General features: G+C 37.8%; 1 protein-coding gene across 1 annotated transcript; it reads left to right on the top strand.

The window, feature by feature from the left end:
- The first annotated feature begins 12,829 nt into the window (after positions 1–12,829).
- On the top strand, positions 12,830–69,519 carry HGF (hepatocyte growth factor). Its single transcript, XM_086462444.1, has 18 exons — positions 12,830–12,884; positions 24,545–24,710; positions 28,825–28,937; positions 29,554–29,668; positions 34,786–34,928; positions 36,622–36,742; positions 40,931–41,049; positions 51,529–51,703; positions 53,681–53,808; positions 55,285–55,387; positions 57,393–57,532; positions 59,483–59,521; positions 59,984–60,080; positions 62,715–62,789; positions 63,387–63,533; positions 64,240–64,346; positions 66,211–66,356; positions 69,349–69,519. Exons 1-18 carry the CDS (start codon positions 12,830–12,832, stop codon positions 69,517–69,519), a joined length of 2,160 nt encoding a protein of 719 aa, XP_086318570.1.
- The last annotated feature ends 2,570 nt before the right edge of the window (positions 69,520–72,089 follow it).

Below are 72,089 nucleotides of genomic sequence, written 5' to 3'. Positions count from 1 at the left end.
ACACTTCTGGTGCACTAAAGCAACATAATTTCTGCCCTTTACCTGCTTTTTGTCTCATTTGATGTATTCCTTAATTCTTAGTCTTTTTAACCTCTTCTCTTCATCTGTTATTTTCATTATCTTCTTGCAATCAAAATGAATGGTCAAATTTCAGCTAAAAGAAGTTACGTTGAAGACACTCAGAAAGGTTGGCATCTGACCAAGAGGAAGCAAATACTTCCAGGATACTTTGAGGGCAACCTGGAAGTTGCCCTGAAAGTTTGTTCTATCCAGTTAGATTAATTGTGCCCCAAAATGCCTATTTATTTCTAACTACAATGAAAGCTAAGTGATTACCTCAGATATAATTGCCAAAAACATTAATAACTAGCACTAGATGAAATGAATATCACCCAAAATTAATAAGTAGGTAGAAGTGAGAGGTCCATGTAAACATTTCCATTGGGAAAAGTGCCTTTAATGTGAAGTCATTATATATTTCATTAAGTTTGTTTGTGACCAATCCATACGCATATGCCATGTTACATGGCAACATGGTGCGTGTACTTTTCGGAGTTCATCACTGAACCCACTGCCTCCAGCCCAGCTGGTTGCTATGGGATGTGGCAGGTAGCTGAGGGCAGCACAGAGACAAACATGTATTCTCAGGAGAAGGCCTGTGCACCCAGGAAGCTGGTTTTCCTTTCGTAAGGCTGGAGGACTACAAGACAGAATTATGTAGGAAATACGGGGTATAACATGGCAGAAATACAGTGTGCCTAGAGGAGAAATACATGTTTTCCCATCTATTTATGATAGAATCGTAGGTGTCAATGATTTGCCTCCCTTCTTGTAATAATTTTACAGACTTCCTGGACTCTAGAATGTATCTGAAAGTTTTCTTATGTTCCTTATTTTCACTTTTTCATTCCCTGGTGTGTACATAAAAATGCCTTTTAAAAAGGATTTGTGGGTAGGCAACCTTCCATTCCAAACACAGATGGTACATCTGCATTTATTATTTAGACATGCTAAGTGGAACACTTTTTTGTAACCTATTGTAACTATACTTTGCTCTCTCTGGCTTATTAAATTTGAATATGATACAGTGACTCTTTTATTTAAAATAGAACAGTTGTGCTCTATTACCTAGTTAAAAAAAAAGGAATAAACAAACTGCTTTATCCCTCCAGTGCAGTTCCACTCCACAGCTTTCTTGTCTGCAGAGATTTTACCTACAAAGAAGGCTGTGTCATTGTCTTGTTCATCAAGTATGTGATCAGTCTTGGCTTAAACAGTGTGATGCACTGCTGAAAAATGCTTTTCCTTCCTGTTGCAGTTATAGCATGTATTATCGAATACTCATTTTGCCATGATTGCTACTTCACTGGAATTTTGCTGCCCAGATGACCTATGATTCTCAGTTCGAATGTGTATTTTTCTGTCCTGACAGTCTCTTCTTTGAATTACATCAAAAAAAGCTAGCTGTTCATTCGAACTTGATTTTACAAGGCTGAGATTTGTATTTAAGCAATTTTGTGGTGTTTTGGCTCAGGATAAAATTAAATGGATTTTCCATTTCCCTATAAGTTTTTGATCAACAGTTTGTAAGTTATTTTGGAGATTAAGTTCATTGAAGTACCTTCTCCATTTTCACAAAAATAGTCCCGTATGCCCAGACCCAAGAAAGTTCTTTTGGATACACGTCTAAAAACATAGTAGTCCTATAGATATAAATGGGAGCTAGCCAGGGGTTTAAATTTGTGAGCATGTTTTGTTACCTCTTTAAATGGGTCATACAGAACAACAACTACTTTATATTATTGATGATGAAGAATGAAGTTTAGGGCAAACTTAAACTTCACTTGTGTTATATCTTTTCTAAAACATAGTGGAGTGAACATTCACTAGAATTAGGATGTCAAGTAGACTTTCATGTGCTTTTCTGAAGCTAAGCTTCTATGTAAAAGAGACAACAGCTATAGGCAAAACATAGAAAACTTTGGAGTTACAACAATTGTTACAATTACTACCTTCTGGAAATCAGGGTGCTGCAGAGCTTATACAATATCACAGACTGTGAGGCATATTCCTGATGTGTCCCTCTGTAATGCCTGCTCCCAGCTGTAACACCTTCCAATGTGGTCTTTGTGACCAGGATAAAAGCTGGTCTCGGCTGTTAACATCGATCTTTTAATTTCCCTGTAACAGAACAGACTTGGAAATAAAGATGTAATAGGCTGATGTTTATTGGGCCAGTACTTTATCTGTGCTAGATAGATAGACTGATGTAAGTGAGGGAATATTTCAAGCTGCTATCATTCCTTTACCTCCTAGAAAGGTTTATTTGAAAATCTACTGCACTTTGAAGTATTTTTCTGTCGTTCTATTGTGACTTCATATTTCAGCAGTTGTTTTGGTGTCTGCAAAGTCAGGAAAGAAGACCATCAACAGGATCGTAGTTAGCATATCTCAGTATGTCACCCAAAATGCCTACTAGCTGGAGCTGTAGTTGCTAAATTTTGCCCCCAGATTCATGATACTTTAAACTTTTCTTCTAGTGTTTGTTTCACAGGCCAAAAATTAATTCATAAATCTTAGCCTACATAATTCTACACAACTCTATTTTTACATTGAGAATAGACAGGAAGAGTTCTGTAGTTGTGTGGCGTTTTAACAAAACTTTTAGAAGCAAGAAGGAGACAAGGATAAAAAGAAGGAAGAAAAAAAAAACAGAAAGGCAGAGAGAAAGTTAAGGGGGGGGGGGCGCTGATGGAGAGAGAGAGAGAAGAAGAAAAAGAGAGAAATAAATACAAAAACAGAGAAGGAAAATAAAACGGGAAGGGAGAGAAAGATAAAAAGAGAAAGGGAAAGAAAGAGAAAGAGAGAAAGGAAGAAAAAGAAAAAGAAAGAAAAGGGAAGAAAAGATTAAATTCCTTTGACATTGTCAGCTACTGGCAATGAAGCATATAAGTGGTTTACCAGAGTAATTAGTGCTCAGGTTTTTTGTAAATGTTATATACAGCATTCAAAATTTTGGTTAATTATGTCTCCATTAAAACTTGGAAGATTATTTCCAGACAGAGTCAGCCTTCTACACCAGTCCTTTTGAATAGGACTTATCAGATATCCTTGTCATAAAATACAGATTAATTGTAGATGGTGTGCTTGGTATTTTAATCTTCAGAAACAAATACAAGATTTTTTTGTAATTTTTTTTTTCCTGGAGAAACTATAAGAAAAGTAGTTTAAACGTTGTTCATCTCAAGCTGAGTGACACAGCTCTCTGTTTCCTGTGGGTGCTCAATGCAGATTCTCAGTGGTTTAGTTAAAGTGCTTCCATAACTGAAGGACACGTGCATAAATGAATCTCAGGCAAAAATAAAGCCATTGCTTTTTCTTATATGAATTGAAACCACATTGTTTTCTCTACTGGGAATAAATGAAGAAATCCATTGGAATGGTAAAAACCAGCTAATCAGATATGTGGCATGTAAATCTACATAATTTCAGAATTAAGGACTTTATTTTCTTATTAAAAATTGTTTACTCAAGTGTTTACATGAAAATCAAGTAAAAGACAGAGGGGTTCTTGAGGAGGAGTGGTTGTGTGTTGTTTTTCTTTTGTTTTTTTTTTCTTTTTAAGGTAAAGTAATAAAATTGTAACACTGAACATTTATTGTTCCATAGTATATGAAAAAGCTATTATTTTTCAGGGTTTTATATGTGAAACATTTTGTACCAGAAGTAGAAAACAACTCACAAAATTGTATATTTGAAAATTCCTTGTCCAGCTGATGTATTTCATAGTTTTGTTTGGCTGTTTACATCGGAACCTTGGTAGGCAGCACAAAGAGAGAAAAAAGGCCATAAATCACCATGAAGATAATTAATTTTATAGCACAAGAATTGGTGACCATCAAATGTTGGCAGGTTAGAAAAAATTCTAAGGAAATATCACTGCAAACTTGTTCTGTTTTCATACTTTTCCCTAGACAACTTCCATTGATTACTGTCAGATAAAATTTCTTGTCTATGTGGACTTGTCCTTCAACCCAATCTGTAGTTTCTTAAATTAAAAACCAGTGTTACTGAACTGGGGAGTTAAATATACAATGAATGTTAATCTGTATATCGCTATTTTAAGAAAGACTTCAAAAAAACTTGCAGTAATAATACAAAGTCAGAAATAATGTGTTTCCATTTAGGATAGACCACAACTGCTATTCAGCAGAAAAAAAATATTTTCCCATAAAGTTTTTTGTGTGCCACTATTGTAAACGCATTTGTTGCTTTATGTCTATTCATATCAACCTGATTTTATTAAGAAGATTATTTTATTTAATAATCTGATTAAAAATATTGAAATAGACCATCATAGCAGCTTGCTTAGCAGTAATGTTCCAAATTAAAAAACTTATTCTTTAATTGATAAGTTTCATTTTGGATGTGAAGAATAGGATCAAATCTTAGGGAAAGCTGAGCAAAGTTGGTGCATGTGAACATGCAGACAGCTTTAGAATTGTAACTTCAGCCCACAGACACCCAAATTCTGCTTTAATTTTTTTTTTTTTTCCCCTGCAGAAGTTGGTAGCAAAATCCTCAGCAGAAGAATATGCTAAGGCAAGAACATACTCTGTCACTGTTTAATGTGTAGTGAAGCCTAATCATCCATGCTCAAATTTCCCCTATAAGAAAAAAGCTTGGCAGCAACTAATCTCTATGAAAAGCGGGGTTGGGTACTTCATGAAAATAGACACCATAGTGTGGAGGTATAGAATACTAAAAATAGCACAGAGAAAAATGGGTGTTTCATTGGCATAGCAAATGTAGAGCAATCACACTGTTATCAGCATCACTTCAGTACCAGCATTTCAATACCTGTGGTAAGATTTTTAAGGGACAAAACTGTACTGAAAAGGGTTTCTCTTTAGTATATAAAGAAATGGAAACAGCAGAGAAATTTAACAGTCTTCCTTTGAGAGTTCCTGTCCTGATTCTGCAGCCACATGTCCCTTTTCCCTACTTGACTCTTTTCCAGTAGCTGCATTACAAAGCCCATATCCCAAACAAGGAGACTTTGATTCAAATAAAGTACCCAAAGCTTGTTCTTGAAAAGAAGTCAAGCTGAGATTCCTCCTCTGATAACATCTTTTCTGATGTCTGGTCAAGCTTTTTGTCTCTGGGGTTACAAACCTTACACCAGGAAAGATCAGTGCTTTATGACCATGAATTGTGAGTTCTCTTTTGTTGTTTGTGTTTTCTCTGAGCTCCTATTAATACATCCTTATGTCTGAGAGATTGCTAAAAAACTGATGAATCCCTGCTTAGGTTTCTTTCTAGAATCTATACAGCACCCTAGATAGAAATTAACCTCTTTGATATGAAATCCTAGAGAATTTACTCTTGACAAGGAGTTCTGGAAGTCTTCATTCTCTGGAATTCAAAGGGCTAATGCTTTTGTCTCTGGATTTTTAAATTGCTGAAGTTATTCCACAATGTGTAATTCGCAGTCAAAGACCAGCTTAATTTTATTCTTTGTTACTCTAAACATATTGAAAATACATTTTAACATGTCTACCATTCTGAGAGATATTAATGGTATTTTTACAGCAACATCTCATTTTTTTAAACCTCTGTACGTTAATTTTTTGTAGCTGGTCTTTCAGCATCAGTCTTGGTCTTCTCAGCACATCTCTCAATGATGTTTCTTTTACAGAAATAGCATATTGGAAGACAAGGAACCTTGCTGTCTGCCAACCTTTCTACCTCCTCTGGAGGTAAAATGCATGCCACATACAATGTGTTTTAAACCTTTCCCAACTTAAAAGCACACATTTAAGTTCAACAAAACAATACATAGGCTTACATTAACATCTCTGCACTGGTTTTGTCAAAATTTCCCTGGAAATCCTTTTTTATTTATTTATCTGTTTGTTTGGATTTTTTTGTATGATTTTTTTTTTATTATTTGTAAGTAAAAATGATGTCCTGATTTGAAAACCTTCAAAAGTTTATTTTATTTTTAAAATAAGACCATTTACTGAAAATAAAAATGCTTTAGAAAAATCCAAAAATTGTTTTCCAGTTTGGGATTTAACACATAAAAAAATCTTAGAAAAAACTTCCCTCATTTTTATGGTGTAGCCGGTTAAATGAAAACATACTCAGCCAGCTATGTTCAGTGATTTTGCTTAAGTACACTCTTGGCTTTCACTGACTTAAAAAATCAGAGGGAAGGGTGAATTGTCTGCACATACAAAAGTTTCAGAGCAAGCACTACCACATTGTCAAAATCCCACATATATATGTACACGTTAGCTCAGGTACTAAAAACTTTAAACTACTTTAAAAAGCAGGTCATTCTAAAATCAACATAATTTGGAGATTTCCTTAGTGGTTGGATATGCAGGATGATATTTTCAAGCTTTTCAACAATAAAAAAGGTGTTATGCACTTAATATATATATATATATATATATATAAAAATATATATATACACAAAAAAATAATTTCCTTGATCATGACTGAGCTTTGCAGTTTACCTAAATAAGCAGAGAATGATGGCTTTCTGAATCAAAACCAAATAACAAGTGGAAAAAGGGAGATCTGAAGACTGGGCAATAACCACAGATGAATTTGGCCAAACCTTTGATTTTCAGACTACTTTGTCCTAAAGAATCTATCTTCTAATAAACATTAAAAAAATTATTTTTATTTGCTAAAAATGAAACACTTATGGAGAAGTGCAAAAGGATGCATATTTGAATGGTTAAATAATATGGAGAGTAAACCTCCTCAGAGAAGTAATTCAGTAACTATGGCACGTAAATTAAGGGCTTCTGGGGTATTGCTTCATGTCAAATGTATTCAGCTTCTGTTTTTTTTTTTTTTTTTCCGATGGCCAGTACCACAACTGGATGTTAGTAGACTAAGGTCAAAGAGAGGTTCATTTTTTCCTACATTCTTGCATATAAAAAAATCTGTTGCAAAGGTTTTGCAGATCAAATCAGGCGCTGAGTAATACAGACAAAGTACGTTAGAATCTGTTTAACAGTATTACCAATAATCCTTTCTAGAATTTCTTGGTGCTGCAGAGACTAATAGAAGAGGAAACAAAGAAATTTAAAAAAAGTGTAATGTCCTCAGTCGATGTACCTAAACTCTGAATACAAGGAACAAATCTTCTGAGTTGAGTGAGGGATGTTTTTGTGCTCTTAAAATTGTACAGCCACAACGTAGCATATTCACAAAAACTTAATATGTATATTACTGGGAATTTTTATGAAAATAACCATTTTGCATGCACATTTGTTTGCAAATATTATGTCCTTGTACATAAAGCATTTAGGTGTGGAAATATCTAAATTTTAATCAGATAAAATATGATCAGATATTTCCTACTAATGGCAATGTGCTTTATATAGATTTTTGAATATTTCTTTTATTATTTTTTCTCAAAATATTGGAAATAGTAATTTCCAAACTGCTCTTGAAGCGCTGTGTTATCATCAGCTGCCATTGGGCACCGTGCCATAAATGGCTTACATGGCTTTCATACTGGAATTCAAAAATTGTTTTGTTATTTGTATTATCTATTCTTAGTTAGCATACAACATATATGTAAAAAGCAGTGACAGCATGTCTTACACAGGAAAACCATAAAGGGTTTATGTTATTAACTGACTGCAGGGTATGAATGCTTGGTTACCTGACTAAGGTTTAGGATGTAGACTTGAGCACCTGGGAGTCTGGGTGTGGGGAGAATTGTGAATTATGGATGTTTGAATATTATGACTATATATGATTTATATTGGGTGGGATCAAGCCACTTTGGAGCTCATGTTCCTTTTTAACCTCAACAACTTCAGAACCATACTTTTCATTCCCCAGGAGCATGTATCTTTGTATAAAATGATGATCTAGATCGTTTTGCATTTTGCATATGTCCTGCATTATTTTGCATATGCCCTGCATTATTTTGCATATGCCCTGCATTATTTTGCATGTTTGTGTCATGAAAGTGCTCAGTCAAGGTATGAAGCTGCTTGCACAAGTCTGTTTTGGAGTAGAGGAAAGTGCAACTGTATAGCTTCAAGCCAAATCATACCATACCTTGTACCTACAAAGCCAGATAATAGCCCCTGACTAATTTTTATTTGTAAGCTCTGACACGAGCTGAAGGACTAAGAAGGTTTTTAAAGCTAGACAGCTTAGATTATTAAATACACATGCAATTTTGCCTGTGAATGCCATGTTTGCAGACGTGACTGCCTCAGGACTGTAGGTTACTGCCTACATTGCAGAGGGAGGTGTGGCTCGTCTTCATCCTTGGGTTTCCCTGGTGGCTAATTGACAAGAAGCCTCATCTGAGGTGCCACACTCTCCTGCTTCACTGCACGGGGCTCTGAACACAACTGGTGTGGTGAATTTGCCCTCTGGGACCAGCAGTTCAGATCTGCAGCATTTAGTATGATGACATGCGAAATCCTTTTGGCCGAATCTAAAATGATGGACCCAGGGGAGTTTCTGAGCTTCTGCTTTCAACTAGACATTAATCCCTGTGCTTGGATCTTGTTACCCCTTTCTTCCTCCCCTTCCTTTCAGCCTTCCCGCCCTGTTTACCCTTTTCTTTCTGCATGAAGAAGGCTTGGGGATTACGCTGGAAGGTGCCATGTGTCCAGCCAAGGCTCTGGCTGAGGTGCCTCAGCAAGTATTGACACCTGACGTGTGCTGTAGCTCTCCTTAAACTCTGCCTTTCCCAGCAGTGTCAAATCTCTCAGTCCATACCTCAGTCTTTTTTCTTCCTAGTCTCAAGCTCAGTTTACAAAAAAAAGACAATAAAAATTTATCCTTGAAATGTGAAGCGCAATTGCCTGGTTTGAACTTCTCAGGAAGCCTGAGACTTTTTTATCAATCAAACTTGATGTTGAGCAATGAGTGCTACATGCACTTGTTTATTTTATTGGGCTTATTATCCAGTAGAAACTTAACAGATTGATACATATACCAGATAAACGAAGAAGTAAAAAGCTTTATTTTGAACACAAGAGGTGATCCTTACATCAGATACTGGTTCATTCAGAAAAGCCTTCTTTAAAGCTAATTGTCATTTGGTATTACTGTGTGTGTGTGCAGATTCCTGCCGAAACTGTGAATATCCAGCATTTCTGAATAGTAAGTTACATCTGAAAAACAGATCCAACTGTGGTTATGGTCAGAAAAGGGAATATAAAAATAACAGTTTCTAAGTATTTGGTCATGTCTGCTTACTTTTCCAACCAAAATAAATTTTTTCAAAATTTTTTACTCATGTGGGCAGTCTAGAGCAAATACATCTTTCGTAAAGTGTGCAGTAACTCTTTTCTTTTTTAGATATCTTCCACAGAAATGTTCTGCTATGTTTGTAATACAGAGCTACACTGATTTGAAAGTCAGGTTATCAGGGCAAGTTCGTAAAGCTGCCAAAAAAAACAGAAGAAAAGAAAAGAAAACCAAAAATCGCCACTCTCAGCTAAGCCCCAAAAACAGAAAAAGAGAAAGAGATTTATAGGTCAGAAAACATGCCCTCAAAAGGTCAGAAAACATAACAGAATATTCTTGCATAAAACCTACAACTTTTGATTCATATTTAATCTTTAGTTTCTCTATGTGCAGACTAAAATTTAAACACGAAATTCTTTTGGAAAACTTGAGCATGAAATGCTATCTTTGCCGCCTTCCTTCATTTCAAGGTAAAATTTGATTGAAGTGAACTAAAATATTATGCTTCAGTTGTAAAATACATGGGGCAAGAAGGTACAGAAAAAGGATCATACTACATTTCGCAGTATATGATGCGGGACCAAAGAGCATTTTCATTTCCCAGATCCAGATGCAAAACTTTGCCCTGACTGCCTACAAACAGAGCATCTGAATATAGCATCTACAGGATCTTTCCCTTTTTGATTTCTCTTCTGTCCCTGGCCCTCCACTCCGTGTGCACTAGTTTCCACTGAGGGGAGATACATAGGGCTTACGTAAAAGGCAAAGGTGTCCTCCAGCAGGTCCCCAAAATTGGACAAATGGAGGACCAGGACTATGGAGTTGCACCTGTTCCAGCATAATATATGCAGCCAAAGAAGCTTATGCCCATGACTTGAGCTCTTGAGCAGAACTGCAGTTACATAATGAATAATATACAGGACTATGTATTAATAATAAGGATCCATATAGCAAAATATTTTCTCCATTAGGGAGCACCCTAGTCCTCAAGAGACACAGTAGAAATCTTCCTAAAATTCAGGAGAAATCTTACTATAGGCCAAATACTCCCCTCAGGGAAGTCAGTGGCAAAAAAAATCTATTCGACTTTAATGGCACATGATTTTGTGCTTTATGCAAAAAAGGGTCATTCATCACATGCATGGACAAGTCAAATACATCTGGTTAACAGAATGTGGCTATTTTGGGCTCAGCATGGTGCTATGGTTATTTTTGTTGCTTGTTTATATTTATGTCTATCTTTAAGAACAGGGAGGAACACAGAAAACAAAAAGTGAGATATCCATGTTCTATCAGTTGCAATGGACAAGGATTTCGCACGAGGTCACTGGCCAGTAGATTACATTTTCTCTGTTCTCAGGTTGTGCATCTCTAAGGAACTCTAAGCAAATTAACTTTTATTCTTGGGAGAAAAACAAAGACAGCAACCCCTGCCCACCCCCACCCCCCTCCCCCACATGATTTTCATTCTGCAGATTTCAGAAAGTATTTTTTTTCTCACATAAATGTGTTTTTCCTGTAACGCCAAATGTTCAAAATATTTTCTTCACAGACTCTCTCTCTCAATTCCTTTCTCTCCACTTTCTTTCACTCACCAAGACAGTAATTCCCAAATGGAAATTTTCTGGTTTGCCACTGGGCATAAATTGGGTGAAAAAGAAAATAGTTTGGGGAATATAGGAAAAATGGAATGAAAATGAACAGTGAATGTTTGTGGCTTGGGAAACAACCCATTTTTAAGACAAGCTGTTTCTCTCAAAGGTGTTTATCAGTAGCAAAGGAGTCTGGGCTGGAGAAGGAGACCCGTTTTCCAACTCACATGGCACACGGCCACAAGCAGGTCTCTGGTTTATTTGTAGAAAATGGAGGGAAACGGTTTCCTGTGTTGTCACACACTTGTGCTATAGACTGTAGGTGGGTGTATGGGAGAAAGGAACAGTTTAAATTAAGGCAAAACTTTTCCTGAAGTGTTTATTTTTGAACACTCGCGTGTCACGAAGGCCGGTCCCATGACTTTAAACAAAACCCAATGCCATTGCTTCCACGAGGTTAAAATGAAGTGCAACAGAAGAATTACAGCCACTTTTCCTGCGACAGAAGGAAGGTCAGGCCTTGCTTTGGTCTGAGGCTTGTCTCCGTGGAGCGACGCCGGCCAGCTGATGCTTGACCTTTAGATTCCCCAGAGCTGCCACAATTTTGGGGAAGTGGCATTCGTCAGATGGCCAAAGAGAGTGATGGAAAAGCCAGGCTGGTGGCCAGGGGCAGCCATGGGCAGGTCAGAGGAAAGGTGGGATTTTTTTACTGGGAGGTTGGCCTGGCCATTGGGTGGGGGAGTCCTGCTGAAATGGCTACCGATGAGGGTGCTGCCTGGGGATGGGGCCGAGGGACAGGTGGAGGAAGGGGGAGGCTGTGAAGGGAGACATCTGCAGGGAGGAAGAGGTTTGTCCTGGCCGCAGGTCAGAGGGCAAAGGGGGCTGTGGGGCCAGGAGGGGTGGAGGGGAGGCTCCGGGGGGGCTGCACAGCAGCAGACACCAGCCCCGGGGCAAGAGCTGGTGGGCTCGGGCCGGCCGGGCTGGTCCTCCTGAGCCCCTAAGGGATGGAGGGAGGGAGGGAGGCAGGGGGGAAGGAGGCAGGGATGAGGCGGTGGGAGCCCGCTCCCTGGGCTGGCTGTGGGGCGGGAGGGGAGGCAGCTCCTGGGGAGGGGAGGAGGAGAGGAGGCAGAGAGGGGATGTTGTTAAACAGTTTCTTACCGTAAGAGGGAGTTGGGACCCAGATCTTTCCAGTTAATCACACAACAAACTTAGATCATCGCAATAAAAAGCAGCTCGGCTCACTCTGCCTCCTCTAGTGACCGGCTGTGCACAGGGTCCTTCTGAGGAGCCATCTCCTCTTCTCCTCCCCGCCGGCCGCCGGGGGGGCCGCCAGCACCATGTGGGCCACCCAACTCCTGCCAGCCTTGCTGCTCCATCAGCTGCTGCTGCTTCCCATCACCATCCCTGTCGCAGGTTAGTTTCTCTAGCACTTCGCTAGTGACACCCCCCCCCCCCCCCCCCCGGTCCACCTCGCAGCTCCATCATTTTCCCTCTCCTTCGCTCCGCTGTGGCCAGGGTGGGCGCTCGGGGCGGCGCACCGGGCGCATTCCCCCCCCCCCCCCCCCCCCCCGCAGGTGGGGCGGGCGGGGAGACCCCGCCAGCTCCGTCAGCTCCGACCTGCTCGGCGGGGCAGGCACCTCGCCCCCTCAGCCGGTGGCCGGGCGGGGGCTTTAGGTGCGCCGGTGCCCGCCCAGCGCCTCCCGCGCCCGCGGAGGGCTGCGGCGCGCAGGGGTGCGGTGCGGTGCGGTGCGGTGCGGGGGGCAGCGCGGCGGGCCGGGACGAGCCGCGCAGTGCGTGCGGCGGGGTGTCCGCGCTCTGCGGGGGGGGGGGGGGGGGGACGACGACACGGACGCGGACGCGGAGCGTTTCGGGGGTTTGCGGAGAGGTCGCTGCTTCCCGCCGCCTCCTCCCCGGGTGAAGGGGAACTCGGGGCTGCTCGGGACGGGGAGCCCTGGGGACGCTGAGGGCGGGAGGAGGAGATCTCATCGCTGCCCATGGGTGCTCCCGGCCGCTGTCAGGACAGGAGCGCGTATCCCGAATTTCCCAGTGGTAGGATAAATGTTAAATAACAGAAGTTGACAAGGAATACCCAAAACGGGAGAGTACGCTGCTGAAAGGGAATGTCCTTGCTGAAGTTCAGCAGCACGAACATGCGATTTCCAGACTGAAATACTTGTAATTTCATTAGACGCTCCCGATGAAATCCGGGAGGTGGGGGGGGGGGGGGGGGGGGGGGGGGGGGCGGGGAAGGAGCAAACAATAAGTAATCAAGTGCTGGAAGCTCTTTAGCTGAATTTCTTTCCTGAAGTGTCCCCCTTGGACTGGATATCTTGGCTATCTGAAGAGCTAACTCTGTGTTTCTATTGGCCCTCTGGGGAGAGGTTTAAGGAAAAAAAAAATGTTTGCAAAGGTTTCTACAAACCTTTCCTTCCTTCCTTCCAGCAACATTGTTAGGGTCAGACCTTTGCACAGACAGAAACAAAAGGCAGCCGCAACTGAGGGAAAGGGTCTGCCAGGAGCGGGCAGGGCGAGGGCAGGCACACGCAGCGTCTGGGTCCTGGGGCAAGGTCTGAGGGCATCAGGCAGCGTGCAGGGCAAGTGATGTTGATGGCTTCCAAGACATGACTACAAGACATATTTTGAAACAGAATTTCAAAGTGGAATATTTTGTGATGAGTGGGCAAGTCAAAAAAAGACTGGCACCATCACGTGCAGTAAAACCTGTCATTTTTCCCCTGCAGTAGGAGTGTGGTTCTGTAGGATGCTGAACATCTCACCAGAGCTTCTGTGCTCAGTCTGCTCAGTGATGGTTTTGTTTTCGTGGGCATTCTTAGCAGGTGACACAGAGATACAGACACTATGTATGCTACTACACTTTTCTGAACTCCTTTTCCATGTACACTGCAATTTCCATTTTATGGACCTCTCTGAAAAGTGATGACCAGAGCTGGTTAGGTATTTTCTTAGGAAAGGTTTTTGTTTTGGGGTTTGGTTTTTGATTGTTTTGTTGTTTTTTTTTTTAACTGGAAAATGCTGACCCATCAAAACTTTTCACAAAAATAATTCCTTTTAGGCAGAAACTTTCTTTGGCTTGGTTCCCATAAATCAAATGAAAGAGAAATTTGCAGCAGGAGACATTCACAATAGCTTGTGGTACCTGCTGTTGAGAAACTCTCACCTGTGACAGAAAGTCATTGACTGATGGTCTAGTTTGAAAAAAAAAAGCAGAATAAATGCCCTCCCCCGCCCGCCACTCCCACAGCTTTGTTCCATGGGCCAAAGATATAAAAACTGCTCTATAGCCAAGTTCATAAGAAGCTAAGTCATGCTTACTCTCTTGATAGTCAGGGTGTTTTTCTTGAATGAGAGAACGTCCTTGTTCTCCCTGACGGTAGGCTCTTAGTGCTGGTCTCTAGTTTAAAAAGCTCAATAAATATTTGATCTATCTAATATTCCAACAGAAGAGATTGAGAGACAGCCTCAGTACTGCCAATACTGATGAATAGAGTTGTAACCTAACCAATGGGCTCTCCAGTTTAGGAGTGGATGGTTCATCTCAATGTGGAGGAGAATCAGATTTCCAAAACTTCAGAATTTTTCACAGAGTAGAACTTGTTTTCTAGCCAAGTTTCATAATGACAGTTTCTTGGCAACCCGCTCTTTCTTAACTTTTCTCTGCCACCCACCTTAATATTAATCAATCCTATTGTTTGTCTTATGGGCAAGAAAGATGACTCTTACCACACGCTGCCATTGTGCTTACCTTGCTTTTTCACAGTACATGATCTTCAACAAAAGTGTCTGCATTTTTAATGTAGGCAAGGGGAAGTTGTGCCATTCCTTTCTGAAAACATAGTGATTGCTTTCTAAACATACGTGGTGTCTTTGTACAGGATGTTTAATTCTTTTCACTGGGAAGGTTTTGAGAATGATTAATATTTGCCTACATATTTATTATTTTTATATATAAAAAACAAGCTAAATGATGAAAACAGAATTTAAAAATAGGAAAAAAAGAAGTCTTTTTCTAATGCACATCCATACTTTTTCTATTACTGTTCTGTCAAAGCTTATTTTAAATGTGCCTAATGATGAGTGTTATTTATACTGTGAAGGGATCTTTTAGGTTTGGAAACCCATGCCCTGAGTTCTGTGTGAAGACAATGTCCCATGTTACAGAGGTTGCTGACTAATACATTCGTGTTGTATTAATGGGTAAAGAATAAGGAGGGTGAAGAAAACACTGAGAAATTTCAATGTCAGCAAGCTGTCCACACTATCAGTTTCTGCGTTTCTTTTTAATATATAAAAGATAAGATGGTGATTGGTGAAAGATAAATTTGCAAGGTTCCTATAGACTGCTTGCCTAGTCATTACCAATATCCAGTAAGTCTCTGTCTCTTCCACAAATAATCCGTAGCTAATAACTTTATCAGGGAGTTTTCTTCCTTGTTCAGATATTCTTATTATTCAGTATTCTTAGACAGTATCTCTTGAATAATGTTAATCTAATGAAACTAAAAATGACTTTTTAAACAAAGCAAAAAGTAGGCTGGTGTATTGCAAAAGAGTGAATGTTAAAGATTTATTTAAATTAAAGATGTATTTTTCTGTGAAAAGACTGTCAGCCAAGTATGTTTATTCAAATTTCTCAGCACTTTCTGTAGTTTGGATGATCTGAAGCAGTTGCTAATGGAGATGTGGGAGTTGCACTTAGTTCCTATAACTAACTATTGCTTAAAAAAAAAAATAATCCCATAACCCTAATCGATGCATGAATGTTGTGTATTCCTGTGGTCTGCATAGCTAAGTATATTTAAAAAAATTAACATGATTTATACTTCCCAATCCCAGCTGTAGATAATCATTATACTATATACTGTCAACAAAGTGAAATGATACTCTGCCATTTGGAAGACTGTATTCCTTCTGTTTAATGGAATTCTTTTGGTGCGCAGTGCCAGGGGCTGCTTGTTTTGCTCTCACATGTAATACAGCACTTACCCTGCTTAACAGATTTTCTGTTTCTATTAATGCCATTTTCATAAGCAACATAGCAGGAGAATATAGAGTTGAAAGACACGAGATTAAAATGTTGCATAAAACTCTGGAAAATTGTGCACTGAAGTCAAGGAAAGGAAAGCCTCTTATTGGAGGAGCTCATCTGTCATTATTGTAATACTTCAACTGAGGCCAGGGTTGGAAGGGAAACGTGCAGTCTCCCTCAGAGAGTGTAATATCTCCCCGTTGGATCTTTATGCTGAACATTAGTTTGCCACTTAAGCATTTCAAACTTTTCCAAGGAGATTTGAAAGCAGGATAACTGGGCCTCTTGATGGGTAAAAGCTTGATGAGGAGAAGAGAGGGTTGCCCTGAGTATTTTACAATTACTTGTACTGGATGTGTGTTGGAATTTCACTTCCTCCAGATCAGCATTGAGGTGGGGCTGAAGGGCAGTGGCTAGAAGGCAGCATGGAGGTGAGAAAGGATTGATCATAGAGGTGAGAAAGGATTGATCTCCGTGCTTGCTTGGGAAGCATGAGTGGCAGGAGAATTGGCATGACGTGAGCAATGTTTCTACCTGGCAGTGGGGAAGTATGGCAACTATAAAGAACTGGGAAGGGGTGAGGACATCCTTGCTATGACCCCAACTTTTTTCTGTGGGTTTTTTTTTTTGACAGTGCCCTTAGAGGGTAGTAGAGCTGTTCCTGAATGTGGTTAGTACCTACACGTAAAGCAGTGCTGTGGTGAAGCAGAGCTGGGAACATGCTCCAGATTAGTCATATGTGTTGGCAAAATCTAGCTGCAAGAGTTTTCAATGGCTTGTGGGCCTCCACCCATGTGCTGTCTGATGAGCCCAGCCATGCCTGGCAGTCCTCGGTGCTGCTGGCCCAGCTGGGGACTGGCTGCTCCCTCCGTCTCAGCTCCAGCTCTTCCTACGACTCCCGGCCTTGGCCAGCAGCGCTGTTTTTATGTATACAACATGCAGCAAGGCTCTCATCACTCCTCACATGGGCTGTTCTGCTGCCCTCAGCAGTCTATCACTCTGTTTTGCCCAAATCCCTGCCCTGCCTACTTGCACATTTCTCTTTACCCCCAACTCCATGCCTGGACATCCTCAGCGGCGACTGAGACTCCATCGCAAAAGTGCACAACGTGCCGGGTGCCTCAGAGGAGACACCAAAGGCTTGTAAATATAGCGGAATGCAATGTGAAACGGTGGGGACTTAATTCCTGTGCAAAATGAATAAGAAGACACATCTTACAAGGGAAAATCCTTTCAGTAATTTAGACAGAGGTTAGATACAGCAAGTCAGAGTACAAACTGAAGAACATTTGTCTCTGCCAACGGGTCCCAGCATCCTGCTGAACAGATAACCTTTTCTTGGAAGAAAAAGAGCTGTCCCTTTGCATCTACCATCCAATTTTAGAATATACTATCAGTTGTTAACATTATCCTTAGCTTCTTGAGCTTTCACGCTGACTATAGGAGAGGGTTACAAAGGCAGGACTTAACATAAACTTGAAGTTGGATTCCAAGTAACATGGCCATCTTTGCAGCTGCTAATAAAGGATGTGTGTGCATGGGGGTGTGTGTGTGTGAGTGATAATACACAATGTAAAGCCAAAAAGAAATATCTTTTTGCATTTCCTGAATCTGCTCAACAACTAGACTGAAAGCCAATGTGAAAATAAGGAAAAAATTATCTCTATGTTATATATCTGTATTTCAAACTACTTCCTAAAAAATTTAGATTTTTTTCCTATGATGGGTCTTTTCCCAAGAAAATAAATTTCAGAAGTTAAAAATAATCACATCATCCTCCAGATACCTTTCTGAGAAACCGTTTAATCGTGACAAGCTAGAGATGCCACCTTGGACAGCTGGTTTCATTTTGGTGACTTTCCAGCTGTACAGCTGACTGTAGTTTTCATGGGTATGGTTGGTAAACTTCTTTCACACCAAATTATTGTCTTACATAAATAACCACATTAAACTTAATCTGGCATCTAAGTCTATTCAATCTACAAAGTTCTTTTCTTGGGCACATTTCAGAATTGTTTCAGTTTCTCATTATGTTGGTCTTTCTTTCTTCTTTCTTCCTTTCTTTTCTTTTCTTTTTTTTTTTTTTTTTTTCCAAATGAGAAGTCATTTGGAAAAGGTGTTCACTTTTTTGCATTCTAGCCAGGAATCTGGACATTTCTGATACTGAAAGGCATAAGGAGAAGTCAAAGTAAATGAAAGTAAGTTAAATGTGTTGAGCATTAATTCTTTTTATCAAAGTGACTCCTCGCTTTAAGAGAGGAAATTGTCTTGAATGTATTTGTTTAAAAAGTGCTTCCAAACTAGATAACAATAATTTAATGACCCTGTTAATGATTTTAGTATCAACATTCACCTTTAACATCTTTTCTTTTATTATTATGAGCATGCTGTTAACTTAAGCATGTGGTGACTGAAACCATCTACTTTCACTATCTGGTCAAGTTTTGGTTTTTGTTTTTGTGGTCTTAATGAAGCCAGTATATTTACACTGTCATAGTGGGGCCTGCACCTATATGCAATTTACCCTTGATATTTTACATCCTTTGAAAAGGATTGTCTTGGAAATACATTATTGAATTTAATTAAAAGTATCCCTTGAACCATGTTTTAGAGACAAGTTAAACACCTCACTGTATTTACATACTGTTTCTCAACCCAAGTATGCCGAGAACTGTTGCTTTATTTCAAACCCTACTCATTGATTCTACTTCTTACACAAGCTTTGCCAAATGCAATTTTGTATATATAATTAAACATACTTTATTTTTTATTTTCATATTAAATTGTCACTATTTATACTGAGATAAGCATTCAGCTTTGATATCTCTTCTGAAAAGTGTTCTCTGACAGTGTGATAATCCATGGGTTTGCAGATTTTTGCTTTGTACATTTTATTGAGATCTAACGTGCTTATTTCTTTCTTTTCCATTCAGATACATACTTATGAATACATTTGCTTGGGTGAAATTTTTGTCCAGTATGATGTTCCCTGATAAAATGTTTGCAGTGTTTATTGTGTTGAACTGTGGTTTCCTACATTTATTTCAGATGTATTGGAGATTTTTTCTTTTCTTTTTTTTTCTTGAAGATCTTTCATATGATGGTGTATTTCTGATTTCCCACACACCCCTTGCCCAAGTTTTAAATCACTTGAAATTCATCTTCCTTTTTTTTTTTTTCCTAGCTCATTGAGGAAATCCAGTTTACTTTGGCTTGTGGTGATGACTATTTGCAAAATTAAGTTAATAGCTAATCTCATTTTGACATTCTGACCTGGTTATCAATTATAACACAAATAATTCAATCTCTAATTAGTCCATCTGTTAACTTCTCAAGGTCAAGTGACTTCATTTCATTACAAACATGATGCAAAATATTAAACAGAGATCTAAAATGCCAATTGATATTAAAGGAAAGAACTATGTCTTCTAAATTTATGAAATAATTGTGTCGCTTTATATGACCATTGTTCTTCACTGGAATATATTTTGAATCTTCAGCTTCTCTGAGCTTCCTACACAGTGTGTGGACAATTTCCCGCTTTTTAATTTTTCTCCCCAGTGCCATCTTATTTTGTATTTCATTGTTCTATTTGGAAGGACTGCAGATGATCCCTGCAGTTCTCTGGCAGCATCTGCCAGCCTAAGGAATTTAGATATCTTTCTTTTCTTTTTTTTTTTTATTTTTTTCCACCAAAGATTTGGTTTATCTCTGACATCTGACAAACAGAAAGAACAGTGGTGCTGTTATATAAGTGTCCATGTTTTTTCAAAACTCAAAAGTATAGATCTTTTTTCCATCCCTGATATGAAGATCTGCATCCAACTTACTTAGATCAGTAACTATGACAAGAAAAAAAATTCATTACCCCACACAGTTGAAAGTTTAGCACAACAAAGTACATAACTGCTTAGTAAAATGCTGAAGTTCTGCAAGTGTAAACAAACAGAATAAGGAACCAAAACTCCATACCAAAACCATCAAGATTTCATTAAGAATCTGTATTTAAACATATACCTTTAATTTAAATGTATTTATCTTTTCATTTTGGAAAATTTACTGTTGAGTTTTGATGTGTTTGTTCTGAATAGTAAAATGTGAGGCAAAGTTAGAAAGAAACGAAAGGAATGAGGCTTCTGACATTATCACGAGACTTCATGATGTGTTTCTTTAAGAAAGCACTGACTATTGGATAGACTAGAGTGAAACTTGGAAACGCTGAAAGATGACATACTGAATGCATCATAATTCCTGTTTAACAAAAGGTTTGTGGAGTCTGTGACAAATGCATAAAAGTAGAGATTTTTCTAGGGGAGACAGCCAGTATGCTCCACTTGTACTCTGTAAGACCATAACTCTGAAGCCTAAATATACATCTATATTAGAAAAAGCTGGACTGGCAGAGGAAGGAGAAAGGGATTACCAACGAGGCAGATAAAGTCAGATAATTTCATTGTAAAATTTTGCTGTAGACAATACAAGTAGTGTTTTGATCTAATTCTAATGGACAAAGTTAATCTTTAGGCTTGTTGGCATCCTGTATGCTCTTTTGATTGCCACAACTATGGTATCATATTGGCTATATTAGTTTTTTACCATTAAACAGATAATGAAAAACCAAATCCTTTTTCGACCTGAGATTCTGAAATTTGACTTGCTTAGTTATTTGAACTCTCTAAGTGGCCTGAAGTTATATTTATACTGAATTTCTTGACTCTTATATAGCTCAGTATCAGACCTATTATTTTCTGCAAGGTGTGAATTTTTAATTGAGATATAGAATATAATCAGGTAATTTCACGACTCAGTGGTGTGGTGGTGTGGGAACCCAAAGCCCTCTTTGGTGTGGGACACAGGGCCAGAAGAGCAAAAGGAAGTTCCTTTGCTGCCATTTTCGCATTAGCCCAATGATTAAAAAATATCTGGAGAACAGGAGAGATCAAAATACAAAGACCTTTGCTGATTCAAACTTATTTCTCTTGTTAATCAAGAAAGTGTCTTATTTTCTGTGATATTGAATGTTATGTGTCTGTTACTCTCGGTACTTGGGGGAGTGTTTTACTGGTTCTATTTTGTATAAATATAATTAAAATTACAGTTAAGTTGGTTCTAGACTACAAGTACTACAACATCCTAGTGAGTTTTCTCACTAAAATGCTACAGAAGGATAATTTTCTTTATCTTTGCTTATGGATTTGGCATGGACTGGAACTACTCCAAGAAAAGGTATTGTTGGAAATCTTTTCTCCCAGATGGTCTATAGTTTGAGTAGTCTCACTTAATGCTTTATGTCTGAGAAGACTATACAGAAACCTCATATGAAAAAGGTAGTAAGGGAACCCAAAGCTGAGTTCTTGTAGCTCTCAGGTAAAAGTCTTTCAGTGTGAGGAACCTTTCTTCTTCAGTAAATATTTAAAGCATTCTATGAAAATGGAAGAGCTCCAGCAGGGAGACCGTGGAAAACCCAAATGACATTATGGAGTACTTGTGCAATGCCGCATCCTACTAGAGCAAATATGGTTGTTCCCATCTCCTTGGGCACTGGCTGAGCTCTTTTTTTTTTCTGTTGCTATCATGATAAGAAATGAAAAGAGGCACCACCCTCACCTTTTTGAGGAATTTTTAAAGTCGACTGAAGTAATATTTTTAGTCAGTGATTTTTTCTGTTGAAGAAAAAACTGTTGATTCATATTTGACTGGATTCTTTTGTGTTTGAATCAGATGCTGTTATTTTCAAATTTAAGTGGAATGTCAGATGTCCTTAGTAATATGATATTCAACTAAAAGAAACATCAGAGGACATGGCCCACAAAATAACTAAAAGTCCTGATTAATCAAAGTTTAAGAAACTGAAATAACTTGCAGTCACAAGTTAGGAACACTAGCTATAACACATTGCATGATAACCTTTAATGTAGAACATTTCTAGGGCACTATTTGATTTAAGTTTTTAATACTAAAAGCACCCAGTTTGAAGTAAAAAGCCTCGATTATTTTTTATTTATTTTGTTGTAAGTATTGTAAAAGTAATGCTTTGCATTATTCTGATGGTTCTAACAGTCACACCACAGATACGTTTGGCCCTTTGCCTTTTGGATTATAGGCAAGTCATAGAATGTTGTTGTTTGAAAGCTAAAGTAAATCAGGCTGTTATGAATTGCTAAATGCAAGATCAAACCCATAATCCTCTTTGGACAACTGCTAGGAAAAGAAGGGGGAAAAAAATGTAGAACTGTGTGCCATGTTTTTCAGGCAGAACAGAATTTCTTGATTTTTTTAATCATATTCTTGCATGCTAGCTGTTGAGTTTAAGAAGCTGTTATCATCAGGAATTAAGATAATGACAGTTATCAGTAGATGGGAAATGTTAGCATCAGGAACTGACAGAAAATACTTTGATATTTCTGTGCAGATTCTTACCTCCATTTGACATAAAAGTCTCAGCTGAGACAACATAGAACTAACAAATATGTCTTATAAGATAATAGATTGAGAAATTTACCACAAAAGCTTTATAGAAGACTTATATAGAGAAGATTGGTTGTCTTAAAAAGCAGATGCAATCCTTTTTGCAGAACTTTGGCTCTATCACAGGTATAGCAAAAAATAAAGCAGCTTCAGTGTAGACACAAGAGTGTTTACTCTAGTAACAGAGTGTTGATACTTAAGGCAAGAGTCTCCGCACAGCATTTCCCTAAACATAATAATTAATTTTGGGTGCATGTGTAGTGCACAAATACAAGACTGAAAATGCATAAAAGAGCTCATGAGTCCCTAACACAGCACCAAAACTATTAACTTTTGATCTTTTCATCAAAAGCTTCTTCATATAATAATAACATGGATTTGGAGTAAATGAATTCTTTTTTTCTGAAAATGTTTGTAGTTGGAATTAAAATTGTGAGCTATTAAGGACAGAAGAACGGCATAGGTGAACTTCAGCAGTTCAAAAAGAAGGAGAGTAGGATGGGATGAAGATTATTTTGTAGGGACATTACATCAGAGACATTCTACTTCTTTGATTTTCTTTTTTTAAAGGCTGAAGCTTGATGAAATCTAATTTAAATGTCTGTGGTGTATTTTTAGGTGTCTTAGGGATAACTCACCACTGAGAGGTGTGATTTAGCTGAATCCAGTGAAAACTTGAGCTCACTTAATGATCAGGATGGAAGTTCTGCAAAGGGAACACCCTTAATCCTTCTTTGGATTTATAATATGTGGAATTGTCAGTAACTCCTTCAGAGCCTCAGCTATTGAAATTGAGAATAACTCTGAGCTTCTTCACAGAGTGCATCAAGCAAAAGTTAGCCGACCTGAGTACCCTCTGCACTTGCACGAGGAATTATCTACTCAGAATAACAGAGCACTCGGCTGAGATTTCATTTATTTAAAAGATTCTGTCAAAATTTAATAAATTGATCCTGAGCATTCGTGTTCTGTCATTGTTGCAGATTCTGTAGAGAAAAATGAAAGGACGGCTGTGAAAACAGTTGTATGGAAAGAAGTTATGAAAAGCACTGTTACCTACTTTGTAAATTACAGAGGGATTAATTCACCTAAATTTATGTGGATTAGCCATATAACCCAAAACGATCATCTGGGATCATTGAGTGAAATAGGAGGAATATATCCAAAGGGCAATTTGTCTTCCCTATGATCTGTCAGAACAGGCAGAGTCACTCTCCAGAGGTACTCATCTGCCTTCACTGACAATGGAGCAGCCTACACTAGCAGACAGGTTTCTATGGGAAAAAAAAAAAAACAACCACCAAACAAAAAACATACATATTGGGAAAATTGTGGATTTTCCTTGCAAAAATCAAAGACTTTTCCTCTTGCACTTTAGCCAAACATCTCTAGCCAATCTTCCCTGCTCCATTTTATACTCTTTCCTCTGGGCCTTTCATCAGAGACATGGAAATCAGATCAGTGCGTTCCTTTTTTGCAGAAATATTTGCAGCAGTGCAGACCATTTCCATGCTATGGCCTCTGCCTCCCCTTGTCTTCTTTTCTGTAGGCTAACAACTCTAATTCAGTCACACCTAAACTGCACACAACATGCACACTGAGTCTTCACTGGAGCAGAGGGAGGACAAATGATTATTTTGTGTCACTTACAGGCTCCACTTCTTATCACAAGTTTTGATAAAATGTTTGCTCTTTTAAGAACAGTTTATCACATTCAGATCATGATTCTCTGTAACATGTATATCCTTTTCCATCTGATTGTAACTGCACTCTGTCCATCAAAAAAAGACCTTTGTTCATCTTTTTTGCTTGAGTTTTTCGTGGAAATATTTATAAGATCTCAGATTATTATTATCAGGGATATTTTGGGGGTTCTGAAAAAATTTTACGAAGGATGAAAATCTTTCCTTTTACCCTTTCCAAGCATTATGCAAGTCTTTGTTAAAAATTAATTTTACTATAATTCCTAACATTCCTGGTTTTGAGAATGGAGATCACCATCTAAAATAATCAATTCTTCTCAAGTATCTGCTTGTATTTTATATTTGTGAATTTCTCCATGCTTTAGGTACTAATGCTCCTATAATTCCTAATAAATGTTATTAATATCTAATTCCATGTTGAATCTCACCACACTTCTTTATGTTTTTTCTTTTTTTTTTTTTTCTGCTTTTCTTCTTTGCTTCTTTCTTAGAGAGTAAAGGAAAAAGGAGAAATCCTCTTCATGATTTCAAAAAAACAGGAGAGTTGATGCTCATTAAAGTAAACAAAACACTGGAAGTAAAAACCAAGCTGTTAAATACCACTGAGCAGTGTGCCAAGAGGTGCAGCAGGAACAAAGGCCTTTCATTCACTTGCAAGTAAGTTGTATATCTCTACTACGTTTGTTGTTTTTTACCTAATGGAACCTATATAACAACCTTTGACCAAAGATCTCTCTGTAATTGTCATCAGTGGTAGCTTGTACTGAGGACAACATAAAGACTGTGCTTTCTGATTTCCATGATCTTGTTCTACCTGTCCAGAGAGGGTCAGTCTTTTCTGGCGCTTTATCTGAGTTGTTCTGTCTTCTTAGCTTGTCGAGTCTGTAATCTTTTCCATAACATAGCTGAAAAAATGTACTCTTTTCCATAACATAGCTGAAAAAATGTACTCACATTAAGATGTGGATGACTTGTGCTGCACTGTAGTGTCCGGTGAACATTTCTGAGATTTTAATGTCTCTTATAAAATGGCTATTGTCACACATCACAGCTGCAGTATTTCAGCACCACTTCAGACCATATTCTGTCTTCATTCTTTGCACATTACTCCTGCTGAAATCAATGGGAACCTCACACATGGAGCACAGATACATGTGCTGCTGAAGTTCACTGGCAAGTACAACGAATCTGATACAATGGAATCAAACCTTCTGGGCTGCACAATCATTACGAGTATGTGATAGCTATTCTTCAGCATCTGCTGTCTCTTAGAAACACATCATACAGCTGATTGCTTGTCTGCCTTGTACATATTCTCTACTATTTTTTGGAACAAATCACCATTATTTTTCCCATGTATTAGACTTAAATTATCCCCCTGGCCTCTCTTAGTCTAGACCATTAGCAATAAATGAAAGGACACGAATGCAGGAGAATCTTGGAGAGAATGGATGACTTCTGAATTGGTGAGTACCGGGCTAAATGTGAGCCTGATCTTGAAACATAAAGAAGTTTTGACAATCACCACAAAGGGAAGCTAGACCAAATATGATAACAAAAGTTCTTCCCTGGCAGAAAAGGTCCTCAACTGTAATTTAATCCTTCTTTAAGCCTTTAATTCCAGTGTTGCAAGATCTAGTTTGTATTGTTTTGTACTTTGACTACTTATATATATACAAAGAACAGAGTTTACTTAGTTCTGCTAGAAAATATTTTCCAGGCACTAATATTTTTCACATGGTACAAACCACTCCTTTTCCTATTGGCAGAGCTTCCACCGATATCATTGCCAAGTAGATCAGGTTGTATTCAATATAGCAAGAGCTCCTTGAGTTCTAATGATCAGCAGTGAGGAGTATTACAAAATTAGGTTTTACAGTATAAAAAAATTCTGAATGATGCCAAGCAGATAACAATTCTGTGTTCCAACATCTGCTTAGGAAAATTGTCTCAAGCTAGTTCTAGCTCCTTTGGATGGTGTGTTTTGTGTTCTGAAAATAAAAACTAGATAATATATTTGTTGAGTCTATTTTACATGAATAATAATCTAGAATCTCTGAATTTTAAAAATTTTCTTTTTTTTTTTTTTTTTTTTTTTTCTATTGGGGTAATGGCTGATGCATTCATTAAGGGGCAAATTCTCCCTAATGTAATCAGTCAAGAAAGCAACATAGAGGAGCCATAAGGGACTTTGAGAATACAGCTTGGAAGAGTCCTACTCACAGATAGCAGAATTGCAATCAGTCATGTAATTATTTTGCACTGAAGATGAAAAAGAATTACAAATCTGACTGCTCTGAATTCCCAATTTTCTCTGACACATTTTTGGCAAGGAAGGCTAGCAGCAGAGGTGTAGGTGATTAGGTCTTGCCTGTGCTACCACTGTATAGCAGAGCAAGAGGGATTTTCTGTGGTTTCCCATTTGACCCTAGATAAGTCCTGTTGTAGCATGCAAATTCTTTGATGCTGCTGTAAACACATATTTGACATGTGTTCCCTTTTAAAGGAACCAATGATTACTAATGTTTCCCTTTTATTGCTAGGATCTCCAGTCTTTAATTTCATACCAGCATATGGTTACTACAAGGTGAAATTTATTGCCAACTTAACTGAAAACCAGTTACTTTACTGGTTGCTGTGGGAGCATTCTAAACTAAGAAGAGAAGTTAACATTTTCTTAAGTGTTAACTTAAGTCACTTACCTCGTGTTTTTGACTCCATAACTCTCTGTGCATCTTTTTCTGCCTTCCCTATCAGCTTTACTAATCTGCTGCTAACCTGTTCTTACTCCTTTGTTTCACCACCATTTGCTGACCATTACTCCCCCTGTTTTCCTTGAGTCATCCTTGCAGCTTTTCCAACTACATAAGAGAAAGATGCTATAGTTACTATTTTATTGGCTGTGCAGATGACACTTACAGGCATGTCACTTCCTTACCTACAAAGCTGTGCTTATCTTCTTCTTTGTTATCTGCTTAATTTCTGGAGTGTCTTTGTATTTTATGTAGATATATATGTAACAGAAAGGGATTCCAGTATAGACCACAGGATTTCAGTATCTGATCAGAAAATCTACCAACAATCTCAGTACAAATAGCAAGAACAAAAATTGTTGTGATCGGCTGTATCAGTAGAAGAAAGTCCAAGAATTTGCTTAAATATGTTGACTTTGGAAGCGTAAAAAGCCTTCAGATTTGGTCCAAGAAAAGATTGTTAGAAACTTTAATGTGCATAAGTGGCTGAAGCCAAACTGGAAAGAAACCAAAAGGTGACTGAAAGGCAAAACCTGAAAGAAATGTTTGTAAACAGTGTATTCTGCATTCCCACTTTAGGAGGGAGGAGAGGAAAGGAGAATGTAATTGGAAAGGCAGGAAAGGTCAAGGATATTTTTGTGAAGATAGAGTTAGAGGCACTTGGATACGCTCATATTTGAGAACCAGCCAGGGGAGAACAGAAGGCTGAACAAGGGCAGAAGGATGAAGGTTAGCAGGTTGGAAACATTTGGAGTCAACAGAGTAGAGAGAGCAGTTGGATGAAAAATCTGTTTGGTGATGGAAACGATAATGAAGAGGATGTTTGAAAGAGAGAAGAGAGGGGAGGCTGGGTAGCATCTTATAATATTTTTAACAAGATCTCACACAGAAAAACTGGTATGGTAAATTAAATGAAGATCAAAGAGCTTTGAGTTGAGGGATGGAGTGCTCAGGAATATGGCACAGCCAAAGTACAGATGTAGTGTAGGAATCCTTGTGTCTTTTGATACTATAGTAGTGTTAAAATGCCTTCTCAGGTCAGAATAAAATATCTCAGAAGGTTTGGGATGACTTGACAGAAATGTAGAGTTTGTGGTGGGTAAGAGACAGTAGTATCGTGTCACTGATTGCTATTAGGTACTAATGAGAAATTAAGAGAAGAAAAGAATTGTCGGTGGTTTTTTGGGGGGTGTTGTTTTTGTTTGTTTGTTTGTTTTCTTATTGGAGTAACTGTTGCCCCCACCCAGGCAGTCAACTGTGCTTTTAAAATCCTTAAAAGTATTTTACCTACACCTAAGGAATTTCCTTTCAAAATGACGTTAGGAGAAAAAAGTCTGCATGTCTAATTTAAAAATTTGAAAGAAAGTGTTTTTACTCTTCCGATTTCTGTTTGTCTTTCTGGTCCCCAAAATATCCACTCAATTCAGCACATGTTGTACTCTATCCTTGAAAGCGGTTAAAAATAAGAGGAAAAAAGAAAACAAAAGCAAAGCAAGGACAAGCTGTAGGTGCACTATCACAGTTTAGATTATTCATAAAAATAAAAATAAAAATAATCTTATTTTTAAACAGCTCTCTTCTTCTAGGCAAGAAACAGACTCCTTGTGCTTGAATTTTCCTCAAGCCATCAGTGTGAAATACTTAACTGTTTCAGAGGCATATTATAAGAACAGCAGAGAAGATGTTTTTTTTTTTTCCCCAGGAAGCAGCACAACTGGGGGCATAAATGCTGTCTCAGTCACATTTATCTCACTTTTAAAATAAAGATCTTTAATGACAAGAGAACTCTTAGATTAGTGTGAACAACCAAGCTGGTATTTCATGTAATGGCCACATCAATTTAATTTCTTTGTTTCCTTGTCCTTGTCAGCACAGTTGTGGGTTTAAATAGTAATTTGGACTGTTTCTCTGACTTTCCCAGTAAAAATAAATCTGATGTCATTGCATGCTCCTTGGCAGGCCATGTGTCATTATAAACCACACAGACATTTTTTTTCTCATCCAAAATTTCTTTGCAGGGCCTTTGCTTATGACAGAGTTACAAAACGGTGCCATTGGTTATCCTTCAACAGCTTGACAAATGGTGTGAGAAAGAAGCAAGACCATGCGTTTGATCTGTATGAAAAGAAGGGTAACTGATTTATTTACTGATTTTGTTTTTCCAACTATGGACAGGGAAAAAAGCTGAGGTCAGTCAGTGACTTCTTGACTGTAGGAGCACATCCTGGGCATGGGACGGTTTTATGCATTCTGAAAGCTGCATCCTACAGTTTTATTTACAAATACCCTGGTTTTGCTGTCATGCAAGTTCATCTACATACTTGCTCTTGCTCAGTTTTCCAACCTGCATATTTGCCTACCATCATATCTACTAGTCTGAATTGCTACTTCAGTTTTGTGCTTAAAAGCTCAGTTGTATGAGTTACTGTTATTGATTTAATATTGCTTCTCTTTATCTCATTAATGAGTGGAGACTTAAGTCCTCAGACACGGACTTTTAGTCAACCAGACACTTTGGAATCTTTTTCAGTAGCTTTCTTTTGGAAGTTAGCAATCAATATTTTGGAAAAAAAAAAAAAAAAAAAAGAGAGAGAGAAGAATGTATGTGGACGATTAAACAGTATTTTGAATAATTAAGTATTTAAAGGCTATCAGAAATATATTATCTTTATGTGAAAACTGATGATGACCTCTAATTTTAAATACATTAACCAAACTCCTACTTTTCTTCTCTTTTCTTTCAATAGACTATGTCAGGAATTGTATCATTGGAAAAGGCGCAGACTACAAAGGAACAATATCTGTTACCAAAAGTGGTATCCAGTGTCAAGCCTGGAATTCTATGATCCCCCATGAGCACAGGTAAGAGTTCAGAAGCAGAGACAATGGGAATAGTGCACAGACAGATTACATAAAGCATGGTTTGACTTATTAGGAGATGAAGAATTTATGAGAAAACTGACCTTAGTCAACAAAATCCTTTAGGTGTATTCTTGCCTTTCCCCAAGAGATGCTGTTCTCCAGATCCCAGAAAATCCTTACCTTGTTGGGCTTTCTCCAAAAAGGTCTCTGCTAATGCCAGCCTGTGTGTCTGGATCCCTTCCTTTCCTATGTCAGCTTTTTTAGCTGTTTATATCCTTTTGATCTCTTAGCTACTGGCAGAAACAAAACATCTGCATAACTTCAGCCTGGGGTCTGGAAGTTTATCACTCTTTTCTAATCAACTCCCAGGAAATGGGTAATTTTAAAAAATGCGTTGTTAGAAAGCAAGGGATATTAGCCCACCTATTTGATCAGTATATAATTATTGTTACTACATTTTACATAGTTACTATTAATTCTCTATTTATTTGTAGAATATATTAAACTCTATAAAGCACTTAGACCAGGCAACAAATGCATGTTTATTGAACAGTTTATTGAAATCCTTTCCTTCATATCATGTGAGCAGTAACTGAAGACTAATGCAGCAGGTACAGGATTTAACTTTTGAGTTTAAGACCTGATATAATGAGAAACTGAGGCCATATCAACACCTTGAGAGTAGACTTGGTTCAACTATATTGGCAAAGGAAAAGAGAAGAAAGGCAAAAACTGAAGCCAGTAAGACTAATGGTAAAAACATATTCAACTACAACAAAAGTTGCTGGAAACTAGCAGGACTATGAAGTACTGGTCTACTCTTTGACCATTTCTCTTTGAACCTTTTTGTATTGGCTTTAGCCATTTAGCTAATAAACTCTTAGGAGCCAGAATCAAAGTGTCCTCTCACCCATAAACTTCCTATCCCTGTTGCTGCCTTTTGCTCTGAACTCACAGCATCAGGACTTTGTTTAGGAGGAGCCAAGCTGGAGACTACTAGTGAGGAACTGGGCTATGCACTGCTCAGTCCTGTCCTGACCAAATCTATCCAGTGTGCAAGATGATATCTTGGAACAACATTAAAAAGCAAAAGATACTTGGGTTCTCTCCTCTTATGATGTGTTACAAAGCTGAGCCTCAGGCTTGGACTTGACTGGACTTGGCTGATTATAATATAGATGATATTGTGTCTGATTTTCAGTGTGGGACCAGACCGGTTCTTAATTGTAAGCATATGATAAATACCATCAGCTCCCACAGCAATGACCTCTTGAGACTCAACACCTTGAAGTATACAATCTTCACCCTTTAGAAGTGAGCGAATTCTCGGTAATTACAGCCCAAGCAAGAATGAGCATTTATTCTAGATAATGTACATATGACTGTATATAATTAAAGAAAGTGTCTGGATAGTATATATTATCACTAAATTGCATTTTGATACAGCGCATACACAGTTTTATCTAATACATTTAGACAGCCACTCTTCTATGATGAATTTTATGAGAATAACTTTTCTTCTGCCTTGTGCAATAAGTTTAATGTTTAAAAGGTCACTGGATAAATGAGGTGGCTGCATGCTAATATTGTTTTTTCGACATCAGAAAATATGATTTCATCATCAGAGACATGAGGGAGATGGGAAGAAGCAGACAGTAGTGGTGTGTTTGGAACTTATTAGTATGAAAGTCTTAGATTTTTAGGTCAGTTTTTCTCAACATCTGATTATCACAAAGTACCATTGGAAAATCCCTTTTTCATATTCAAGCGAGAAATGTACTTTACTGATTTTTCATTATCTTTCTAGAAAGAATTGAAATAACTTCAGACTGTAAACTTGTGCTTGGACTTAACAAGTTATGTTTTTATTCATTTGTATTTCAGTAGAACCTGGAGACTTGAAGCTGAAATCAGGATTCCATTATTTTCATCTCCATCCTAGTACAAATTACAAGACTATCTTTTTTTTTTCTCTTAAGAGTTTTTTATCTAAATGGATAAAGCTAATGCAAAAAAGGTTCAAAGAGAAATCGTCAAAGAGTAGGCCAGTACTTCGCAGGTTTTTTGCTAGTTTCCATTACTTTTGCTGTGGTTGAATCTGTTCTTGCCATTAATCTTACTGGCTTCAGTTTTTTGCTTTTTCATTTTTTTCCTTACCTAATATAGTTGAATTAAATCAGCACACAGTTTTAGGTGCAGCTCTGTCTTCCATTTCTGGGTAGGTCTTTACCGCATCTCATCTTTTCCTCCCTCAAGAATGTTGCGTCAGTACCTGTTGAAACCATCTGTATGTCTGACCCTTCTTGAGTTTATAATGCTATTCTAATAAAATACTCTAACTTTTTAATAAGAAAAAATATTCTAATATTCAAATAAAATATTCTAATATGCACTGACTTACTACATTAACACATACACAAGTTGCAATATCCCGTCAGAAAAGTTTGCCCAGGGCTGTCTTTAGATAAAAAAATGTGAGATATTTATATCACAAGACTATAGAGGAGAAACAGAAGGAACAATTTTATAGGCAGCAGTAATGACATAAAAATTATTCTCTTCAAGCACCAAAAATAAGAGAAGCACTTTTAAGTAGTGCTTCCGCATTGCATTGACTAAAACTGCAATGCAATCAACAGAGGTATTTTCCACTTCAGTTAGTTCAAAGATCTCATTAACAGGAATAAAACATGATTAAAATGTCACATGTCAGAATTGTCCTTTTATTTCTCTCTCTCTTTAAAAAAAAAAAAAATTATTAATTTGTAACATAGAATTTGCCAAGGGCAGCAGGAACCATGCATTTGTTTTCTGCTTTTGTATGTAAATTAAATCAGTGTCTGTTCATAAAGTCTGTCCCAAGTGCTTATTTAGTTTCCGAAGCTGCAAGTCTACAGTCTTCTAAAAGAAGTTAGATGGAATTTTATTCGTTTTTCTTCTCCTCTAGAACAGAGATACATTTGAATTCCCTATGTGATTAAAAAAACCCACACCAAAACAAGACAAACCAGAAAACAAACAGAACTCTACCCCAGCCTCCAAAAAAATACCTAAAATAAAGTATTAGGCATTTTCAGAATAAAAGGTGCACTTTACTTGTGATATTTCCACCAGAATTTAAATATACTGAAGAAAAAAACCTGGAACAAATTTTAGAAAGTTCAAAGATTAAAACAATTTAGTATGTTGAATTACAAGTTTTGTGTAATACCCTATGTATTTTGCCCAACATTTCAATTAACAACAACAACAAAAAATCTTCATAGAGTTGAGAACAGTTCTGAATTTAATGTGATTTTTTGACTGCAGAGATTTGGTGCTGTTTAAGCATCACTGCAATGAAACTGGCAGTGAAGTGCCACTGGGTTTGCCTGCAATGTGCAGCCTGAACATGGTCATGAGCTCTTGCAGAGGTGTTGAATGGAACCAGCTCTTGGGCTCCTTAGTATGGGGTTAGCTTTTCCCTAGTTTGTGGGGAAATATAACTAGTATTACTTTTGGATGCCTTAGTATAGGAAAGACATTGAGATGCTGGAGCGTGTCCAGAGAAGGGCAATGAAGCTGATGAGTGGTCTGGAAAACAGGTCTTGTAAGGAGCAGCTGAGGGAACCGGGATTGTTTAGCCTAGTGAAGAGGAGACTGAGAGGAGACCTTATTGCTCTCTGCAACTACCTAAAAGGAAGATGTAGTGAGGTGGGTGTTGGTCTCTTCTCCCAAGTAACTAATGACAGGACAAGAGGAAATGGCCTCAAGCTGCAACAGGGAAGATTTAGATTGGATATTAGGAAAAATTTCTTTACTGAAAGAGTGTTTGGGCATTGGAATAGGCTGCCCAGGGAGGTGGTGGAGTCACCATCCCTGGAGGTGTTCGAAAGACGTGTAGATATGGTGCTTAGGGACATGGTTTAGTGGTAGGCTTGGTAGTATTAGGATAATGGTTGGACTTGATGATCTTAAAGGTCTTTTCCAACCAACATGATTCTATGATTCTATGATATATATATATATGCCTACATATATCTGTATATGTTATTGTGTATGTAGGGGTTTCTCTAGAGGTAAGCCCATAATTTTACGGACAGCTAAGAACACAAAACCTTGACCCTGGAGAGTTTATGTTTGGTGGACTAAGCATAAGCAGCAAAGCCTCATACTGAAAATGTGTGTTAGGTAAAAAATACAGTGTTAGCTCACATTTCTATAAAATCACTAAGTGCTTAGCGTTGGCCTAAGAACCCCTAATCTAAGAGGAAAGTCTTAAGGGGTATTCTTATTTAATAGGTGCTTGCAGCAAAAGGAGAAAATATTATGAAAGAGAGAGCACAGTTTACGTCAGCTGGGTTGCTGTTAAATGACCTAATTTGTATGACAGCAGAACCTAAAGTGACAAGAGCGGGGCTTTTGGCAGGACATGAAGCAACACAGATAAAGTGGGATCTAGGGAACCTCCTGATGATGAAATGCAAAGCAGTCCATGATTTTAGGCAGTGAAAGCATCTCAGCGTGGTGTGTCACACCACTCAGTGACGCCTGCACACTCCTGATACCCAGTTCTAGCTGCTGCCTGATCAGGGATGGGAAGAGTTTTCTCTGTTTGTGGGCTTTATATAGTAAGTGCGCACTAAGGCCAACTAGGCCTGCTATGTGTGCACAGCATGCATAGGAAAGGCAGGTCTGACATGGCTATGGACCCACTGAATTTTTCCCCTATGCACCCAATACATTTTTCCCCCTTGTCCAAGGGCCTTCCACCATTGTGTGAGCAGTTAGGAGCTCGTGAAGGAGAGTGCAGTGAGGGCTGGCAGGGAGTGCGCTGTTGTCTCTGGCTCTGCAGCAGATAGTTGGCTCCGGACACCCAAGGGACGGGAGTAAAACTCGTTAGAGCAAGCTATGGGCTAGTCAAATTTTCCCAGATTTAGGCCATTGATTGAGTAATCATGACTGAAGGTGTGTATTTGTGTATGAACAGATATTTGGGGCTGTACATTTGTGTAGGCTGGGTGGAGGGAGAAGGAAGAAGAGATGTGATTGTTTTTCTGACTGTTTGTAAAAAATAGTATGATTAACACCGAAGTTTGCATGCTCTTATACTGTAATGATTGTCATTTTAAAACTAGCTTTTTGCCTTCGAGCTATCGGGGTAAAGACCTGCGAGAAAACTACTGTCGAAACCCCCGAGGGGAAGAGGGAGGGCCATGGTGTTTCACCACCAGTCCAGAGATGCGCCATGAAGTCTGCGACATCCCCCTGTGCTCACAAGGTAACCCGTCATGGCTCGTGTGGAAAGTTGACTTTTCTCTGTTGACAGCAGGTATGCAGAACTTCCATTACTGTAATTGACACTTGCTTATGGCCTTTAGAGAAAGAATAGGTGATTTCTCAGCAAGGAAAACTCATGTAGCAAGAAAAGCAATTGTTAGAGAAAGAGATCTTGTTATGTTCCAGTACTCTGGAAGACTTGAACAAGCTTTCAGGCACAGCATCTTGTTTTCAGGTCATGGAGGAGCTGGAACAATGAAGTTGTGCTGATCGCACAAATGTGACCCTTTTTTTACTTGTCTAGTCCATAGTGAATCCATTAACAATTTCAATATTACTATGTGATAAAATCATCTAGTGCCATTCCATGGTAAAATCAACTTTTCTTCTTCTTTTTGATGAAAATATAGATACTGAATTACATGACAAAAGCACAATCTAAGCATGCATTTTGTTTTTCAAATGGACACTGTAAATAAATAAAACTTCTTATTAATCCAATCCCAATCAACTTTCAAGCACAGAATTTGAAAGATATTCACATGCACCATTGCATTCATTGACTGTTAAGTTCCGTTAACCTCCAAACTAAGCTCTTATATCTTGTTAATCAGTTAATTCAGTTCCAGTCAATCAACTCATTTAAATTCTCAAGATGGGATGCCTTTAATTTTCCTGCTAAATGTGTCGTGTTGCAATAGCTATGCAGTGGTAGGGGAAGAAAAGGGAGAGGGAGGCAGGGAGGAAGAGACGGAGGAAGAGAATGATTTACAAGGAGCTTGAAAACCTATTAAAAGCTAACATTTAAAGATCAACTTAAGTGAGCTTTAAATGGAATAGGACCTGGAGCTCACTGCAGGGTGAAGACTTTGATAGCGGATGTTTTGACTGAGGAGTGAGATCTCTAATTGCATAAATTAGTGTTTACTAAGTGATGCTTCGTTACAATTACTCTAATTAGGGGGCACTTGAGAAATGTATCTATAGTTAATTATGGTGAATTTATTTTATATTTTAAGACTTCTCATTCTAAATTATGAAGTATATTTTGTTCAACAGTGATTTCAAATCCCTTTGGTAGCTTTTGCCCACTCTCCTCTACCCCCCACTTTCCCAAACCAGGGCTGAAAATGTATCATAGTTTAAGCTGCCAAAAAGAATTAGTATGGAGAAGAACCAGTATCATATGTAGCTGAAAGTGCTGGGAATTTAAAGAGACAAACTCTACTGCATGTGGTTCAGCCATTATTCTAGACTTAAAATTGTGCTGTAATTGTATTAGAGTGGTTTAGAATAATGAATGTTACTTAATTAGAAAATATCACTTCTAAAAATACTCCTTCCTTAGACTTGTTTCTTTCTGTTACTAACTATAGCTAAGTTTAAAAATCTGCTAGGAGCATGAATGCCTCTAGCAGCTGACACCTGTGCTTGTCAAAACCATAAGTGTCCTATAAAGTGAAACCAAATTTAAGCATCTAGATTAGATCTAAGCAAGCGATTCGATTCTATTCCAAAGGACATTTCCCATAACAACTAAACTAAAGGAGACCTCTTTTTTATACCTCTCTAGGTTGGTTTCAATGTATAACGGCAGGGATATGATTTAAGGTTTTGGGGTTTTTTTTGTGAGTTTTTTTTTGTGCTACAGGTTACCAGCATAATAAATGACTAGTACCTATTTTTTTCCCTAGTTGAATGCATGACCTGCAATGGAGAGAGTTACAGAGGGCCGATGGATCACACCGAGTCAGGCAAGGAGTGTCAGCGCTGGGATCTTCAGAGACCACACAAGCACAAATTTCGTCCAGAGAGGTAACCTCTCCTTCCCCCCAAGCAAATCCATGTGGTTGTAATCTGAAAATTACACACGTTCTGGAAGCAGTTGGGCAAAATCAGCATTAGCTGAACTGAAATTTATGGAGTTCACCAGTTTTAGTTGGTTGTATTTCTGGCCCATGGTGTGTGCAGGCTGGCTACCGTCATGATGGAGATGCAGGATGGGGACTAGAGGCTATTTTGTGCAGTAGTGGTTTCATCTCATGGCTGTATTATGCAGTGATGAACATGCACTGCATTAATGGATCAAAATTTCCTCCCTAGATTCACTGATAGTAAAAAATTAACCTCCGCGTGTTTCTGTATATGTTGTGATGCGGCTTCAGTCAGCTTAAAATGCCTTGAAGTAGTCACAAAGTAAATAACGATTAAAAGTCATAGATTTTTGCTAGAGTTCTTAACACAGTTAGTTAATATAAGCTTGCAACCTTATCAAGTTAGAATATGATTCTTTTTCGAAATATTGAACAGCTTTAAAGCTGTAGATGGTCTTCTGTTGTAATCAGGTTTAAGCATCCAACTTGTTTGATAAAAATGCCCGCTACATGGGTTTTTTCATCCTGGAAAAGGAGTTCATAGGTCTGTCTAGCATTTTACACACATGGATTTATATTGTAGACTTTTTTCTTTTTTAATTTAGGCATACATTCATAATGCCAAAAGATGAGTCAGAAATAACAAGACAAATTGAATCCCCATTAAGGTTTGTCCTAGAAAGTAAAATTCACCCGACCACAAAGGGTCATCTATAATACAGCCTTTTGAAAGGATTTTATGTGGGGGTTCAGGCCACACAGGAGGGCCTTTGTGTTTCTCTTAAACTGGAATAAAGTTTCATTTTAGTTTTACACTGGATTTTAGATTAACTCTATGTGTAAAATGGATTGAATAAATTTAAACTGCCAGAGGGAGACTGCAAGAATCAACAAACTCAAAATGATTGAGACCTTCCGCAGAATGTATCCTTAAATACGTTGAAGTGTTCCACAAAATAAAGCATCATTTTTATACTTGGAAATACGGGTACTGGTAGATTTTAGAAAGCTTGATAATTCAACGAAACATTAAGGATCTGCAGTTCTGGAGTTTATGTAGTGTAACTTGTTTTTCCTCTTGGCTCAGATGATCTGTTTCATGAATAATAGCAGACTCTCCCATAGTTCTGCTACAATAAGTATTTCGTATTAGCAGGCTGGGACTGAAGATGGTCTGTTTCTGAGTTTTGCCATGCACTTGCTGTGCATTCTAGAATAAATCACAGGAAAAATTTTGGTCCTTGGGAGTGAAACATTTGTAGAACTTCTGGATACAAACAACAATAATTTTAATTTTATTGTCAGGAGGAAAGAGTTTTTTTCCATTAATTTTGGGTTGTTTGCAAAATGACTTTTCAGACTAACTGCAGTTTCATGAATGATTGCCTTCCTCCTTGAAAGATTTCCTTCAGAAAGTGTCTTCTTGAGAGTTTTCAAACTGTAATAAAACTGCTTTTTTATCCAGTGACCCATCCAGATTAAACTGATCTATATGTGTTTTCAGAAGAGTAACTGGAATCCCCCCAAACAGCTCCTGCATGTCCCATTTTTAGCTATTAGTGGATGTAGAGTCGTATTCTGAAGTTCCAGTTCCCTAGTGTAATCCTCATGGGCAGGGTTATGCCTCAGTATGGAAGGAAGACCATTGAGGATAATGACTTAAATAGGCATAGAGCAGCATAGAGAAGCAATTTTTCTCCTCTTTTGCTCACATTTTCTGCTCAAAATCAAATACTCTGTGAAAATAGGTACCTACTGCATGCAGGAAAGTAGGGTTGAAGTGTAGTATAAGAGTTGAGTAACTGCAGGTATCCTTTTATCAGAATACTCTAGTTTATGTTTGTTGCATACACAGTCAGGTTTCTAGTCCTGCATGTCTTTTAAAACAAACAGAAGGGGCAAAGAAATATTGGCGAAGAGTTTTAGACACTAAGTTTCAGTTTAGCTCCAGCAAAGCTAGTGATCAACATTTGTCTCTTTAAAGAGAAATTATCTCTTCATCTGACACTTTCCTCCATCTCCTAGAAACTGAAAAAAAGTCTTGATTTTGACACCACATGTGTATTTTAATGCTTCGTTTCAGTCTCAGCAGTAAAGTACAGCTACTGCAGTTTCAAAGGGAATTAAAAAGAAATACGTAGGCTTCTGAAAGATATTGGAAACCTCAGGCTCTTTATTGGATCTAAGCAAGAAGTCTGTGCCCAAGTGTACTGGGGAAGCAGAAGTGTGAAGAGCAAAGGCATGAGGTCTCTCTCAGGGAATCCTCCGCAGTCTCACTGTTGAATTGTGTGGAACAGTTTGAAGCCCTGTTGTTTATCTTACCCCTGGTATTTGTGTCTTAAAGTTGTTAGTTGGTCTTTTGTATAGGAACTGAGGATCTGTTGCTTGCTGGGTATGAAGGAAGGCAGAAGCACACCTGAATATTGCAGGAGGAACCAGTGACTGGGAAGGCTGTTGTTGCCCTAGAAAAGGGCACATAGATATAGTAGATGGAAAGATACAGTTCATGGACACTACTCCATCCCACAAAGACACTCAAAGCTTGATCCTGGACTGTAACATCTCTGTTTAAGTTTTAGTTAGTAAATAACACATATTTTACATACTGTGGGAATATATTATATAGTATTAAGAAGGACAGGACATTCAGTGCTATGAAATACCCTTGCCATCTAGAAAGAGTGGTTTCTTTACATCCCCTGTTGTTTTGAATGGTTTTTGTTAGCTGTGACTACAGATAACCTTGCCATACCTTGGTTCCTGGGTAGTGCCATAGAATATCCATTGCTACATGACATGGAGCATGTGCTACCAGCATCAAAGCTCATCACCGCACCTACTGGGTGATCAAAGCCATCTTGTTTTCTGCTATATTGTTAGCCCGTTAAGTGTTTTCTTGTAAAATCCTTGGACACAATTTGTTCCTTTACATTCTGTCTTCTACCTAGCAGAAAACAGGGTACTGCTGCTAGATCTGAAACTACCACATTCTTGATTGCCCTTGAATTCTCAGTTTTTTAAGGTTTCACCTTGGTCATTTTGGGTTTTTGTGTTTGTTTTTGTTTTTTAAGTCAACTTAAATCCTGTCCCTGACCCTTGTATAGATGAAGGAACCTGATTTTTCCCAAGGAATGGGAGATCAAGTTGCAAATGCATGAGTCAAAATTAGGATGATTGTTTGACAAAAAAGGCATCCTAGCAAAAACACAGACTTGCAAATTGTATTTTCCTCTGCTTGTGTGAAACACATCTGTTTGCAGTTGTAAATGGGTTCAGGTTCCCAGGTAGTTAACTTTATTGTTCTCTTACATGCTTTTCATGTTTCCCTCAGGGGCATATCTACTTTTTGTTTCTTTTACAAACATGTTTCAATAAAACTGGAAAACCAAGACAGTTTGCATTCACTGGAGGAAAAAAAGTATATATGCTTCTCCTTCTCTTCAAGTTTATAGCACATTTATACGAAAAAGAACCTTCTTATCTTGAATATCACCTGATCATTCAGTGATGGCAGTAAGAACATGGAAACAATTAAATGGCACAATGGTTTCAAATCTTAATAAGATAAAGCAGATGGAAGTTAATTCCTTACTTTTCTCTTTTTTTTCCCCAATGCTTGAAATGAGGGCATGACCTAGAATGAGCTCTATTACAAAAATGGAGCTACCATTAGTAACACAGCTATTCAAAATAGCTTCCAGTTTGAACCCAGGGCTGTTGCACTGAAGAACCTGTTTTCTTAATGAGTCCGGCATGCCAGGCAGTGTTTATATAATCCACACTTAATTGGGCTGTTTAAAAAAAAAAAAGTGGCTTTAGAGTCTGATCATCAGTTGACAGAAGAGCAAGAGTTTAGCAATTAGCAGAGTTACCCCATCCTGTATCCTGTGCCTTACCACAGCAGGGAATCCCCTCAGTGGAGGTCTGATTCTGCTGCACATTTGGAAAGAGGTTTTGTGTTATTAACTATCTAATAGTGTCAGAAAAGCATCTGCATCAGTCTCACAGGATTGGACCCAAGGTTAATGGTAACTGGTTCTTGTTTGCCTCTGCTGAAGACTGTCCTTTAAGTACCTCGTGCAGTGTTGGCAGAAGACTTCCCTGACACTTTTCTCGTTGTGGTTTGCAGATATCCTGACAAGGGCTTTGATGATAATTACTGCCGCAATCCTGATGGCAAGCTGAGACCATGGTGCTACACTCTTGACCCTAACACCCCCTGGGAGTTCTGTGCAATTAAAATGTGTGGTGAGTTCAAGCAAAATTTATTACTTCCTTTTCCTTTCCAAAATCTGGACACAGATAGTTCAAGCAATATAGGACAACAGCTAGTTCATTCATTGCACTTCACTGACTTTTAAAACATAGCTTTCGAAGAGGATCTCCTATAAAGACATTATATTTAATCTAGACAGGAAATAAAAGAGTTGCATGTTACTTAGCACTGGAGTAGTATCATACACAGGAAATTGCATTAAAATGTAGGAAAATTAAGAACTAACAAAGTGAGGGAACATCATCATGAAGATCTCGTGTAGTATTAGTTTGGCCATACTGGGCACCTGCATTACTGTTTGGGAGCAAGTGCATGCACACCTTCCCTACTCAGAGCTGTCTCTGTCAACAAATCTTCATTGCTTTCTTTTCCTCTTGCACATTATGTGGTTCCAGGCACACTGTGTAACTTCGTGCTGAAGACAGAATTATTGATTTCCTCATGGGTTTCTCTGTGATGTTCAGCACTCCAGTATCAAAGCACTCCACAGGCAATTAATTTCTTTTCATCTGTCAACTACAAGAGGGTGACTTTTGTTATCCTCACTTTACAGACAGTGAATTGACTGAAAGTAACATTAAGGTATACAGATATTGGATGCCAACTTTAAGATGCTTTAGTTCAGAATTTTTAGAGCATTCTGTGGCATGTTCTGACTTAAAAGCCCAAATCCTCCTAACTGGTGGTAGCTCTGACAGCTCTGTTCTACAGATAATTAGATGTCCTAAATGAGCAGCACAGGCACAATGAGGAAGGTAAAACTACTGGACCTCCCTTGAAAACTTGGGTGAAGTAATTTTTCTAGACTTTCATGGTAATGCTTGGTCTGAGACAGATGGTAGAATTAAGTTTTGTTGGGACATGCTTTAGTTAGGAAACCTAGATTTGCTTCCCTGAAATTCCTTGCCTCATTCACAGCTTGTGGGTTCCACAGGTGATAGTCTCCTCTCTTATCTCCCATACTTCTTATTGCCAGATTTGGGGTCTAATTTTTTGCCCTTAGTGAACTGATAACGTGTACAAGCATGATATTAAAGGCAGTCTCATAATACCTAGGCATATTTTTTTATTGTCTTTACTCAAATTAATTTGTTTATAACATCCTGGGAATAAAGGCAATTTCTGAAAACACAGCATGACTTTAACTGAATCCATACTGTAGAAGTCTGTCAGCTTCATGTGCCCCAGCCCTGTGACAGAGCCTCCAGGAACACAGGCAGGAGAGGGACAACAGTATTTCTGGATGTTCTGTGAAATAGAGGCAAAGGGAAGCTTCTAAAACTGCTCAGTGAAACTCAATGTCTTGTTAGCTCATGAGAAAGTCAGTTTGTCTTAGATCTGCAGTTTTGGAAACTATAATTGCCTTTGTTGTCCTGCTTCAATTTCAACCAAAATTAAGTGTTAAAAAAAAATAATCCTCGAAACCAGACACTCTGCTTTTCATCTGCCTCTAAGTGTCACTTCAGTAGGCTTATGTTGTTATAAAATTAGTTTGGCTCTCTTGGGAGGAGGACAGAAAAAGATAATAAATTCTCTTAAAAAAGAACACCAAAGATCACCTGGAACTGGATTTATATAAGAATTCAAAAAAGGGAAAAAGAAAAGAAAAGAAAAGAAAAGAAAAGAAAAGAAAAGAAAAGAAAAGAAAAGAAAAGAAAAGAAAAGAGAAGAAAAGAAAAGAAAAGAAAAGAAAAGAAAAGAAAAGAAAAGAAAAGAAAAGAAAAGAAAAGAAAAGAAAAGAAAAGAAAAGAAAAGAAAAGAAAAGAAAAGAAAAGAAAAGAAAAGAAAAGAAAAATAATCATAAAAGAAGTGATTTTTAATGATTGTTTAATTTTCAGGGTTCTCTGTATTCTGTTGTTATTTTTGTTATATAAACCGAGATAAAACATTACTGGGGTATCTAAAATCCAGATAAAACAGAGACAGTAGTGGATCTTACAAAAAGTCTGTTTCCATAATGCAGTCATGTATTTTTCCTATAATGTTGGCATATGTATAAATACTGGGAAAGCAGGGGAGAGAAAAGGGAATGGCTCTGGCATGAACCTTTATGTGTGAGCAGTTGCTACCTAAAGGGGGAAGCATGGGATTCTCTGTCTTCGCTTGGAATTCTTACCAAACCTAATTATGCCGTGTTTTCTGCTTCCATCACCAATAGTTCTGAATTTTCTCTCCTTACTTGTTCTTGGCTTAGGCCAGTGTGATGTCTTGGAGTTCGTCACTTCTTATCAATTGTTTGAAACCCAGAGGTTGAGTAAGAATGCTCTTAATGTACTTCCTGATGTGGAGTAATTGGACTTATTCTGCACTGTCGTATGTCATTGTAAATCCAATATAAGACAGTTTAAATTATCAAAATTATTTGACTGTAAAAAGTTGAGATTAATTTGCTACTTTGGACAATGTCTGTAATCAGGTTCTCTAGAGAAGGAACTTAACAAGACTGCTGCTTGTTTTGTGTCAGGCACCCATTAAGTCACAGCCATGTTGAAAGTCTTGCCTGTGAACTACAGTACTAGTTCATGTAATTCTATCTAGAGTCATTGACAATCTTTCATAATGGGGAAAATTCAGACTTTCTGCATTGAAGACACAGTCTTGCTTAGACCTATAACTGAATCATCTTTCCTATTTTTTAGTTAATTCATTAAGTTAGAGGTTATTGGTGTTTTGGATTTTTGGTTTATGTTTTTTGGTTTGTGTTTTGTTTTGTTGTTTTAGCTGTGCTTCCTACATTTCTCTAATTATTAGATAATATATGAATCACATATAGCATAGTAGATCTGTTCTTTTCTGTGGCAGAAGTGTTTTTACTAAAAAAAAAAATATAAAAATTCCTAAGTTACAGCTGACTGTTTCACAAATGCAACTTTTATAAACCTTTATCCTTTGGCATTTCCTGAGCTGATGTGTCAGTGTTCTGAGGAATCGCATCTGGCTTTGTTGGTCACGTAAGCTTACAGTTCATGCAACTTTCAGTATCTACAGTCTGGCCTAAGCTTTATAAATAGTTGGGTGTGAGATCTCCTACAAACTACTGCAATGTCACCTTTGTCTACCCAAGTCACAATTAGAGTCCTAAAGAAAAGGTAATCATCAAAATGAAATTTAAAACCCCCCACAATGTAATGATTTTAATGTTGTGATGAAAGCCTTTTGTGTAATTTCTGGGCAAAAGTTGACTGAATTGACTAGAAATTTTTTCTTTCATCTTCAGTTAGAAAGTATATTAAGATCAGTGGAAATTTCACATGCAAAACTGTATTGTCACTGCAGAAAACTATAGATCTTTGGAAATTACTGAAGCAATCTATATGAGGAAGAATACAAAATTAGTGATCTTGAAAGTGCTTAATCCATCAGATATTTTCAAAGGATGTTTAGCACAGGCATATGACATTGCCCTCTACATACGATGCAATGCTGCTCAGTGCGTTCCTTTATAACCCAGAGAGGGAATTTACTGCTGATATTACTGTTGTATCGCCAGCTTGGTGACCAGAATACCCCCAGAAAAATATTGAAGTCCTGTTTCCAGTTTTCTGTCTTTCCTGAGGCACATAGGAAAACTGTTTTCCCACCTCCTAGCAGGGAGCCCAAAACACTAGGCCATTCTGGGTTTCAGTGCCTGCTCCATTTTCTGTGTGCAATCTTATTACACTAAAAAGAGAACATCATGAGTTATATGCCTTTATAGCTTTGTGGTTTGGATTCTCACACAGGTTTTTAATTCCTGTGCTGAGGACTGTTTATATATTTTACAAGAAATACTAATTAGAAAAAATGCTTTACAAATCCAAGTCCTTGGACCATATACAAAAACGTAGGTGTCCTCTCTTTGGGGGAGTGACCACAAGGCAGCATGCTGCTTGTGGCTTTTGCTACATGTCATGAGTGCTAGTATGCTCTATAGCCAAAATGCTGACAACAGCTCATATACAAAATTTTCGGCAAAAAAGTTAGTGGAAGGAAGCATTCAGAAAATAAATATGTTTTTAAGACTGAAGAGACAGGAGGGCATTGTAACTTTATTTCCAAGCACAGAAGGCAGCATAAAACACTGTGGCTTACAGCCAGGGCTGTGAGAAAGAGATGACAGGAGCAATTAGGGATTAGAGATGGCTCAAGCTGCAAAAATTGGATCTGGATTAAGACTTCAGGGACCCCAGGACTGGTTTGAAGTTGCTCACATATGTGTCTGTGGTTTTGGCTTGAGACAATTTTTAGTTAGAAGAGAGGATAAAAGGACAACTATAACAGCAATAAAGAAGCGTAGGATGAAATGAAGAAATGGAAGCAGTGACAGCAAATATGAAAAAAGAAAATTACTTACTTTGGCGTGAATGAGGACATGGACTACAGGGAAGACAGCAGTGGGGAGCTAATACTGCTTGAAAGAAAAAAAGAAAAAAAGGATAACTACATTTCTGTGGGTGAGCTATAGGGCTATGAGAGACATGCTGAGGCCCAGAAAAGAAGCTACATATGTCAGTTATTCAAGAGCTGTATAACTACATGGAATTATTATGGTAAGGACACTGTTCGATTGCTGCCTACCAGATATAGATTTAGCCTTTGCTGTCAGTACTCATAGGCAATAGGCAGGGATGACTGGAGCCCAAAAAGCCCTGGTAGAATTCAGTAAGGGTCTGGGTTTGATGGGAAAGTGCAAGTAATGAAACAGCAAAATTGAGAATCTAGGTGTAAAATGAACCATTGCAGTGTGCCTACAACTTTTGAGAAGGCAAAGAATCACCAATATTGGATTATTCATTCTTTAGAAGCAGAGATTTCAGCTGCCCGTTTGAAGGTGGAGTTCTGATTCAAGAGTTATTTGTTGAATTGTAGTATGTAAAAAAAGCTCCATTCAGTTTAAGCTTATTGTTTATGTAAGATAAAGATGTAGAAAGGAGGCAGTGAAAAGAGAATAAAGTTTAGTAGTTGATAAAGTCTTACCTTTCAGCTTGCATCACACAGAGGCATAGTGGAGGTCCGGCATTCATTATAAATGCAATGACTTAATCTACGTTTCCTCAAAGAGGATCCTTCTCAGATCCTTTTCATCATTTCTGTGATAGATTTGAAAGTAAGATTTAGGAGCTCTGAACCTGCAGAGATCCAGGTATATTTTTTAATGGATTTAAACTAAAAATTGGTTGGATTTAAAGCCTAGTTGTATGTATTGGAACAACCTGCAAAGATTTCTCTGTGCTCAAGGACCAATGAACTGTAGGTGTGCAGGTTTTAGATGACAATGAGTTCTTCAGTACCATGATTCTTGAGCTTGAGTCTAATTTATTTATTCACTTTATTATTAGATTTTATTGAAAACAAAAACCGCAAAGCACTAGAAATCAGTGTTTGGGTTTTGTTCGTTTTCTTTTTTTTTCCCCTCATATTACTGTGACATAGTACATAAAAGGAAACACATAGAAAGAAAAGAACTGCCACTAGGGGAAAGGGACCTGGGTGTCCTGGTGGACAGCAGGATGACCATGAGCCACCCATGTGCTCTCGTGGCCAAGAAGGCCAATGGCATCCTGGGGTGTATTAGAAGGGATGTGGTCAGTAGGTCAAGAGAGGTTCTCCTCCCCCTCTCCTCTGCCCTGGTGAGACCCCCATCTGGAATAGTGTGCACAGTTCTGGGCCCCTCAGTTCAAGAAGGACAGGGAACTGCTGGAAAGAGTCCAGCGCAGAGCCACACAGATGATGAGGGGGGTGGAACATCTCCCTTAGGATGAAAGGTTGAGGGACTTGGCTCTCTTTAGCTTGGAGGAGACTGAGGGGTGACCTCATCAATGCTTATAAATACGTAAAGGGCGAGGTCAGGAGGATGGAGCCGGGCTCTTCTTGGTGATGTCCAATGATAGGACAAGGGGCAACGGGTGCAAGCTGGAGCACAGGAGGTTCCACATTAATATAAGGAAAAACTTTCTCCCTGTGAGGGTGACAGAGCACTGGAACAGGCTGCCCAGGGAGGTTGTGGAGTCTCCTTCTCTAGGGACATTCAAAACCCGCCTGGACGTCATCCTGTGTGACCTACTTTAGGTGGTCCTGCTCTGGCAGGGGAGTTGGTCTAGGTGATCCTTCGAGGTCCCTTCCAACCCCTAACATTCTGTGATTCTGTGGTACTGCCCAGAACTGTAGAACATATTGCTTGGGGTAAGGATGCCTGGAGGCCATGTAACTGAGCGTCAGCAGCTTCTTTCCATAACATCATTCAAGTTTCTTACTGACATTTTCAGAATCGCATTTATCATGTTTAATGAGGACTTTGCTGTGTTAGAACAGTTTCTTTACTGGGTTAGGCACCTCTTATCTTTTAAAATCTACTTTTCATAATCTCTTGTTGCAAATCAGGGCACATTTTCCTTTTGTTGACTGACACACTAAGAAAGATATTGCAATAATATAAGCAAAAGTAGGAATTTTCCTGATGAACTAATTTAGAACTCTGCTTTTCCAATGATTTCTTTTTCCAAAAATACATAGTATCATGAAAGAACATGAACACTCAGGCAAAATCCCTACTTTCTTTTAAATCAGTAGGAATTTCACCACTGACCTAAAATTTGTGCGGGAATTTCTTCTGGGTCATTGGGATTAAAGCCTGAAATACTACTCTAACTGGTTACTTCAGCTGTAGAATGACTCAAGGCCCCTGCTGATTCCCTCATGCTGGCATTACTGTGAGAACCAGAACTGAGAAGACTATCTGTGGCTTTAGACATGAAGCTATGGATAATGTTTCATCTCTTTACTTAAGCATCTATGAATGCATGAGCTGGCCCTTATTAATAACGTATTTTGAAGTATCAAAATAGGGACAATTTTATGGAAAAAAATAAACCTTTTTATTATCGCACTTTAGTTGGGGACTTCAGAGTGAACATGTGAAGGTGGAAATACTACTAACAGGAAATCCTCAAGTAGCTGTCTGAATTACATGGTAAATTTGAGTCATCCAGAATACAAAAAGAAAATCACAACAAAGTTCAAAAGTAGCCAAATGATGCTAGACAATTACCAAATTCTTCTGTTCATAACGAAGTTTCATACAGGAATAAGAAGTGACATTTAATTAATAAATCATAAATGTAGTCTTTTACTTTGAGTGATCTTCCTTTAACAGTATTTTTTATCTCAGTTTGGAACTATAAAAGCTGAACTGGAACAAAAAAAGAGGGACTTCTAATATGAAATTAAAATACCTGACTGCCTAGTAAGGATTGCTTTCTGAATTTAAATTTGCCTTCTAAATTCATAGTGTCTTTCTCATTGGAACAAACCCTTGGAGGTGCAGGTCTTAATTTACATTTTAGAGGAATTGCCTGGATAAGGATGGGAATTCAGCCTTACTGATTTTTATCTTGATCTTGTTTCCACCTTGTAAGAGAACTGGTGAGTGTGGTCTCAGGACTCTCACCAGTCCTCTGAACATCTAATGCTCATGCTTGGAGTTAGTAAACTTTAGATAATTGGCTATGTGGGTGACAAGAGTAATTAGCCTTAAGAAAAAGACCAGTACTGAATGGACATGACTGCTTAAGTTATAGGCTTGGACAACTTGGGCACTTAAAGTTTGGTAACTGCCTTATAGTCTGCAGAGCACCTGTGTAATGTGTGGTGCGGCAGGCATGGCTCCTCAAGCTTTTGCATGTCCCCATGCGCATCCAGCTCACCTTTCATTAACATGAACCGGGAGACTGTTCCCATCATGCCTGTTTGTGGAAATCATCAGCTGAATGAAGGATTTCTTGAGCCTTTTGTGATAATTTTTGAGCTATCTGTGACAATCAAGACCCAGAATGGGAGAGGTTGTTTCTGAGGGCACAAGCCCTCAGAATTTCAGAATTAAATTTCAGGAATATTTTGGAGTCTAATTTTTCATGTTTAAAAATTAGACATTTGTAGGAAATACAGGTGGTGTAGCAAGAAGAGTTTGAGGAGGGTTCTGTGGACCTTTTTGAATAATAGAATTGCTTTATTAATTCAAATAAAAACATTTTAGTGATCTTCTTCGTCACTAGACTTCTTATTGAGAGCTGCCACAAAGTAGTCGTAGCAGATAATCCGTCATACATTGCAGATTTTGAAGTAATTTCTCTCTTACATTATAATGTAAGTCTTTCCAGTACTGGCTTGGCTGTGCAAGTATACATGACAAGGTGAAAGCTAAGTTTGTCTGGTTCCTTTAAATAGGATATTTTGACATGGACAAATTGTTGTAAAATCTGATCTACAGATAGAGGTCTCTGTCCAGACACATACTGTAAGGTTTAACGATGAGCCATGTATTTGTAGATGTATAAGGAGGATCGCTTTACAACATGACTATATGGCCTTGCTTAAATCAGTTGATGCATTAGTTATTTCATTTCAGGCATGTGATTTTTTAAAAAAACCCACACACAATGACACATAAATGCCAACCCAATTGCTTTTTCCCTAGTGTGACCAAGTAGATGTACTGTACAGTTCATTACAGTTGAAATAGTAACTTGCATATAAATAAGGTCTTTGTACTAGCTTGTATTAGGTTGAATTTTTATCCATTATTACTATTACTTAAGAAGACTTTTTGCTAGAGTTATGTAGCTGTAATTTATTAATTTACTTGGGAAATATTACACAGCCAGGATGCCATATGTATGCTGAAATTTATCATGGTAGGTAACTCTTTTACTCTTGGTTTGTTTTGGGTTTTTTTTCAAATTATACACCACATCTCTTTCATTTTTAATAAAGGCATTGCATATATTTTTTGAAAAGACTAATATGTATTTCAATGTGGTACAGCAATGTTCAGTCTAATCAGCTTAGGAGCTATTTTAGAATACAATTCCAATTTGTTAGTTATGATGGAAAACTGAAATATGCAGCTATGTATTTCTGCTAGATGTATGAATTTGTCTTTTTGTTGTCCAATTATTTAAAAAGTGAGTAATAATGATTAAAAATATAGTTATTAGCTGCAAGCCTGTTTGATGAATCCGCTAGAAAGGGTGCATTTGTCAGCCTTCAGAAGCCTGCTTGTGATACTTGCAGTGCCATGTCCTTTCAATGTTGGAACGAGGTTGGAACTCACAATCCCAGTGAAACAGGGCAACCTTTGCAGACAAAATGCTTTGGGAGGGAAGGACAGGAAATTAATTTGACTGTGAAACACTGATGTAAAAACATCAACCAGATGAAGAAAAAAGGGGAAATTTTCTCCAGCAGAAAGAAATGCATAATTCAGCTGCACAACTTGATGTTATCAACTGACAGGGAAGTGATCTTTACTGTAGAAGATTAGACAGCAAATCAGCCAAACCCATCTGTTATGACATTTGGTTTCCTTAAGATCCATATTCTCTGCAAGTTCATAGAACTGGCTCAAGTTACCAGGAATTAACTATATTATGAGCCACAGACAAATATTGTTCTAATCACTGGACCATTTGAAGGAAACTAATTTTAAAACTTTGTTAACATACTTATTGCTGGCAACTAATACTTTTAAGGTAATTAATAAATTTACTCTTGTGAACAATAGCAATTACTAAGAGATGGGCAGTTACTTACAAAAATATTATTTTGGGAGCTTTTGGGGACATTGTAGAAGTGTTGCTCTTACTGTAGTGTACTACTTTGTATATATCTGATGCAATATCTGTGCCATTAATTTGCAATTATGAAAATTGCATAAGAAATAAAGAGACTTTCAAGTTATGTGAATGAGTCATTTCAAAAACCACTGCTTTTCTGACTTTAGTTCAAGACAGCCCACACCAGGGTGAATACAGAGTATATCAACATCTGTAAAAGATCTTGAGTCTGATGAATTTATTAGTCTTTAAAACATTTGTCTCTGTAGAGAATACTGATCTTTGATTTCCAAAAGCTAGGCTTTTTTTTTTTTTTTCCCTCTAACTATATGAGGCATAAAAAGAGAAACTTCAAGGAGGATTTAGCACATTACTTTATAATAGGATTTATCTTTTTTTTTTTTTTTATCTGCATCTTTTTTGCTGTGACTTGATATTCTGGGAATTCTTTGGAAAAAAACAGTTGGGTTTTAATACCACAAACATGTACTAACATGTTTAACAGTGTGCATATGGGCGATCGCTCGGTTTTGTAAAGCTAAGAGAATGAGAAAATATTTGCTGAACTGGAAAGAGTAACCAAGAATATCTCCTGATCTTCAACGGTATGGAATAGGCCCAGTGCTTCACTAAACAAAAGCTCTTAAATGTTGCAAATTCTTTTTTTGCAAGTGGACAAACTAGCCTAAGATCTGAGATCTATTTTGATTTCATGGATGTTGTGAATGTGAAGAGTAGAAAATTATTCTGTAAAAGAACTCCAATTACCACGATTTGAACTGCAATGTAGAGTTCCAACCTGACATCCCGAGCCAGGCTCAGTCTTAAGAAAACAAAACAGCTCTTCTTCTCTGTCTGCAGATGAAAGCATCATGAACAGCACAGAGGTGGCAGCTGAGACATCAACATGCATTCAGGGACAGGGAGAGGGTTACCGTGGCACGGTCAACACCATATGGAGTGGAATCCAGTGCCAGCGGTGGGACTCCCAGTTTCCTCACCAGCACAACATCACTCCTGAGAACTTCAAGTGCAAGTGAGTAGAGACATGTGGGTATTACTGCAGTAGGAAGACTTTAGTTTCCAAACGTTTAGAAATTCATGCCACCAAACTAGACCATAGGGTCCCTGTCCCTGCTTTGTGACCTGATGTGTTCACTCTACTTGCTAGTGCTGAAAACCATTTGATCATGGGACAATCAGTTCTTCATATCTGAAAATATTAGTTCTAGACAAACTTGTGTGAAATTGTAGGGGTTTTTATGAACTTTTTCTTCAAGCGTGTGTTCACCGATTTAATTGATTGTGAAGCGTATGGATGTTTTCCAGACTGGGACGTGAATCAATAGCACTGGTACATTACTATTGTTTTTCTTTCGTGGAGGTAAGTACTTGTTTGCAGTTTGGTTACTGATTTTAACTTACTATGTCCTAAATGTTACCTAAGTGTAACCTTCTTGGCAATACTTTGGCATTTATAATATTTGACAACACTTCTTTTATTTTCCATCTTTTCAATCCTTTTTCTGTGTCATTACTAAATGTAATTGCATGAATAGGACTACTTTTACCCATGGACCAGTGGACATCTAATCTTTCTGTACAGTTCATAAGCTCCCAAGATGTGAATTTACTTTAAGCCGTTACCTTAGTTGTGCTCTTTCAGTCCTTTTTTTCACTGAGCATTGAGGAAACCTAGCTGATCAGCATGGACCCAAACCCCCGTTTGTACTAAGTGTCTTTATTGATGGCTAAATATCAGACTGGGCTTGTGCTGGAATTTCGTACTGTGGATCTTTCAAGGTAAAGAAAAGATTCCAGTATGAGTTCGGATTATGTCTCTAACAGTAGCTTGTTTGAGCATAACAATTAGATTTGTCTTAATCTCTTCACTACTACCATTCAGTTTACTGATCAAATACTGTGCATTGTAACACTGAAAATGTTTACTCAAAATGAAACAATCATCATTGTAATGGAAAATAGGACTGATCCTGAGCTTTCTCTGTTAATCTCAGGGCCACCTTGAATCTACCAGGAAGTTAGTGCTTGAGCTTGATGCACAGGTCTTTCTCAGACAAACCATGACTTAATTTGCGCAGTACCTGTGTTATGCCTCTGCAGGCTTAGGCCCTCATGCAGTTTCAACTATGTACCTAGCAGTGTAGGGAGACTAACAATATTAGGACTGCTTATTCCATCAATGTTTGAGAGAGTAGTGGCTATTCAGGCCAATAGCTTGGGTAAAATCAACAGAACTGCTGGTATGACTGTTCAAAACTCACATAAGTAAGAATTATAGTATTAAGTTCATTCTTTCCATTGTCCATTATCAGTAAGTGCTGCAGACAGAAAAATATGGTGAGATATGGAGATGCACAGAACATGGCAACAACTGTCAGGAGATGGGAAAATAAAACCTTCGTTTAAGAGGTTTGACTATTTCATGCAAGCTGCGAGACACATTTAAAGATGTTCCCTTGTGACTAACTTTAAGGGTAACAGCTGTATAGAATTTCAACATATATTTTTTTATATACCAAGATTCAGTTTCTTAAATGAATCGCTGACAGTCTACAGGACTCTGTTTCTCTAAACTCAGCAGAACCATTTAAAATACAGGGAATTCTAAGCACTGTGGTAATGTTTGTATTTAAAAGCACTTGTAATGTATTACAGGTGTATCCAATGTCAGCTTGCATGCAAATTTTGATGAAGAATTCTGAATAAAAATAAGCTATATTGAAAATACTGTTAATCTTGAAATGAAATCTTATATCCAGTCAAAACATAGGTCCACTGAAAATGAATTCCCATAACCATATCCTTATTACAATTACTTTGTTTTACTGGACACTGTTCTTACTGTGTCCTCATCTCCTTGCGCTTGACACTGATCAGTGACACAGAAATTAAGGAGCCTATATTATTACTAATTCATAATAATAACCAATAGAATGCAACAGTGGTTTTAGATTATTCCTGCTGTGAACTAACGTATTTGTTTTTATAGGGATTTGAGGGAGAACTACTGCCGAAATCCAGATGGATCTGAATCACCCTGGTGTTTTACTACTGACCCAAACATCCGTATTGGTTATTGCTCCCAGATTCCTAAGTGCGACGTATCAAATGAACAAGGTAACGGAGGGAAGGGTGATAACATGATTTTAAATGAACGCTGTACTGTTCCAAATGGCAGATAGGCAGGCTTGAAAAATGGAGAAGTTGGTCTCAGTACATCTGTATTACACCTGTGTAGTTCCATTTTGGCTTTATTTGCATACTTGGGATTCATCATGGTGTAAATGAGATTCATTTCTCAGTTCGTGTTTTGATTCCAGCAGGGAAAACTGCAGCAAAGTTTTGCTATTGGATCTGATTTTTAGACAAGGTGAATCTGTGTGCTGTTTTCTGTTAGCTGGAGATATGCTCCACTGTCTTACCTTTCTTAGTTTGAAAGGCCTTTTTCCAGAGCTGAGATATTTCCTTGGTTCACAGTCTTCTTATAATTGCATATGAGGCCACAAAGAGTGATTTTTTTAGATTTATTTTTATTTTTATACTCCCTCATCTAAAAGGAGTTGAGCTGAAAAAAACACATGGGACTTCCCATATAGGCTCTTAGCTTCAAGCTGTTACCTCTGCCTGTAAAGTCCACTCTGAGTCTTCAGGCAAATGTTTTTTCCATGAGGTCTTGGTATTACTCTAAGGAGTATCATTGCATTCTGAGAACTGATGTCAATCATAGCATAAACTGAGCCTAAGACCTCAGACCTACGACACTTTATCAGGTTGCATTAAGTTCTCCATCTTTAAATTTTAGCTATTTTTTTCTGTTAAAATTTGAAAGAGTTGCAGTTGCAAGAATTATGTCAGAAAAAGGATTAAACTTTTACTTTCATTCTGTGTTTTTTATAAGTATCAATTATGAAATAGAAAACATACTGATGAATATGAAATGTAATGCTTTCTACAAAAAGTCTTTATAGTAGTGATCATTTTAAACAACTCTCTTGAAAAGTCTCAAAAAGGCTTGTGATAAAAGCTTATGAATTAAATATGACTTCTGCTGGAGTGAACAGGCAAGTTATTGAATTACATTAAAAGTAAAATCATGTTGATTTTTTGATTTTGCCGCAGTAGTACGTAAGTCTGGAATTATATACTGTTGCCAGTATCCAAAATCTACAGAAAGGTGAATTGTTTCAAATGGCCTAAGTGTACCTGTTTTTTGAGGAGGGAGGAATAAGGGGGCATTTTTGCTTTGTTTTGTATAAAACAGCTCCTGACAACTTTTAGAATATTCTGTGTGACCTTTCTAAATTAACACTAAACTATTTACGAAAGAAATTTTCCCAGTTTATCTAGGTAAGACAAAATTTTGAATTCTACTGTGTTGAGAATGAAGGTCTCAAGCAGGAGATTATGTATCTAAATTTGGAAACTTTCTCACATTTTCATACTGATTTGATTTATACAATTGTCTGATTTATATTGTATAATGCTTGCTAAATATCGCACTTGTCTTTAATTATTTGATTATTGATGGAAAGGATGAGTTTTCAATGTTGCACAATCACCCTCCACTTCTTTTTGTCTCAACACTCTATTCAGATTGTTATCGTGGCAATGGCAAGAGTTACATGGGGAATTTATCCAAGACAAGATTTGGGCTAACTTGCTCCACATGGGACAAGAATATTGAAGACTTACGTAGGTGTGTACATATGAAACAGAAAGAGATGGTTCAGTGAGTCCTGAATAAATACTGCCTCCAGATGGCATCTCTTTTTCCTCTGCAGTGATTCTAAAATAGCCCCTTACGCTCTGGAACTTTTAGTATCTTTTTTGTTTTCTTTTTTTTTTTCATTTTTTTTTTTTAATTGGTATTTAAATATATTACACAACATGTCTTTGTTCAGGCTAACCACTAATTGCAGGCTTTGGGATGTTTCTTAGTGTTTATCTTACTGGCCTGGTTTACCCCATCTTTGTCTTTGAAAGTTTGGTTCTATGAGAGGATAGCAGAAATAAAGTAGGAAACAGTTGTCACATCAGTCTGATCTCACAGTTCATGCCACTTTGAGCAGGAGGTTGGACCTGAAACCACCTAAAGTCACTTGCAGCTTGAAATTGAATCTTGCGTCTATAACCTAAAGATGCTGGCATCAAATGCCATTAAAGAGGCTTGCAATTTCTGTTGTTTGTCATTAATTTGTCTTCATATTCAAGTAGTGGAAATGGCACGTTACTTCAGTTTATTTGTTAAAATAAAAATGAATCGGCAGTAAGTACAAAAGAAGTTGTGAGTTTCCAAGACTTTTTCAATCGTGCCAGGATCCTCAGTGTTGTCTCTGCTGGTTCAGACCAGTAGATTAACTAATCTCGGGAGTGACAAGAAAAATGACTTCCAAGTACCACACAGAGATTCATCAAAAATTTTGCTATGTATGTGATATTACTCACATTAGGGGCCCAGGTGGAAACAGTTTTCCCTTTGTTTTCCTTTAGTTTCTGAAGTCTATGCAATTATGTTTATATTACCTTTGGTACTTGTTGTTGAGTTAGTGCTTGTGTTCACCATAGTCATAGTGCCCAACATATTAGACGTTGCCCTCTGGAATTTGGCTGTCCCAGATTCCTGTTGCTGATGGTCAGTGAGATCAAGGTGTGTAAGTCAGTAGGTCAGGCTTTGGGGAAGCTGTATTGCAAAAGGCAGACTTCAGTGGCACTGTCTGGAATCACCAACTGGACTCTATGTGCTTTTTTCCCACACAGGGTCAGAGACAGCATAGATATTCCAGTGTGCTGTCCATATAAGGGAGAAAGAGGTTTAAGATCATGACTTCTGAGAGCTCTGATAAGTCTTCAGTAATCTGTGAATGAGACAGCTTGAACCTACTGGATGCTTGATGCAATTACATTCATGTAATCTTCATCACAGATCAGCCTTGCTTCTCTAACTCCCAAAAATTTTTCATCTGGGAACTTCTTTGGGGAGTGGTCTGTCTCACTCCAGCAGTTACTCTTGTTATGGGTGTGCTAGAAGAAGCACACGTGGTTGGGTATAAACTAAAAGAGCAGTGCAGCTGTAACTGAGGAGCCTGTATGCTTCTGTTTGACAAGCCAGAAATAAACATCTCTCTTTGCACCAGATTTTCACTCCAAAATTACACCTTTAAAGTGCTTCCTGTAGGTTTGCAACTTAGGTGACCTGTCACTGCAGTTTGTCTAAGCCATTCATCCTTCTCCTTGCCTGCTGCTCAGTCTTGCTAACTTTCCTGTGTTTGTCTTTCCTTTGCCTAAGATTCAGCTTTCTTTGCAGATTCAGTCCTCCCTTGTGCTGTTCATCTGCAGGGAGAAGGTACCTGTGCTCCCAGAGAGGCCCGCAGATTTGCTGAGGGCAACACAGACTCTCTTCTAATCAGTACAATGATCACTTCTGAGGGCGTCGAGGGATTTTAGCTCAAGCGGGAGATCTAGAAACCTCCCAGCTGTGTGGTGGACACAGTGCTTAAAATAGCAACCAGACGAAACTTGGACCCAGATCCAGAAAATATTTGGGTCTCATCTTGTGTTTGATTTTAACCAGCCCTAAACCCTGACCTGTAGGCTTCTCAGTCAGCTAATATTACAATGTGGAGCAAAGCATCATTTAACCTTTGAAAATTTGGGCTATAGTATAAAGCTTTTCAGCACTTTGAATTTTTTTTTCCCTGTAGGCATATACAAATATTCAGAGAACCAGATGTTAGTAAACTGAAGAAAAACTATTGCCGCAATCCAGATGATGATTTTCATGGTCCCTGGTGTTACACAGATGATCCTCTTGTTCCCTGGGATTACTGTCCTATTTCTCGATGTGAGTACTTGGGATGCCTCAGGCATTGTCAACTGTGCAGTCCCAGTGAAGCCATGGTGTCGCAGGCATATTCATACCTTTCTATTGTCACTTGTGGCAGCAGAAAATGTGTAATTCTATCAAGAATCAATTGTGCATGACTGAGAAGGAATGGACAGAAGCTGCTTGTGCAATATATGATCAGGGAGTCCTTTTCCTTGACCAGCTTGGAGATTTCAAGGCTTATTTATGTAGCAGGAGCATAAAAGGGCTATTACAGATGGTCAAACATTTTCCAACAGATCTAGCTATTGAATGAGGGCTGGATGGAGACAAAGAATTGTCTAGTGGTCAGAATGCTGTCTGTGGCCTCGAGAAACCCGGGGACAGTTATCTTCTGTGCTACAAGCTTCATAATCTCTTTGAGTGATCTTTATTTGTTTGTAAATTTAGGATAAATCATTATATATATGCTGAAGTGTGTATGTGCTATATAGATTAGATTCTGTTTCGGATGTTTATGGGATGATTTAACTCCTGGCAAGAACTAGGAACATCACTCCTCCAAAGCTGCATGTTAATATCTAAATAGTTTAAATAAACAGAACTAAAAATCTGGGGATATTCAATAATAAACTGATGTTAAGTGAAAAAAGACAAATTTTTGCTGAAAAATGTGTGATTCACATTGATGTTCAAAATTTTTCTCTTCAATTCTTATTTCTAAATCACTGTGCTTTATAACCTAGGAGAACATTTAATGGTAAATCAGGCTTTTGAATGCATGTCTGTGATCTCTAGAGGTTAAGGATAATGTCACATTCATTCCTAGCAGCAATCTGCTGCATTTCCTCATAGTCTGAACTGCAGCACTTCTAAAAGGTGATATTTGAAGTCTCAGGTGATATTTTGGCATCTATGTGAAGAGTAAACAAACTGCACAAACCGTTATTTGTGTCAATGTAGGTAAAAAAAACAGCTGAAGAAATATAAACTTTAGTCACTCACTCTGAGTTCATTGTCTGAATCTATGTATTCCTAAGGAAGTATTCACAGCAAACATTTGTCGGTTATATGGTGAGTATTATGATTTCAGGAATCAAACTCCAAAGCTGGAATATGGCTGTTTTACAATTGTAACTCATATGGACTAGTAGCTCCCTCAGGTATTGATAACCAGCTTAACCAGTACAGACAAAATGCTGGCAGTTCCCAAGTGTATTTATTTGCTTGGTGCCTTTAGCTGGTCTCTTCAAACTGCACTATATACGCATGGAAATTTAACTATGTGTATAACTGTATACCTTTATTTTTATATATATATATATAAGTATATAGTTGCTTAATGATGGAAATCTAGTTGGATGAGATTGTTTAAATTTTGCCTGTGCAACTTTTCGGTAGCTGCGCATGTACCTCTAGCTTATAATTCTGGGTCACTCTGCAGACTTCATTGAAGGCAAAAATTTTGAATCAAGTTCAAGCAACTTTGTTGTGAGTGTATTTTGACTAGGACTAGGTGGAAGAACCAAACCAGGTTCTGGGGAACACATTTTGATAAGGATAAGTTTTCTGATGGCGATATAAAAGGGCTTTTGAAGTTTCAAAGGTTTTTGAGGAAATTAGAAATTTTCATTAGATCTGATTTGGATTTAATCACAGGACTTCCATAGTTCCTGAAAGCTTATATAAGTCACAACTTCATTTTTCAGCATTTGCTTGCTCAAATGAAACATGTGAATGGAACATCATAGCCTGATGTATTCAGGATTCAGCCAAGAAGAAAAATGCTTGAAACTCCGGTTGCAAAATGTTTAATTCTTATTTCATTTTATTTCTTCTTCATTTTGAAGTTTAAAACTTTGTGAACTATGAAAACTGACAATATGCCATTTGCTGTTTATTTTTGCTCTGTTCAATTCTTAGATGTATTTTATTTTTGTATTATGACTATCTTATGTGTCTGTCTAGGTGAAGGTGATACAACGCCTACTACAACCAGCTTGGATGGTAAGTAAGTTTGCAGATGTACTGCATGTATAGTATCCTCTAAGATTAGCTGTTTCTTTTTAATTGGGAAACAAGAGAAAGATCAGTTAAAGATACAGAAAACCATATAGCTTGGGAAAAGTTGCTTTCACAACAGGAATATGTAGAATAGCTTTATACTCCTTTATCTATTCTCACTGTCCTCTCTAGCCAGGTGAGATATGGTAAAAATTTTCAAAGTTTGCTTTATAATTATATAAATCTCTGAAAAATCTGTTTAAATATATGTATTTTATATTCCCTATGAACATTTATATAGACTGACCCAGCTTACTGAAGCAGTTTTGATGTCTAGAAATATATTTCATTAGTGCAGAAAAGTTAATCCATAATAAGTATTGACCTTCTTGTGGTCCTTATGTGCAACTGTACAGGTTTCTACTGCTGTTTTTAGTAAAATGTGATCTCTGGACCTGCTTTCAGATACTGCCATTCCTTGTGCCTCAACAAAACATTTGAGAGTTGTAAATGGAATCCCAACACAAACTAATGAAGGATGGGTGGTTAGTTTGACATACAGGTAAATATCACTTTGATTAGAAAGGTAACATGTCTACTAGGATATTTGTTTTGGAACTGTAGAAAATGTTGACCATAATAAGAATACTTCTAGATTGCAGTTAAATTATGTAAAAACAGAAAATCAGCATTTCTGGAACATCAGGTGGTTCCATAGTACTCACTCTGTCAGTGAAATATTTATGTGTTCATTATCACTAACTTACACGTGTGAGTCTGTAAAGCATTCATAGCATTTTGCTCTTCCAATTAACTACTGCAAACTTTTTCATGACATTGCCTTAGCATTTAGCATTAAACTGTTTATTTTAGAGACTGTTATGAAAAATTGAGTTTCATGTCAATATTTTCACTTTAACAGCAATGCATTTAGTTGTGAAGTTTTGGATTCAGGATTTATACCCATGTCAAATTTAGCTTTCTGCTCATATGATTGCATGCAATTAAAATGTATTCTGTATTTAAAAAATAAGCAGGAGCTATAAAGAAATCCTTTTCATTCTGTAAAACAAGACCTTAACATGTACAGATGGATATGTATATTATGTTATGGCAGATCTTACTTTGATACTGTGTAAAAGCCAGAACACAGAATTACTGTTTCCTGTGTTCATTACTCTGGTTCATAACTCATCAGCTGGAAGTGTGAATCATTAGTGTATTACAGGACATATATCTCATGCATCAGCCTTGTACCTTCTATCATGAAAAAAAGAAGTTAAAAAAAGTCTTTTTTTGGTGTGCTGGTACAGACAGAAGTACAGCTCAATTCTATCAGCTTATGATTCGTCATCTCTTTTAAAATCATATAAAATAGGTCTTAAATGAAAAATTGGCGTAAAGAAAAAGGTAAAAGCCTATTTTCTACCTTGCTTCATTTGTAGAGAAATTCTGGGGGTCTTTTCCATCCTTGGTAATCTCTGCACTTTATGAGATCCAATCAGAACTAGACCTTTCTGTAAGTGTAGTGGATGGTCCAGAAAGACATTTCTAGAGGTACTCCCTCTATCCCTAGAAGAAATAATCAGATAGGTGGGCTGAATCACTCTCTGGAAAAGTTTATCACTGTACTGTTTTTAAAGCAACCTTGATGTTTGAGGAACTTTTAGACAGCTACTGTGACAGCATCTGCATGCGTAAAATTTAAATAGCTAATATTAAGGTAGTTGAACCTGGGTTTTTTGCTATGCAACAAAATTCCATTAGGTAGATGAGTGCTTAAATGATTGCAGATTCTTTCATGAAACAGGGATTGCTAGAGCAGCAAAATATATTTTAAATTATTACATGTGGGCATAAAAATGTAGTTTTATTTTGTATTGTTACCAAGGAAGCAAATAGAATGTCGTCTGAAACAAAATCTTAATGACTTCAGGACTTTCTGAAAAAACTGTACACTTCGAAATGGAATTGCCTTGTCTGAATGGTAAAGGCTTAGTGGTACTCAGAAACTTCTATTCATATTTGGCCACCAAGGTCTACCTCTAAATGTTAAAATAAACAATGACATATTTTGTTATATATCCAATCCAGATTCTGTTATCAGGTATATTTAAGTATATTTGGCTGCATTACTGTAGGTGCATACTTCTAAAGCAGATGATGAAATCTCATAAATTCCTTTTAATAATTAGTGATGCAAACATAACATGGAAGAACACATTTATACTCCTGATTGTGACATTTTATAATAAAACTGGGCAGAATCTATATTTTAAAAAGAATCCAGCCTTTTGGACCAGATATTTTGTTCCTCAACCAAAATACAATTAAAAAAGAAAAAAAAAAAAAGAGGTAAGCATCTGTGTTATTCTGCTGTCTTTGAACTCCATATAGAGTCTGGGCTCCTTCCAGCAGTTCTTTGCAAAGCTTTGAACATTTGTGTGATTTGAATTTACAAATTGTGAGATTTTAACCTTTTCCCAAATTGCTGACAATTCTGATTCTGTTTCCAAAGAGCTGCAGAAAATAAATGTGATTTTGGAGGCACAAAGAAGGAAAGTAATTAATCTGCATTCCACAGTCATCTTTATTTTTGAAAGAACTGTCATGCTTAATTGCTTTAATTATACTTGATAGATTATGCTGCAGGTTCTCTATAATCACATGTAGGATGTCATACGTTGCAGATTGTTTCCAACTGATGTATGTGGGGACAGAAATCTCATAGGGCTTGTAAGCAAATAGGAACTCTCCACCTTGAGGTCAATAATACTTACATGAATAATCACCAAATGTTTACATCTGGTGGCGGTTTGGGGACTCGCTTGAATGTTTCAGTCCAGTTCCTATTACAAAGAATTAGTTTGCCTCTTTTTTTTTTTTTTTTTCCTTAAATTATATCATTATTATTTGGAAACCACTAAATGAACAAAGTAACTAAATTTCTCTCTCCTCCTGGTTTTTGCACATAGGAGTAAATCTCTGCAAATTCATGTTACTCTAAGAGTTGAAACTATAGAGCAAAGGGACAGAGACATGTTTTTGCAGGCTGTCAACCACCTTTCACCAGCAAAAATATGGGGAACAAATGTTGGGGAGCAAAAGTACTCTTTAAACTTTTTAACTGTGTAGAAACTAATACTGTTACTTTTTTTTTTTTTTTTTACCTTTTTATTTCTTCTTTTTTCCCCAGGAATAAGCATATCTGTGGAGGTACTTTGATAAAGGAAGAGTGGGTTCTAACAGCAAGGCAGTGTTTCCCTTCTCGGTACAGTAGTCTGTAGCTTTGCAAAATTGAAATACATCTATTTTGGGGAATTTATCAGCACAACACTTCTTCAACTTAAATGCAGCAGTTTTCCCTCCTGTTTGGCTTTAACACTGCTTTTTGGATATAAAAGTCCTGTGGGACCTTGGTATTTTCTGTTATTACTGTTGTTAATCTAAAAGAGCTCTGGCTATTTTACATAGAAGTATAAATATGTTTTCCAAGTGTAGTGGTTAGACAATTGCCTCTTTATGAAAATAATCTCATGCTTCTGCTTAACTGCACAGAGTAAAACAGAAAACTTGGGCAAATCTAAAAAAGTTCAAAGGGTCATGCTGTCCAAGGATCTAAATGTTTGGACACTATTAGGAAACAAAAATAAAATTTTAGAAAAAGTTAAAGATAAAATTATGTAGTGGCTTCAGACCAATAACTTACATCTGAGCATGTTGATCTTGGAATAGCAGTTGGCAGCGTAAACCCATTTCTGGTGAAGAGTGTTAGTTAAGATCTTCTGGCGTAATCATATTAAGCTAAGTATTTTGAGTTATTTTATTATACACTCAGCAAAATCCTAACCAGCTTTGCCTCATTTAGGTACAAAGATTTGAAAGACTACAAAGCCTGGCTTGGAGTCCATAATATCAAAGGAAAGGGAGAGGAGAAGCATAGACAAGTTCTGAATATCTCCCAGTTGGTATATGGCCCCAGAGGGTCAGATTTGGTCTTACTGAAACTTAGCAGGTTAGTAGCTATTATTGCGAATTCCAGGATTTTCAACTGATGAATGAAATTATTCCTGAATAAGATTTGCAAATTCAGTTCTCCACTGACTCTGATACTGCAGATACTCCGTGGGGTAAACTTCCAATTGTAAGAAATTTTGCTTGGTATATGCAGAAATGCAGGTTCATCTACCTTACTGAGAAAACAGATGTTACTTCTGAAAAATTGTGCCTATATTTTTTTTTCCTGATAATCATGTTTAGATTTGTTGGGAGGCTATTTGGTTGGGTTTGTTCGATTTTTGGTTTGTTTTGTTTTTTAAAGGAACAAGCCACATCGACTTGTATATGTTTTTAATTTATAGATTAAGCACCAGATCGTAATTGAGATCCTTGTGTATATATGAGCTTTCAAACTTCCTGCATATTAGCAAAACTATGTATTCAAATGAAATGCCATCATTACTTACTTTTAAAATGAAAACCCAAGTTAAATAGCATAAAAGTGGTGACAGCATTTCAAGAAATCTTTTGACAGTTAACAGCTGTAGCACAAAAAATAGGTAGAAAAATCCATCATATTCTTCAAAGCTGGAAAAGAAAGGAAAAGAATTGGCACAGTTTTTAATTGCTGTGGTCTAGAACAGATTTAACGTAATTTTTAAGATACATTTTAGAAGGGTAAGTAAAATCCATTATATCTACTATTTGTTTTCTCTTTTCAGACCTGCCATATTGACAAATTTTGTAGAAATAATCCGATTGCCCATTTCTGGATGTACCATTCCAGAGAAGACCACTTGCAGTGTTTATGGATGGGGATACACTGGATGTAAGAAACTATTTTTAAAAACTAAATGAATACGTTGACAGCTTACTTCCTCTTGTCATTATAGGTGAGGCTGCTGGTACTGCCTAGTGCCACGGTTGTCCAACACTTTTTGTTATAAAATGCGGTTTAAATTTTTTTCTAATATTGTAAGTTTTTGAGCATTTTGTCTAAGATCATTTAATATGAAGTATTTTCTACTAGTACATCCTTTTCTTTTTTGTTTCAGTGACAGGAAAAATAATTCAAACATTTCAAAAAATGAACTAGACACAAATATTGTCCTACACGTTTAAAAAACCTGACAGAATTGTTTTGTGGCGTTCTAAACCTTTTTTGAAAAATTCCAGTTCATCTACTTGAGCAGTCTCTTTCTGTACACCAAAGTGGGCTGCTGTGTGGAAAAACTAATAAAGAATCATGTAATCAAAAACATAATTAACATACACAAAGACAGTGAGCTAAGGATGCACAGGCAGCAGTAAGTCTGGCATTTCCTAACTTTTGTGTACTTGACTTTACAACCTTACTAATGTTTATTAAACACAGTTTTTGTGTGAAGTAAATATAAATATGTGGGAGAACAGACATTTATTTAGTCTAGTAAATACTATATCTGGCTAATTATGTGTTGATGATAAAGTTAATAGATGCCAGTTGACAATAATTGCTCCAGTAATTACTGTGCTCGAATGTCATTTTGCCACAGCCCGAGTCAACAGCAGCAACATACTCATGCTGTCCTGGAAGCAGAGGCAAAACTAGACTGTAATTCTGAGGCTCTCTTCCTTGTAACCATTACTCTACATTTCTTTGTGGGTGGCAAGTAATCTGTACCAGCCCTCTCCCAGATGACTGCCTTTGATGTTCCCACCATGGCCGTATTAGCCATCCTCTGGGGGGAATGGCTGTCTGGGGGACAAAGTCAGGCTGCAGCACGGTGCAGCATCGCAGGAAAGCTTAGCTTAGGAGAACTGATAAGGAATTTGCAATATTGTGGAGTTATGTAATACAGTAAATACATAACATCTGTCAGCCAAGGACTTTGTGCTATATTTTATGCACTACTTATTATAATCCTCACAAGCATCCCGGGCAGGGAAGGAAGAAGTGTAACATCCATTTTTCAAGAAAACAGGATAGTATGTCAGTGAAGGGCAAACTTGGCATTTTCTTTTGATGGCTGTGCAGAGAATGGGCAGGTCCAGGCCCTTTATTTATCTTCGCAGCTTGTACAGACTTGTCTTTTGACATGTAGAACAAGAGTAAGCTCCACAGGGCTCCTGCTTCCTGACCTTCACACTGATGAATGGAGATTGCACAAGGCTGCGGCTCTGCCCTTGCAGGCAGAAAGTCATTCAGTGTAGCTGAGCCAGCACAGAACGAGAAAAACTCTGCTCTGCTACAGTATTTTTCAAGTCACATGTCCTTCCCTAGGCCATGGCCAGCACTGTTACACATTAACTCGTGTTTAAGGCAGGGAGCAAAACCCTCACTCCACTGATGGGAGTGACAACATTCTCAGGCTCTCTTTTTCCAATTTCTGTGACGGGACAGGGCAAGCTGGTAGTGAACTCTAGAGTAAACCCAGTTACCTAGCCCTTTCTTCTAATACAAAAACCTTCTCCAGATATTCTCAGAGAACTGAACAGACAGGCACACCAAACAAATTTCCTGCAAATCTCATTTGCAGCAAATATAAGAAATCCTAAAGACAAATGCATGATAACAGTGAGGATGGACAAAAATGTGAGTACTGGAAAGTACAATAATTGAAGTTACATAAGTAAGTTTATTCAGACTGCATCTTCAATTACTTCTTTCCCCCTAAAATAGAATAAAGTTTTCATTCTCTTTTCCATCCTAGTAATTAATTATGATGGCCTTCTCCGGGTAGCAAACCTGTTTATTTTGGGAAATGAAAAATGCAACCAATATCTCAAAGGGAAGATCACTGTGAATGAGTCAGAAATCTGTGCTGTGGCGGAAACCATTGGTGCGGGGCCTTGTGAGGTAAATACTACGTTTTGTGATACATTCTTAGGAGCCATCAGCCTGGCTATTTCTTTCCCAGAAATAATTTACTAGAGTTTTTTATAATTATTCTCTCTGCATTAAACTTGTACACAAAAAATTGTTTTAATCTTTTGCCTTGGGAAACAATTTGTGTTTCTAGTGATCTACTTTCTGCCAGAGTTTGAGAAAAGGTTCCTTTGCTTCAATTCCACCATAGCACCACAACAGTAAAGGATTTACATGAATGTTAAATACACTCATACATCCAAACACTTTGCTAGACTGAGACAAATTTGTATTCTGTATAATAAGGGCTAAAGTGGGCTGTGTGCTAGCAGCAGCAGGATATTTTGATTGAGTAGAAAGCAAAGGCTGGGACAAACTTAACTACTTACTTAGATGAGGACTTGCATGCAAAATACAAAAAAGTCACTCCTCAACAGAGTTGATAAAGTTATGAAGGAAGGAGAGAGCCGGGCGGAGAGGAACCTAATGACGTTCGAGGGAAAGTGTAGAGTTCTGTACTTGAGGAGGAATAACCCTACGCACCAGTACAGGCTGGGGGTTGACCTGCTGGAGAGCAGCTCTGTGGAGGACGATGTGGGAGTTATGGTAGACAGCAAGTGGACCATGAGCCAGCCATGTGCCCTTGTGGCCAAAAAGGCCAATGGTATACTGGGGTGTACCAAGAGTGTGGCCAGCAGGTCGAGGGAGGTTCTCCTTCCCCTCTACTCTGCCCTGGAGAGGTCACATCTGGAGCCCTATGTCCAGTTCTGGGCTCACCAGTTCAAGAGAGACAGGGAACTTCTGAAGAGAGTCCAGCAGAGGGCTACAAAGATGACGAGGGGTCTGGAGCATCTCTGTTATGAGGAAAGGCTGAGAGACCTGGGGCTCTTTAGCCTGGAGAAGAGAAGACTGAGAGGGGACCTCATCAACGCCTATAAATATCTAAAGGGTGGGTGTCAAGAGGATGGGGCCAGGCTCTTCCCAGTGGTGCCCAGTGACAGGACAAGGGGCAATGGGCACAAACTGGTGCACAGGAAGTTCTGCTTCAACATGGGGAAAAACTTCTTTACTCTGAGGGTGACAGAGCACTAGAACAGGCTGCCCAGGGAGGTTGTGGAGTCTCCTTCCCCAGAGATATTCAAAACCTGCCTGGATGCAGCCCTGTGTGACCTGCTCTAGGTGACCCTGCTTTGGCAGGGAATGTTAGACTAGATGATCTCCAGAGGTCCCTTCCAACCCACACCATTCTCTCTTTCCATGATTCTGTGAAAGATCCAAAAATCTACTGATGTTCAGTATTAGTCAGAAGGCTGGAGTGTTTTCCCTAAGTGAGTCTGAGCAACATATCAGTGAGGAGAACTACTTCAGTGAAAGTATAGTTTGATACAATTGTTTTGCTTGAAATTAGCTTTGATGATGGAGAAAAGACATCAGATGAGAAATGCTGTTAATCATTTATCACAGGAAGATACCATTTCTTGTGTGGAAAATCTGCCTGATAAGATGATGGCTAGAAGGAGAGCATGAACATTATCATACATTTAATATCTGGAGTAGAATAGATGATTTCTTAATACTGATGTTAACCATGTAGTGAAATTTTCCTACCGAAGGGTACTACCAAACTGTAGGGAAATAAGGTCTTTATCAGGCTGAGGCCACTTCTATTTATTATTAATATTCCACAGGATTATTTTGTTGTTGCAAAGTATTTTCTTCAAAATCAAATATTTAATCATAAATGACCTCTTAGACACAAGTCTTATAAATGAAACATCTGCATGGAAGTCTGCTGGGGATCCTGCACTTTGTTTTCCCCTGCAAGAAGAAATGGACTGAATTAATATTAACAATCAGTCTTAATCACTGCATAGTTTCCTGCTCCCTGAGTTGCCCTTTGAAGCTACTTTCCTCAGCAGAGAACAGGCAGAGAAACAAAACCAGATTGGCAGGTGAAACTCCACTCCTGAAAGTGTTTTATGAGCTATTCTGATGGCACTGACACAGTTCATTGTTCATGTAGGAACCAATCTGCAGTCAGAAAAAAACCCCAAACCAAATAAAGGTCAAGCATTGTTGTTGCTCTGGTGATCCGAAGAGAATACAATGCTAGTTGTCAGCTTTTGTTTTTTGAAATAATGTCTCACTATCTGATACAAACATTTACTGTCTTGTTTTGCAGCTAGTTTGGAAGTTCAGTATATGCTTTCCCTGGTTAAAAACTGCGCAATCTATGTTCAAGTCCCAAATCTATGTGAACGTATCTAAATTGCTGTTTCAATCTAATATAAATTGGATGTATTTTAGTGCTAAATGAGATCCAGATCTGAGTTGGCCATACTCCAAATTTTCACTGAATGCATGTACCGGTGTATAGAAGTCTCATTCACTCAGAATAATGAAAAAGAGTATTTTAACAAGTTATGTCTCTAAATTATGTCTACAAAATATTACCTTTCATTATGTTTGGGGTTCCCCCACACACCCTGCCTGTTAGTACACACAGATGCTCATTCTAGGGCCTTGCAAGATGATTGACTGACAGAAGGATATTAACCAGGCTGTCAGTAGTCTTTGATGTGAAGCCTGTTGTCGTAACAAAAATGTTTATCAGTCAACTCACTTTCTACTTATCTGGTTTATATGCACATCAACAAATATCATGCTTGCAGGTAGCTGAAAGAGGAGAGTGAGATCTGGCAGTCTGAGAGTAGTCACTAGTATTACATGTAAAGGTGGATCACAGGTTTTCATTTGCATGGGAAGCAACCAAAGGCCAAAGGCCAACCTTGGCATTGGTTCCTAGAAGTTCTGGTTGTGTGAAAGATATTGGAAGCTGGTTTTTGTCCTATGGCAAGAATAACTCTATTGCCTGTTCATTGAGCTAGGTCATCCCCAAAAGAAACCAGTCAGTGGGAGATGGGTGGGAGCTGTGTCTTGAAGCATTTTGAAAAATAATACCTTTATGTTTATTTTTTCTTAGCGAGATTATGGTGGTCCCTTGGTTTGTGAACAAAACAGGCTGAAGATAGTAGTTGGTGTCATTGTTCCTGGCCGTGGATGTGCTATTCGAAATCGTCCTGGTATTTTTGTTCGGGTCTCATATTATTCACGATGGATACACAAGATTATGATGACCTATAGAAAACCCTGAAAAACTCAACAACTTCCATTCAAAGATAGATTTTGGACAGCACAGAATTAATGTGTAAAGTAAAGATCAACAATTTTTTAACTACTTGATAGTCAAGTTTGTTGAGCTTCTTTTAATATTTATGGGTGTTTTTTGGTGTTTTTGTCTATCAGTGTTGTTTTATAAATGTTGGAGTGACTTACAGTATATGCAAGTATGGCGACATATCTCCTGAAGATACTTGAATGGGTAAAAAATTTTGCAAAGGTGTTATTACTGGATGATAAATGGTTTTGTAGAAATCGATCATATGACCTCTTTTATGCTGCTCTTCAGATTATCTTAGAAGGAGAAACAAATTATAGTTTTATTTAACACATTTTATTCTTTCTGTGAGCCATATATTTCTCTCCATATATGACAAAAGACCTACTGAGAGGTATATGTATCTGTCAAGGACAGCATATATGATCATATTTCTCTTTCCCCCTTGTAAGAGGTCAAAGATTTCAATATTTCATTAAAAAATAATCTCTTTAGGAATTAATCTTTTCATTATTGATGGACTTTGACACAAGCAGAGTTCTCACGGAAGTCAATATCACTTTCTTTTACACTGTGCTTATAGACTCTAGTTCTGCACTTGTTCCTTCAGTGTGTATGTGGTCCCCTAACAGATCTCAAAACCCCTTATAGATGAGGGAAGAGACGTAGAAGTGGATTGGTTAGTAATATCTTGATCATTTGTTTGAAGTTAGTCCCAGAAATAACTATGAATTTGCAATGCTAAGGAGAGTATTTCATACATTCTGAAAAATTAATCCTGATTAGCTACTGGCAGACTTTGGCCATTAAAAGAAATTTCAATCAAAAACTTCCTTAACAGCCCAAATCTTCCTTAACAGACAAGTGCTAAAACTTCAGTTAATTCCAGTTATTTCATGAAAGTTACTCTGTATTTAGAGCGGGAAAAAGAATAATTGAATCTGGCATCTGGCTGAGACTTAGTACTGGGAAAAGTAAGGTACACATTAATAGTCTTTCAGAGACTTAAGATCTTTACTAAAACCTTGCATAGATTTGGACAGAATTATGTCCCTTGTATAATTCCTTTCAGGGTAATAACATTATTGCAGAGATTGCTATGATCTTGTATGTAATATGGAAAACATCGCTGATAGTTTAGTAGCTTGTGTTTCCTGCCTCTTTGTAGAACCATCATTTTCCTTTATGTTGATGGGGAAAGGGAACAAATAATCAGCATCTACAGAAAACGCTTGTTCTCTTTTAGGCATTTATTGTATGACTGGAGGAATTATACAAATATGTTGTTATAAGTGGAACCAATTACACTCTAATTCTGGAAAACTGATACAACATATATCCAATTGTTAGTTTTACTACTGTACATGTAATTGCATAAGTAACTGCACTGTTACTTCACTTGTGACTATGTAATTGTAAATGTTTCCAGTAGCAAATTGTATGGTATGTGTCCCATATCTAACTACATAGCCGCTAAGCTGACATCATGGTGTAGGTTCAGAAGACACAGGGTTGAATTCTGCCCTGGCAGAAAGTAACCACTTCAGGGCAGCTGTCCCGGGAGGCAGCCCTCATGTTGACTCACCAAATTATTTTCTTCAGCAGTGCACTTTGACTTCAGTGGGACTCAAATATGCTTACATCTCCTGGTAAACTGGGATGAGTTTCAGCCCATGCTTATGTGGCTTGGCTTGCTGACATTTGTGTCAAGCATCCAGCAGATTCTACTGGCACATAGGAAGAAATCTTTCAGCAAGCAGCGCTTCTGAAATTCCTCCTGATGTAAATAGTCTCTTTGGACAAGATGTGACTTCTCTGTACAGTGGATCTGAGGTTGTGGATGCTACGCAGATAGTCTGTCTCGACATATTCTGGCTGCCTCTGAAGGCTTATGCTCTTTTTGGTCTCTGTTCCTTACCAGGCCTAAAGAGGGCAGGATTTAGCCTGTTGTATTTACAGTTAATTATTGCCATGTATGTGAAGAGTGTATTCTTTCTAAGTGTATACTGACCATATCTTATTGAAAGGATTAACTTTTTAAGAGAGACGTTTAAAAAACTCCAAGTGAGTTTTGTTTTCAGTCATAAGTAGAATGTGGATAAAATATATAATTCCATGTTCACTCTTTGTATTCTAAGAATTGTTATGTGCTCAGTGTATTATATTTGCAGGCATTTTGCTATGTCTATCTAAAAAAAAAACGAATCCTAAAATAATTTAGTTATAAGCTTCTGCTGTGCAGAAGACTGTGATTTTTATATATATATATACACATATATATATATGATAAAAATACTGTTTTTTGTTAGACAACGTGTAAGGATTTTTACCTGTTTGTTCTGGGCAGTGCCTCAGTAAAATAAATTCTGCAGAGTTGATGCTCCAGAACTTAACATGTTCGTATGCACTTGCTTATCAGTTGCTTTTGCTCTCCTTATCCCAGTATGGAGGGCATGTGAGACTCTGAAGAGCAAGGGAAGAGAAGAATAATGATATGCGGTAATGAAAATTTGTACTTCATTTATTCCTGTGAATATTTCTTGTTG

The sequence above is a fragment of the Leptosomus discolor genome, chromosome 1 (assembly GCF_034619465.1).
Source record: "Leptosomus discolor isolate bLepDis1 chromosome 1, bLepDis1.hap2, whole genome shotgun sequence".
In the NCBI taxonomy this organism is placed as follows: Eukaryota; Metazoa; Chordata; class Aves; order Leptosomiformes; family Leptosomidae; genus Leptosomus; species Leptosomus discolor.
This window is presented reverse-complemented; position numbering and strand designations above follow the sequence as displayed.

Coding starts and splice junctions, on each gene's coding strand:
- HGF (XM_086462444.1), top strand. CDS start 12,830: ATGGGTGCTCCCGGCCGCTGTCAGGACAGGAGCGCGTATCCCGAATTT. Junction 36,743..40,930: donor CACAAATTTCGTCCAGAGAG/GTAACCTCTCCT, acceptor TGTGGTTTGCAG/ATATCCTGACAAGGGCTTTG. Junction 53,809..55,284: donor CGACGTATCAAATGAACAAG/GTAACGGAGGGA, acceptor CACTCTATTCAG/ATTGTTATCGTGGCAATGGC.